This window comes from Equus asinus, chromosome 5, assembly GCF_041296235.1.
Source record: "Equus asinus isolate D_3611 breed Donkey chromosome 5, EquAss-T2T_v2, whole genome shotgun sequence".
In the NCBI taxonomy this organism is placed as follows: domain Eukaryota; kingdom Metazoa; phylum Chordata; class Mammalia; order Perissodactyla; family Equidae; genus Equus; species Equus asinus.
In genome coordinates this window covers 102,164,022-102,216,166 of record NC_091794.1, presented here as the reverse complement: position 1 = coordinate 102,216,166, position 52,145 = coordinate 102,164,022, and the positions used below count along the sequence as shown (strand labels likewise).

General features: G+C 59.0%; 4 protein-coding genes across 8 annotated transcripts in view; 2 read left to right on the top strand and 2 right to left on the bottom strand.

The window, feature by feature from the left end:
* The window catches only part of SRARP (steroid receptor associated and regulated protein), a 7,286-nt gene extending 1,561 nt beyond the window's left edge, over nt 1-5,725 (top strand). The window contains exons 1-2 of the mRNA XM_014836216.3: nt 1-2,425; nt 3,871-5,725. The exon at nt 1-2,425 is cut by the window's left edge and continues 1,561 nt beyond it. Of these exons, the coding sequence (XP_014691702.2) occupies nt 2,344-2,425; nt 3,871-4,298 (510 nt within the window). The 5' untranslated portion in view covers nt 1-2,343 and the 3' untranslated portion in view covers nt 4,299-5,725. The remainder of the gene's footprint in view (nt 2,426-3,870) is intronic.
* A 6,476-nt stretch (nt 5,726-12,201) lies between these two features.
* HSPB7 (heat shock protein family B (small) member 7) lies at nt 12,202-15,451 on the bottom strand. Its single transcript, XM_014836215.3, has 3 exons — nt 14,921-15,451; nt 14,271-14,404; nt 12,202-13,049 (listed from the first exon to the last, which is right to left on the bottom strand). The coding sequence occupies exons 1-3, from the start codon at nt 15,096-15,098 to the stop codon at nt 12,870-12,872; spliced, it is 492 nt and encodes a 163-aa protein (XP_014691701.1). The 5' UTR covers nt 15,099-15,451; the 3' UTR covers nt 12,202-12,869.
* Nucleotides 15,452-19,319: 3,868 nt separating this feature from the next.
* On the top strand, nt 19,320-30,918 carry CLCNKB (chloride voltage-gated channel Kb). 5 transcript variants are annotated; one of them, XM_014836211.3, is made up of 20 exons: nt 19,320-19,435; nt 20,059-20,165; nt 20,872-21,000; nt 21,751-21,879; nt 22,521-22,660; nt 22,988-23,065; nt 23,154-23,232; nt 23,747-23,872; nt 24,225-24,309; nt 24,419-24,520; nt 24,891-24,975; nt 25,268-25,441; nt 25,878-25,947; nt 26,114-26,224; nt 26,573-26,786; nt 27,157-27,290; nt 28,997-29,085; nt 29,197-29,280; nt 30,024-30,110; nt 30,465-30,918. In XM_014836211.3, the coding sequence occupies exons 2-20, from the start codon at nt 20,066-20,068 to the stop codon at nt 30,510-30,512; spliced, it is 2,064 nt and encodes a 687-aa protein (XP_014691697.3). In that variant the 5' UTR covers nt 19,320-19,435; nt 20,059-20,065; the 3' UTR covers nt 30,513-30,918. The 5 variants fall into 5 exon arrangements, with proteins under 5 accessions (XP_014691697.3, XP_014691699.3, XP_070367073.1 ...); XM_070510972.1 differs by having other exon boundaries at nt 19,393-19,435; nt 20,872-21,079; XM_014836213.3 differs by lacking the exon at nt 26,114-26,224 and having other exon boundaries at nt 19,345-19,435.
* Nucleotides 30,919-31,393: 475 nt separating this feature from the next.
* Nucleotides 31,394-49,685, bottom strand: FAM131C (family with sequence similarity 131 member C). The gene is made up of 7 exons (XM_044769327.2): nt 49,229-49,685; nt 37,069-37,184; nt 36,192-36,227; nt 35,821-35,914; nt 33,476-33,658; nt 33,103-33,213; nt 31,394-32,283 (listed from the first exon to the last, which is right to left on the bottom strand). Exons 1-7 carry the CDS (start codon nt 49,248-49,250, stop codon nt 32,000-32,002), a joined length of 846 nt encoding a protein of 281 aa, XP_044625262.2. The 5' UTR covers nt 49,251-49,685; the 3' UTR covers nt 31,394-31,999.
* Between the last annotated feature and the right edge of the window lie 2,460 nt (nt 49,686-52,145).

Here is a 52,145-nt window from a genome sequence, read left to right as displayed (position 1 = left end):
TCCACCACCGGACCGCCCCTAATGTCCTTTTTCTATTCCCGGATCAAATCCAGGATCCCACATTGCATGTAGTTGTCACATCTCCTTAGGCTCCTCTGCTCTGTGACAGTTTCTCAGACTTCCCTTGTTTTTCATGATCTTGACAGTTTGAGGAGCACTGGACAAATATTTTGCAGAATGTTTCTCAGTTTGGATTTTTCCCGTGACTAGATCAGGATTATGGGTTTGGGGAAGGACACCGCAGATGGGAAGTCCCCTTCACGCCACCTGACCTCAGGAGCACATGCTCTCCACACATGCCCCGTCAGTGAAAAAAAAATTGTGGTAAAACATACATCCCCAGCCACTTCTTAAGTCATCTAACACAAGCCACAGTATCCAGCTAGAATTTAATTTTGTTTTATTTTCTTTGATATTTGCATAGCATATCAGTTTTCTGTTGTTGCTGGAACAAGTTACCACAATCTAGTGGCTTAAAGAAACACAAATTTATTGTTAGTCGGTCAGAAATGCAACATGGGTCTTATTGGGCTAAAATCAAGATGTTGGCGGGAAGTTTCCTTTCTGGAGGTTCTAGGGAAAAATCCTTTCCTTGCCTTTTCCAATTTATAGAGGCCTTCTGAATTTCTTGGCTCTCGGCCCCCTTCCACCATCTTCAAAGCCAGCAATGGCAGGTTGAGGCCTTCTCACTTCATGCGTCTCTGGCCTTTTTCCATTGTCACATCTCTTCTAACTCAGCCAGGAAATGTTCTCCAATTTTAAGGACTAGTGTGATTAAATTGTGTTTCTTCAGATAATCCAGGATAATCTCCCCATCTCAAAGTCCATACCTGTGATATTGTGATTTATAATAAATATATATTTGGTCTTCGTTCTGGGTCCTGGCACAGAGCTCCTAACACCCTTGGAATTTCCCAAGTGATGAGAGAGATAAAGACTTCTTGTGTTATGTTAATAAAGCGATTTGAGAAATGCCCCTCCATCACCTAGGGATGGGGGCTGGTTGCCAGGGGAACCAACTGAGAGATTAGAGAGTTGGAACCTTCAGTCTCCCACCCACCAACCTCTGCGGAGAGGAAAGAGGCTGCAGCTGGAGATCAATCACCAGCAGCCAGTAATTTAATCAATCACGCCTAGGTGATGAAGCCTCCATAAACCCCCAAAAGAGCAGGGTTTAGAGAGCTTCGGGGCTGGTGACCATGTGGAGATTCGGAGAGACCGGTGTGCTCGGAGAGCCCGGAAGCTCTGCTCCCCTGCCCACGGACCTTCCCCTGTGCCTCTGGCTATTCCTAAATTGTATCCTCTTATAATCAACTGATAATCCAGTAAATCAAAGGTTTCTCTGAGTCCTGTGAGCCTCTCTAGCAAGGAGGGAGTGGTGGGAACATCTGATCCATATGTGACAGTCACAGGTGACAACCTGGACTTGTGATTGGTGATTGGCATCTGAGGGGAGGGGGGCAGGGCAGTCTTGTAGGACCGAGCCCTTAATGAACCTGTGGGACCTGATGCTGCCTCCAGGTAGATAGCGTCAGAATTGAGTTAATTGCTTGGTGGTGTGGGGAAAAAAATGCTCATCGGAATACCCTTAATCACACCACAAAATCTCTCTTGCTGTGTAGGTAACACTCACAAGCTGGGGATCAGGGCATGGACGTCTTTGGAGGACCATTATTCTGCAACCACACAGAGTTACTTCTTAGTTATAGAAGTGATACTGTTTCCATTTAATGTAGCATTATCAATTTTCCTTTTTAAGCATATTTCCTTTTCAGTAAAAACAGGTGGTTGACTTCAAGGATGCTCTAGACTGGATTGTCCCCCCAGAATTCGTATTTTGAAACCTAATCCCCATTGTGGTGGTCTGAGGAGGTGGGGCCTGTGGGAAGTGATTAGGTCCTGAGGGTGGAGGCCTCATGATGGGACTATTGCCCTTAAACAAGACACCCCACCGAGCTCCCTCGCCCCTTCCCCCACAGGTGACATAGCCAGATAATGACTGCGGTTAGGGACACTGAGGCCCGGAGGAGAGGTTTCCAAGGCCTGTCCCAAGTCAGGAAGCAGCTGGAGTTGGAAGAAAGAAGAAATAGTGTCTGTTTGTTAGAAGGCTTGCCTCCCAGCTACCCGACAACAATCTTGTTGACATAACTCTGTTGATCAAAGCAATCCCCTAACCGCCCCAAGCCAGTCCCCCAGCTCCCAGTGGAATTCACTCGGCGGATCCCACCCTAATCCGGATCCGGTAAATATAAAAGGTCTGTCTTTGGATGGGGAGCTACATCCTGGAAGAGCCTGCTGGGAACTGTTCTTGCCAGAGCTGGGACAGGCGCCGTGGCTGCAGCAATGGCCGCCTCAGAAGACCCCAAGGACCAGAGAACCAGCCCTAACGTCATGGGCCTTGAGACAGACCTGGAGACCAGCTCAGGTAAGAGCAGGTGGAGGGTGCCTCAGCCCTGAGAAAGACCAGTTGGGGCCAGGAGGGGTGGGGGACGGGGTGCTGGGGAGGCAAGGGTCGGAAGGCAGACACCCTCCCTTAGGGATGCCAGGATTCTCAAGTCGTAGATGGGCTTCATTTATTTCCTGTGTTAACGAACCTACCAGAACATAGGCTTCCTTCTGAGCCTGTGTTGTGGTGAAGAGCATGTAGTTAAGAGAGTGGATTGTTGATTACTTGGGTAACTGGAAAAGTTACTTTTTTAAGAGCACAGGCTTTGGGTTCAGAGCGACCTGCTCTGGCAGGTACTTCATTGACAAGTCAATTGATAGGTTCATGACGTCTCCCTGTTGCGGGGCCTTCAGCTGGGTTGGGAGGACAGAACAGGGATCCCCAAGGCAGATGGGACCGGGCACTGATGGCGTTCTCTGAGGCTGTGGACAAGACTCTGGGGAGGAAGAGCGCCTCATGGTGCTCCGTGAGGACCACCCTCCATCTGTCCAAGCTGGGCCTCAGTTTCCTCACCTGCAAAAGGTGGCCAGGCCTTCCTTGGTTCAAAGACCTCACTACTCACAGGGTGGCCCATGGACCAGCAGCACCGGCATCCCCAGGGAGCTTATTAGAAATGCAGAACCTCAGGACCCCCTCCAGACCCGCTGGACCAGAATCTGCATGTTCTCCAGATGCCCAGGAGGTCCATGCAAACAGCGAAGTCGAGAAGCTCTGAGGCAGTGGGCTCTGTGCTCCTGAAAGGCAGACGGCTGACACAGGGGGGAAAGAGGCTGGAGCTGGAGATCGATCACCAGCAGCCAGTAATTTAATCAATCACGCCTAGGTGATGAAGCCTCCATAAACCCCCAAAAGAACAGGGTTTAGAGAGCTTCGGGGCTGGCGACCATGTGGAGATTTGGGGAGACCGGTGTGCTCAGAGAGCCTGGAAGCTCTGCTCCCCTGCCCACGGACCTTGCCCTGTGCCTCTGGCTGTTCCTAAGTTGTATCCTCTTATAATCAACTGGTAATCCAGTAAGTCAAGTGTTTCTCTGAGTCCTGAGAGCCTCTCTAGCAAGGAGGGGGTGGTGGGAACCTCTGATCTAAGTGTGAGAATCACAGGTGACAACCTGGACTTGCGATTGGTGATTGGCATGGCGGGGGCGGGGGGGGGGGGGCAGTCTTGTAGGACCGAGCCCTTAAAGAACCTGTGGGATGTGATGCTGACTCCAGGTAGAACTGAGTTAATTGCTTGGTGGTGTGGGGAAAAAACACACATCGGAAGACCCTGATGCTGAAATCCATGCTCTTAGACCCCACTGTCTTCCCATCTTTGTGTGTCAACCAAGCCACAGTTAAAGCCTCGTTGAGCGAATGAACAAATGAATTAAAGAGACCATACCGCTCGCTGTGCTAACGCACACCTTTGGTCTTTTCCTTCTCTCTAGAGGGGAAGCCAGCCCGCCATCAGAAGGCCATCCCCACTGCTCACCTAACTTTCATCTTTGATTGTGCACGTGGGAAACAGCTCTGCCTGGCTGCACCCTCAGCACCACCCCGAGCCCCTAGGCCCAACCCAGGACCTGTCACCCCTCCAATGAAGACCTACATCTTGTTCTGCGGGGGAAACCAGCCCCAGCAAACTCATGAGGTCCCCCTGGGTGGGGGGTGCCTTGCCCAGGCCGAGGGTACCTTGCCACCCTCTGGAGGGACTGTGGCCCCAGCTTCCTCCCGGGGCAGCCCACTCGGGTGCCAGGAGGCTCCTGAAGCCAAGGGGAGCCCCTTGAAGACTGTGCCCTCGAGGTCTTCAGCTTGGGGAACAGTCATAGGCTCGCTCAAAGCCCTCTCCTCCTGCGTCTGTGGACAGGCGGATTAACTGGAAAGGCCTGGCCACGGGAGGAAGGGGCTGGCAAGCCAGGCTCGGTGCCCAGGGGCTGCAATTCCCAGAGCCCACTCCCTTTTCCCAGCCAAGCAGAAGCCTTTTGTGCCTGAGCCAAAGAAAGAGCAGTAAATCAACTAAAGGACATCTGAAACAGCCACCAAGTACACACTCAAGGGTATCCTTCCTCCTTCCTCCCTATCTTTGTCAGCCTTTCAGCAGAAGCAAGATAAGCCGCCTCCACATGGAAAGAGACTAATGCATTCATACAGCAAATCCTAACGGAGCATCTTCTACATACCAGGCCCTGCAAAGTGCTAAGGAAGATACCACAGCTTGCTTGGTGCTTATATTCTTGGGGCGGGGGCGGGGCAAGGAGAAAGGTTAACCTAATAAAGATAATTTTGAGCAGGGAAACGAGTGCTGTGTAGGAACTGGAACAGTGTGCTGTGATGGCCAGCGATGGGAGCAAAGAGCTTCTCTGATATGATGGGTGGGAAAGGCCTCTCTGCTTGGGTAACAAAGTGTGATCTAAAAGAGGAGAAAGCCAGCACTGAAGATCCACCTTCCCAGGGCCACCTGGCTGGCATCTTGTCCCGGTGCAGACCAGAGCAGGGGCAGGACGCCCCAGCAGGACAGGCAGGGGCAGTACATTGGCTGCTGTTGTCTTGGCTCAAATGCAAGTGTGTAGGTCACTGGGAGGGTGTGGACACCAGATGGGGAATTAAAGGGCCCGGGTGGGACCTGACAATCTGAGAAGAGAAAGAAGGGGACTGGCTTCTCAAGAGGGGGTGGGAGTGCTCAGGGAGGGAGGGAATATCACGTTTGAACAAGTGGAAATAGAGATATTATTTATTGAGCATCTACTGTATACCAGGCTCATGCTGCCCCTAGGGATATAGACAAAAGAGGGGGCCTGGTCTCTACCCCACGGGGCAGTCATGTTCCCCTGCAGGAACTGGGGTCACTGGTGTGTATGTAAGTCTAAGAGATGCACAGCACTCTGTGAAATCCTAAATCAACACACCTGAGGAAGTGTGTCTCAAGGCTCTTGGATTAAAATTGCTGAATATTCATTATTTATTCAATGACTATTTTCCTAGTTTCCGACAAACACTGGTGGCTAACACGTATTGGCCATTTGCCCTGTGCCAGGGAAAAGACATCCTCACAGTGACAGTACGAGGAAGCACTATTTTTGTACGCATTTCACAGATTAGGGAACTGAGGCACAGAGAGGTTGAGGAACGCACTCGAGTTCTGACAGACTGGAACAGTTGGGATTAGAACCCAGCCAAGGCTGGTGCTCCAGTTCTTGCTCCTAACCGTGGGGCAGATGGCCTCTCATCTTGGCAAGGTATCTTCTAGGCAGAGGGGATTGGAAGCCAGGTACCTGAGGGTTACTGTAAATATTCAATAAGAATATGATTAGGGGCTGGCCTGGTGGCACAGCGGTTAAGTGCACACGTTCCACTTCGGTGGCCTGGGGTTCACCGGTTCGGATCTTGGGTGTGGACATGGCACCACTTGGCAAGCCATGCTGTGGTAGGCATCCCACATATAAAGTAGAGGAAGATGGGTACAGATGTTAGCTCAGGGCCAGTCTTCCTCAGCAAAAAAAAAAAAAAAGAGGAGGCTTGGTGGCAGATGTTAGCTCAGGGATAATCTTCCTCAAAAAAAAAAAAAATGATTACCCTTCGACCTTGTTCCCAACAAAGACACAGATGAAAAGAAGTTGATCTTGTTTAATTTGCTGTTTTCTTGTTTAACCTGATGGGTGACTCAAGGGTCACAGGGTTTATGAGCTGGTCTTGGGGAAGAAAAAGAATGCCTTCAAGGAAGTTAGGACCACCAGATAAGCAGCCCCCAGCTGCCTGAGCCCAGAAGTCTGGTTGCCCAAGGGCGTATCTGGAGTGAAAGGAGCAGGAATTCCCCTTTGTTTCTCTGAAACCCCTCCCCCCAAGCCCCTTGGCTCTATAAAGACCCCCTGCTTTCTTCTCCTGTTAAGGTGGATTTGAGAGAACCCATCCTCCCTTCTCGTTTTGGACAATTCGAATGAATAAACCTGTCACCATCTCCAGGCACTGACGTCTCAGTGACTGGCTTATTGTGACTTGGGCACACGAATTTGAAATTAAGAGGTTTGGTATCAGATCCAGAGAGAACAGATATAATCCTGTCCTCAAGGAGCTCACAACCTGGTGGGGGAGGCAAGAAAGGAGGTGCTTATTGCCAGAGCATCTGATAAGTGCAACAGTAAAAGCACACAGAATGATGCTGGGGCTGGAGGAGAGGGCCCAGCCCACTCTGGGGAGAGGAGATCAGGGAGGGCTTCCTGCAGGAAGTGACGTCTAAACTAAGATCTGACCAGTGTGTGAGCCATACAAAGGCAAGGGGGCAGGGATGGCGAGGGTTCCAGGAAGAAGGACCAGAGTCGTTCAGTCTGACTGCAATAGTCATTCATTCATTTAACAATTATTTATTGGCACCTACTGTGTGCTGGGTTCTTGGCTAGACCCTGGGATGGAGCAGTGGTAAGACAGACGAGGCCCCACCACAAAGGAGCTCACCTTCCCGTGTGCACACACACAAAACAGAGAGGCCAGAGAAGTGGCAGGGACCACGTCTCGTGCGGCCTTGCAGGCCACGCGGAGGTCTTTAGATCTTATTCTAGGCTGGGGACTGTTGGGACTTGTAAGCAGAGAGTGACAAGACCAGACCTGCCTTAAAAAAAAATGCCTGGAGCCCTTGCTGGAATCAGAAGGCAGAGAGGAAGCTCAGGAGGCCACACTTGAAGCCAGGTGAGGGGGTTATGGTTTGGACTAGAGGGACGGTGACAGCATAATCCAGACCACGTGTGCCCGCTCCACTTTCCTCCCCGGTGGAGAGTCACTGGACTGGAAGAGCCCAAGGACATCATCCGGCAAAGGGAGTCTGAGACCCTCAGGGAAAAGCGTGAGGCCTGTGGCTGCACATCTAGCTTTGCACCAGCAGGTGTCGCCCTACCACCAGACTGGAGGCACCTGTTGTGGCCAGAGCGGGAGCGCTGGAGCCAGCCGGCCAGTGACCCAGCCAGGGCCCTGTTTTCAGAAACCAAACTTGCTTTTTTTCTTTATTTCCTTTTTTTTTTTTTTTTTGAGGAAGATTAGCCCTGAGCTAACTGCTGCCAATCCTCCTCTTTTTGCTGAGGGAGACTGGCCCTGAGCTAACATCCGTGCCCATCTTCCTCTACTTTATATGTGGGACGCCTACCACAGCATGGCGTGCTAAGCGGTGCCATGTCCGCACCCAGTATCCGAACTGGCGAACCCCAGGCCGCTGAAGCAGAACATGTGCACTTAACCGCTGCGCCACCGGGCCAGCCCCTACCCAACACCCTTTCATCTAGAATAATGACTATTGCTATTTTCATACGCATTCCATGCCACCTCTGTTCCTCTCACACCACACCCCACCCACATGAGAGGTGAGTATGGTTTTTATTGGCACTTTACAGATGAGGAAACTGAGGCACAGAGAGAGGAAATGATATGCCCAAGGTCACCAACTAGCAAGAGGCAGAGCCCACATCCAGAGCTGCCCAGGCAGAGTGACCACACACCTGTAGTCGCAGCATCGTGACCCGGTTCTCTGTCTGTTGAGGGAGGGAAGGGGGGAAGAAGGAACGTTTTCCAAGACCCAGCCTAGGGCCTGGCGGTGTGTAGGGAGAGCCTGGGGGCTGAAGAGGGAAGCGGGGCGCTCGCTGAGGCCGAGCACACAGGTGGAGGAGAATAGCTCAGTCAGTCTCGTCACCCCAGTCCTGGGAGGCGCGATCTCATTTTACAGATGAAGAAACTGAGGCTCGGGCAGGGTGAGCGACTGGCTCAAGGTCACACAGCTGGTAAGTTGCAGAGCCAGGGTCGAAATGGAGGTAGTCTGACCCCAGAGCTTTACCTACCAACCACACCGTAGGGACTTACCGAAAATCTGCTGAGGGCATGAATCGATAAATAATAGACTTTACTTATTCCATGGACGTTATTGAACCAGCGAGGGAAAGTGCAAATAAGCGAATGTGTATCCAGGTTGGCAGCCATGCTTGATCAGGACTGTGTCCCCAGTGCCCTAAAGGGCCTGGCACATAATAGGTGGTCGAGAATTGTGTGCGAAGGGAGGGAGGGAGGGGCAGGTTTTTGGTCCTGCTCTCTCCTCTCCGGCTCCCTGGGGCCCACAGCCCTGCTTTGTGCCCTTCAGGGAGGCACCCCAGAGGGCCCCCCCACCCTGTCTAGTAGCCCCCAGACTCCCACGAAAGGTTGTCCTGGTCCAGGCCGTGGAGGGCCTCAGAGCCCGGGCCTGGCCTGGCCGGCTGGCACACGAGCCACAGCCAGCTGTGGGTGGCCCAGCTGTGCTGACTGTAAACAGCTCCCTGCCCTGTCCACAGGCTCTGCCTCGGCCCCAGTCGGGCAGACTCAAGTCGCTGCTGCTTTTCCCCGAGACAGGCCTCCAGGCGCCAGGCAGCTCCTCTGCCCTCCAGTCTCAGGGGCTGAAGCTGGGGATGTCAAGATCCAAATCTAAATGAAATGACAGCAGCTGAGGCCCACGGGGCATCTTCAGTGCACGGCATCCGTGAGCTACGGTTAGCTACCATGTGCCATGCCCTTTCCGTGCATTACAAAACAACCCTAGCAGGGAGATCCTATTAGCACCATTTTACAGACAGGGCAACTGAGGCACAGAGATGTTCAGTTACTTACTCAAGATCACACAGCTCAGAAGCAGCGGACCCAGGATTTGAAACCAGGTGGTGGGGCTCCAGAGTCTACAACTGACCCTCCGCTCTTCACTGAGGCTTGCTAGCCTTTTTCAATGTCCTACAAATAAGTAAATATTAGCGCCTTTCCCAGGCCGGGCTTGGGAGCGAGAGGGCAGATGAGGCATCTTCTGCCATTGCAGAACTGGGATGAAGGGCAGGCTGGGGAGCGGATGAGGGGAGGGGGAGTTGGGGGGTACAATGTGGGAGGCAGGGATTCCTGGGCCAGAGAAGGGGGGCCATGGGGGTGGGGGCTTGGTCTGGTAGAGAAGCCCTGGCCTGAGGGTCCCCCTGGGTCTTCCTCTCATCTTCACCACTGACTTGCTGTGTGACGCTGGGCAAGGCCCTATCCCTCCCTGGGCCTAGCACTCCCAGTCATATCTTGAGGAGTTTGGAGTAACTCCCTGAGGGCACAGGACTGGCCAAACTGGCCAACCACATGGGGGGCAGTGGGGCTCAGGGCCTGCCCCCACCCTCGGGCATGTGTTCCTTTCATCTGAGTTTGAGTTTCGTTTGAAGACAAGTTTTGGGCTGAGGGTACTCTGTCTGCGTCTCCGAGCTGGTAGTTCTGGAGGGCTTTCTGGAGGAGGAGGCTTTGACCTGGGCTAGGCCTTTAAAAGTGAGGGAACCTGTGAGGTCCTCTGCACCCCTCACCATCTCTGGCACCACCTGACCTGGACCTTCCACAGGTCTCTAGTCCCAGAGGGCTGTGTCTTTTCAGCTTCCCCTGCCTCCCGCGCAGGCCCACCCCAAAAACTATCAGATGAAGGGATTCTCCTTCCTGGCACAGGACACCAGGGTCAGGGCAGGGGCGCTGCCTGGCCCCCTGGTGGTGGGGGCACTGATCTGGGCTGACCCAGCAGAGGGCTTTCTAGAGCCACAGTCAAGGATTCAAAGCCCAGCCATGGCACTTCTAAGCCGGGTGACCTTGGGCCACTTCCAAGCTGGGTGACCTTGGGCCAGTTGCTAGACCTCTCTGAACCTCCTTGTCCTCTTTGGTACCTACCTTGCAGGATTGTTGCGGGGATGAGCAGTGGCTTGGCACATACTAGGCCTTCAATGAACCAGGCCGCTATAATTATTCTTCAGTGGGTGGGGGCGGGGCGCGGGGCCCGCAGCCAGGCCTATATTTAGCTTGGAAAGGGTCGGGGGCGCAGGAGACAGCGCCACCGCCAGCCCAGGCGCCTCGGGGGCGGAGCCGATGAAAGACTGCCTGCCGTCCCCACCTCCCAGTCCTCCTCTTCCGCAGGGTCACCTTGGCGGGACTGCCTCAGACTGGACGTGCCCAGTGCCCAGCGGCCGCTCTAGCCCCTGCGCAGCCCTCATCCCCCCACCCCGCGATCTGGAGAGGGGGCTGCTGGGGCGTGGGGGGTGGGGAGTACTTGGCCCCTTCGGCCACTTGGGGAGCGGCCCCCTTTTCCAGGCTCGGCTCCCCGCGGCCTAGCCCTGCCCCCTCCCCCCCACCCCAAGGAGGGGCACCGCTGGGGTCGGGAAGCCAAGGTGAGCCTGACCAGGTGGGGGTCGAGGAAGTGGGGAAGCTGGTCTGGCTCCTCCGCCAACTCCCCGACGATGAGTGTCAGGGCTGCAAATAGCCCAGTGGAATCAATGAGTCACGGAAGCTGGAAATACCGCGCCCCCTCTCCCCTCCCCTCCTTCTGCCTGCAGCCGGAGCTGCACTGGGGAGCGCCCAGAAGGCACTCTGATTTCCTACTGCTTGGCGGTGTGGGGCGTCCAGCCAGAGAGCACCCAGACTCCCTGAACCAGCCAGCCCCCCAGCCAGGTTCCACCCCAACTCTGTCCCTGGGGCTGTGTGACCCTGGGCCAGTCACTCAGCCTCTCTGGTCCCCAGAGTCCATCTGGTACAAGATGGGCCTCAGGAGGGCAGGCTACCCAGTGCAGCAGGCCCACCTCTAGTGTCCCTGTGCCTGGGACAATGCCTGGCATGTGGTAGCAGGGGTGGCAGTTGGAAGAGAAGGTGCTGCAAGATTTTTTACAGAAGTAATTCCCGGATTCCTGCCCAGGTGGATATGAAAGTCAAGGGAGGAGGCCCAAGGACACCCACATTTCTGTGAGGCTTTGAGCTCTACTCGAGCTATCCAACCCCCCCCCCGGGCCCCCCCCCCGAACCCAGGCCCCAATCTCAAGGAAGGCCTCTGTTTATTCCCTACCCGGCCTCCAGCCCCACCCATTGTTTGAGAACTTGACGCAGGTGCTCTCCAGAAGTCTGTGATTCTGTTGTTTATTGTGTGTGCAGTGTACAATTCTAGGACCCTCCCATGCCCCCTCCCCTCCCATCCCCCAAGGGCCCCTGAACGGCGGGGCTAAGAGGTCACCCTAAGACCTCTGGCCGAAGAGGGGCAGAGGGCAGAGGCTGGCCCTTTGCCCTCACCCCTGCTTCTGTATATGGGAGACTGAGCCCCAGTCACTGGGGGCAGCTGGGGCTCCCCAGAGTGAAGGCGACAGGGGGTCCCCACCCTGGCCTAGGGACCAGGAGGGAACTGGGTTGGGGGCTCTTCCTATGATGCAGGCATTCTCCAGCAGAAAGATGTGGGGGCAGGGTGTACAGGCCACGAGGGGCAGAAGGGGGTCACCACTCCCCAGTGCACAGAGGGGTGGGGGGCGGCGCGAGAGCAGCTTCCGATGCCCTGGGTTCAAATTCGACCTTCAGTGAGTAAGCTGGGTGCTCAGAGACTCAGTTTCCCCATTGATAAAAATGGAGACTGTAGATCTGATTTTAGAATGTTCTGAATTCGGCCTCAACCAATGGTAATACTTAGTATCTGAAGGACAGTGATAGGTGTCGTGCGTGTGTGCGTGCATGCATGTGTGTAGGGGGGCTATGCACACATCAAGCCTATAGATTCATAAAGGGGAAAGGATGGGAAAGGCCACTGGCCACAGGGGAAGGTTGACAAGAAGCTGGGGTCCATGTTTGAAGTCCCAAAGCACCCCCCCCCCACGCTTTCTCCCACCTGTTGGGTGACCTGTCTGCCCGGGAGGCAGCCCCCTGGAGCCCAGGCCTCTGGGTGGGGTGAGAAGGACCAGCCCCCCACCCCAGTCAGCCTTGCCTGGGGGCACGAGCAGGTCGCAGACAGCAGGAGCGTCACACGGTTTATCACGAGCCAGCTGTATTGGAAAAACGCCATATATACAGACGCAAGGTGGCCCTGCCCTGGCACAGCTGGCTGGCTGGGGGCACCAGGTGGGCCGGCGGCCTGGCAGCTGGTCTGGGGGTTGGAGATGGCAGAGGGGAGACTTTCCATCCCAGCTGTCTCCTGGCCTCCCTGTGCCCCTGGGCAGTTCAGCTGAGACAGGCACCTCTGCTTGCGATTTCCCTCTGCCTTTCCCACGCCCCTCGCCAAGGAGCCCCAGGTCCCCGGTCCCCCTGGCCCTACCTTGCAGAGACTCCATAGATCAAAGGAATTGCCTGTCTGTCTGTTCTGCAGATTATTTGCCCAGAGATCCTGCTATCCCAATCTCCATTCCCCAAAGTGGCTTCTCTGGGATCGCCCTTTCCCCATCCCAATCCCTTTATTCTGGATTAAGTGAAAGAGGGCACATCTGGAATCTGGGGGCCACGGGTCAGGCAAGGGGGGTCCCTGGGCTGCCTTGGGCAAAGCAGAAGACCTTAACTGGGGGGGACGACCCACCTGGGGTCTGCAGGGTGTCAGAGCCTGGAGTCTGGGCTGAGATGTCCTGGAGGCTGTCATGAGGGGGTTAGGAAAACCTCTGGCAGGCCAGTGGGGACAAGGTGGGGAAAGGCAAGGGAAGGGAGGCCCTCAGATTTTTATCTCCGTCCGGAAGATCTGCTGGACGTGCTCTGTGTGTGGGTGGCGTCGCGCCCGGATGGTGAGGCTGCCGTCCTCCCTCAGAGCCGAGGTCACGGATGTGGGGTCCACGTCCTCTGGCAGCTGGCACTTGTGAGCGAAGGTGTTCATGACGGTGCCATCCGCTGCCAGCTGGGGAAGGGGTGATGGGTCAAGCCAGGCTGCCCCCAACCTCCATCCTACTTATGTCAGCCACAGCCCCTTCTCCCCAGTCTAAGCCCAGCTGGGCCCCCACATGCCAAGGGGTTCTGCTCTCGGGTGCAGAGGCCCGGGGGAGGGGCTGGCCAGGGCGGTGGTTGAGTGCAGGACAGGCACAGAGGGGCTGAGAGGAGCTGCGGCAGTTCTGAGGGGTAGGCAAGGGCTTGGTGGAGGGAGCTCAGAGAGGGAGGCAGAAGCTAGGCCTCCTGAGCAACAAAGAGAAGATGGCACAGAACAGAGCAGAGCCCTCCTGGACACCCAGACACATGGAGTGTCCACCACCAGGGCCGGGCCAGCTGCCCCTCCCTCATGACTCGGCCAGCACATAGTGTCCAGAAGAGGCCGGGGTGGCTGAGTCACTGGCAGGGCTGGCAGGGCTGGCACGTGCTGCCCACTGGTCCCAGTGCCCACAGTCCTTGGCTTCCCTGGCGGGGTGCCAGGGGAAGAAGCTGGGCTATGGGGTCTCCAGAGGAAGCCTTGGGCAGACCCTCTCCTAGGGCAGCTGTGGCTGTGGCCCGCTGGGGGCAGCATCCCCATTCAGGCCGGGCCACACCCTCCTCCTGAGTGCAGGCCTCCTGGGAGCTGGGACTCAGAGACCCTAGTGACACAGTGACCCCGAGACCTGTTGGTAAAGGAAGTGTGGGGTTCAGAGTGTGTGTGACCCTGAACTACAGGGCCTAACTCAGGGGCCTGAGGAGGGGGCGGGGCCTCTGGGTCCAGGAGGGAAGAGGGCTTGAGAGGTGTCATGTGAGGGAGCTCCCCCCGCAGCTGCCTAGGGGAGCCCCCCAACTGAGCGCATGCCCACCAGAAGAGATGTCCTCACTTAACCACTGTCTCCCTCCTCTCCTCTCCCGTCTCACCTCACTCCTCAGGTGCCCCCCGCCTGCGTCCTTCCACCCCTCGCCAGTCCCCCGTGGCTCCCTCAGCTGCCCTTGGCTCCTGAAGAAAGGATCTGAGAGCCTTGGGGCAGACAGAGGCAGGAACGGGGACCCACGACCCACAGGCTACAGGAACCAGGTCTGCCATTTGCCCTGGTGGAGTTGGGGAAGGCACTGGTCAGGGTCTGGGGTCCAAGGATGGGACACAGGCGTGGGGACACTGGGCCAAGGGTCCAGGGGTGGAGCCCGGGGTCCGGGTGGGGTGGGCAAGCCTCACCTTCTCAGCCCGCACCTCGATGTGGTTGTTGGAGGTGGTGACGATGATGTCTTCAGGTGAGAAGTCGCTCACGTCCACTGCAAACTCATAGGCGTCTCCGAGGGTCTTGATGTTGCCCGGTCCCCCGGAACGGGCTGTGGAGAGGGCTGCTGTGAGCTGAGCCAGCGCAGGCTTGCATCAGAACCCGGGTTTCTGGCTCCTGCTCCTGGGCAAAGGGTGCAGCACCCCCAGGCCTGACCTCCACCCAGCTGTTGCTCCTAACCCCTGCCCACCCCTCACCTCTTGCAGCCCACCTTTTCCATGGAGGGAGGGGGCCTCACCCAGCACAGATGGATGTGACACCCTCTGGAGCAACCCACTCCAGGCCTGGAGGCTGGGGGATGCATACCCCCCAACCCCATCCAGCCCTCCAGGGCTCCACCAAGGACCTGGCCACAGTCCCTCTGTGGCCATTGGCATCACAGCTGTCCCCTGGGCCACAGGTGTTCCTAGGAGGCCTGCTTGTTCTCATGGCCACATCTGTCCTGGTGGCCACACGTGGCTGCAGCTGTGCAGCACCTGCTCCCGGCAGCTCGGCACCACATCCACTTTCAGAGGTGCCCTCAGCAGGTGTCCCCTACCTGTGCATCTCCCCCTCCCAGAGCACTTGCCTGGGAAGGCCAGGGGCTCCGAGCGGGGCCGCATGAAGCTGCCGAAATCCTCGGAGAACATGCTCAGGGCCTTCTCCATCGGGGGGTCCTGGGCCGGGAGGGCGTGGGAGGCTGAGGAGGCCGAGGAGGAATGGAAGCTTCTCTCCGCTCTGAAGGTGGAGGAGGTCCTGTGGCTCATCCACGGGTGGGCGGCCGGGCCCTGGCCAGGCGGGCAGGGTGGACGGGAGAGGGTGCGGGCGGCAGGCTCCGGGGAGCGTGCCGGACCCCAACTGCCGGTGCTTTATAAGGCCTGACCATCCCTGGGCTCGGGGCCAGCCTCTTGTCTACCAGCTAAATTTAGGCCTCTCCGTGGCCCGGAGGGGGCTGGAAATCTTCTCCAGTGAGACGGCGCTGCTGACAGTCCAACACACGCGGGCCGAGCCCGAGTTCCCAGCCCAGCATTCCAGGCCGATAACTCCAGCCCAGGGCCTCCACACGCAGCGCGGCAGGGGCCAGTGCTGTCCCTTTGCCACTCAGACCCCCGTGCCCATCCTGGGACCTTGTGTGTGTGGTGTTTCTGTGTCTCTGTCTCTCGCATCAGCCTGGGGCTCCCTGCGGACTGTGCCTCCCCCATCAGATTGTAAGCTCTTTGAGGACAGGGCTGTCTCTAGTTCCTGTCCCCCTCCCCTGAAGTCCAGCCCTTGGTTAGAGGGGCTCTGGGTAGTGGGCAATCAGGGCAGAGGGGCCCAAGCCCCTGGCTCTGGGGAGGGCAGGCAATGCAAGGTCAGGAGGTCCCGGGTGGGTGGCAGACCCCCACCTGCTGGACCCCTATGCGAGGTGAGGGCTCCCTCCTGCAGATGATGCTCACAGCCATCTCTTAGGAGGGACTGAGACAGCCCTGGTGGTGTGTGTGTGGGGTATAGAATGTGCAGCTGTCCCCCTGCCAGCTCCCACGGGGACCCAGATTCTGTGCTTGCCCTCCCCCAACTCTGGGAACTTACTGGGGCCCCAGAGGAGAAAGCTGGCAGCCTGAGGCAGGGCTGGAGGTCGGGGCCAGACTCAGAGGAGGAGGGCAGATAATGTGGTAATTGTCCTTAAAGATCCAGAAGGTTGTGCTCCTGGGAACTCGGCTTGACCTCCAGCTCAGAGGAGATGCCTGAGACTGCAGTGGGCCAGAACTCAGCTAGAGATGAAGGAGAATTCCAGAAGAAACTGCTCCACCTCTGACTATTGGAGGGCCTGCTGGGCCCAGGCCCCTGGCTCTGAGCTTTTCAGCTCGGCCGTTTGACCCCACATGGCTCAGGACTGAAGCATTATTCCCATTTCTTGCAGAGGGGGCCGGCTTGCCTGTGGGTAAGGGGCAGAGCTGGGATTTGAACCCAGACGCGTCTGAGCCTCGGTCCTCCAGGAGGCCAGAGTGACCAAATGTATGTGTATGGAGACAGGCTGCCCTGAAGACGCTGAGAAGCCCCTCTCTGTCCACCTGTGGCTCAGCAAAACCAGGACTGGCCTGGGGGCCAGGTTGGGGGAAGGCCACTTGGGGAGGTGGGCAGGCCCTCTGCTGCTGCCCAGGTTGCAGTGTGGGGCCTCTGCTCTCCTCTCCAAATCTTGCCCTCCTCCTCCAGGGAGGCCTCTCTGATTGCTGCAGTGTCACAGGGAGCCCTGCCCAGCTGCCCACCCCAGCACCAGGCAGGGTGATGTGGTCTTCCTGTGTCTGTGGTTTCTCTGCCATCCTCTCTCCCATATCAGGCTGGCAGTTCCTCCAAGGCAGGGGTTCACCTGTGGCCCCATTAGTTTGGGGGCTCCTGAAGGTGGGGACTGTTTCTTCTTTCTTGGGCTCCCACAGAACTTCATCCTTGGGGGCTCCATCCACAGGGTAATTACTGGTGCTGCTGGTCCAGGGAGTGGGGGCAGGGTAGGGCACAGGGAGCAGCTGGGGGCCAGGGAGGGGGCTAGAACAAGAGGGATCTGCAACTCCAGTGGAGATTCCTGTCTGGCCCGTGTCTGTCACCCCTCATGGCTGAGGGGGTTCTAGTAGGGCTGCCAGGAAGTTACCAGCACTGAGGCGAGACGGAAAGAGGGTGGGGGTGGGGGTGGGGGGCCCAGAAGCCTGCCGCCCGCCCGCCAGGGAAACAGGAGCCAGTGGCTAAATGCAGACACACTGTCATGGTGCTGAGGGCCTGAGTCACCGCTCCTGGACGTCAGATCTCGTTACCCACCCCCGCCCACCGTCCCTCCACCCCTTTCCCCGGTCCCAGAGGCGTCACCCACACGAATACTGGATCCACTGGCTTCAGTGGCCAGGAGGGACCCTGAAAGGTCATCAAGGCCATTCCCCTGTCTCCGAGCCTACCTCTCCCTCCAGATCACAGGGACAGAAGGGGCTTCAGAGATGATCCAGTGTCTTGGATCCCAAACCTGCTGGAGCATCCCAGTCACCTGGAGGAACTTTTAACAAACACAGACTCTTGCCCCTGCACCCCAAGATTCTGATTTGGGGTCTTGGGAAGGGACTAGGAATCTGTTCCCATCACTTCCCCACACGGCCAGCCTGGAGGCCGGTGTTCAGAAGCCACATGTTGCTCAGTAGATACTTACTGAACACCTACTCTGTGCCAGACACTGTCCTGGTCTCTGGGGGACCGGTGATGAATGAGGCAGAGATGAGCCCCTGCCCCATGGCTCCCAGGCTCTCCTCGTTGGACAGAAGAGGAAACCGAGGCTCTGAGTGGTGAAGGACCAGTGGGGCTGGCAGGGCTGTTCTGGCTTCAGGCTCTCACTCTCCACTGCTGCCGGCGCTCGATGCAGAAGAGGGGGAAGCTGGGGGCTGGCATGGGGGGGAAACGGCTTTTGGAGGGACTTGCCACAGGCACTGCATCCCCGTGCCGCCTTCTTCCCAGTTTCCTGGTGTTCCCGGGGCCGGGGGTGGAGGGGGTGGGCGCGTGGACGTGCAGTGCTGGCTGGCCGGTGCCGGCTGAGAGGTTGTAGCCGGCAGCTGCTTGAGGCCAGAGAGTCGGGTTTGGGATGTCAACAGGGCGGCCGGTTATCCTGTGTACACAGTGGACAGGTTGGGGTGGCCAAGGCGATGGTGGGCCAGGGTCCATGCAGAGCAGCAAACCCCCACCACACTTCCCACAACAAACATACATGTTCCTATGTTGAACGACTGGGCCTGGCGTCCAGGGGCAGAGAGTGGCTCAGGATCCCAGGATTTTAACAAGTCATTGAAGGGCCATTGTGATTTTCAGAGGGGAGCTTTGTCTGGGGGAGTGGGGGAGGGCAGTTGTCCCAGTTCCCTTACCCAAATCTTCCAAAAGTGTCATCAGACACAAATCCTCTGCTTTATGCCCAAACCCTTGCCCTGATTGTTTAAGCCACAGGAACTGGAGGAGCTCAGGGCAGGGGAAAATCCAGACAGTCTGGGTCTGGGTTCAGCCTCTGCTGTGTGACTTTAGATGAGTGACTGCACCTCTCTGATCCTCCATTTGTCATCTGCAAATGGTGATGCTGCCCCTGACTCGCAGGGTGCTGGGAGGATGAACTGAGTTGCAGTTGTAATGGGCCTGACATGCAGCTGCCACATAACGTGTGCTTCTTCCCTCACCATGCCCCTCGATGCCCTCACTCCTTCCCTCTGTTAGGGTGGGACAAAGTCTGTGGCATTTACCCAGAAGCGCTGGGGTTTGAGAGGCAGTTTTCTGAAACTGCAGGCACTGGACATGAGGATCAAGTTCAAGTTCTTTGCCAGGCCTCGGAGGCCCCCAGCCACCCCAATTCGCTGCCCTCGCTCCAGCTTTCCGGCCACCTCCCCACCTCTGAGCAAGGTGGGCTCTCAAGACAGGACCATGGAGCCACAGTTTGCAGGTTTTGGAGTCGGGCAAACCTGGGTGGGAATCCTGGCTCTGCCCCTTGGCCTCTGTGACCTTGGACAAGCAGCCTCGCCTCTCCAAGGCTCTCCAAAGTGACATAACACCCCCCTCGCTGGTCCTCCCTGCACACTCATCAATTTGGGGGAGGGGTGAGCACGGCAAGGATGCAGTAAGGACAGCCGGGTCCTTCCGCCTGCTCCGCCAGCTCCCTTCCCTCGCCCTTCTCTGCTTTTTCAAGCTCCTTCCATGCCCAGCTCTGAGAATCCAGGGCCCTGACCCTCAGCCCCGACAGATGACCCCTCACTGTCCTGCTGTGTGCATGAATTTCCCCCTCCCGGGCCCCTCGTGCCCCGGTCTGCAGCCTGGAGCTGCAGCCTCTGCGTGGCTCTGGCAGGTTGGGGGAGCCCCTGCTCCTGGTCCCTCTTGGCTTCTCTGGCCTGTAGAGCTCAGCTGGCCCGGGCAGTTCTGGTTGGTTTGTCAAGGACATTCTTAATGGCCACTGTACACCCCAGCGTCGGGGGGTGGGGTGAGGGTGGGAGGGGGAGAAGAGGGAGCCAGGATGTTGATTGGTGGAATGCACACCTGTCCAGGTGCACCTGCGCTGCAGGCAAAGGAGTCTCTGTTAGAGGAGGGCCAGCTGGGGCCACAGCGGGACGGACGCACAGAGGTGAGGGGCCGCCGGGTGCGGGGCTGGGCACAGACTTGATGGAACCTGCCAGGGCCAGGGCGGGCAGCACGGGAAGCTGGAGGGCCGGGAGCCAGCACCTCGCCGGGACTCTCACGGGCTCTCCTTCTGGGCCTGGGCTTTTCTTGCCTCTGTGGCCTGAGCTGAGGGAGAAGGCTCCGAGATGGACATGGGGGGCGGGGGGAGGTCAGAGCGGTCCCTGGGGACCCCGAGCGAGAGAGCGACTCTGCTGGGCAAGGAGACTGCTCTGAGTAGTGGAAGCAGCCACACATCCAGGGAGGGTAGGAGCGGTGGTCACCGGAAAAGGGGGCTCTGAGGCTTGGGGTCCTGTCTTGACCAATCTCCTGGTGGACCCAGAGGGCCCAGCCAGGAGCCTCCAGCTCCACGCTGCACGTTAACACACACGCGTGTGCCCTTGGTGACACCCACCCAGTGATAAGGGCACACCAGACCGATGCGCCCTCCTGATAACTTCACACACACACACAGAGGAAAACATCACCTTTCCTTTTTATCTGAGATGTAGCATTTTGGAAGGGCCAAGTGGCAGGGTGAGGGTGGTGGAGCAGCTCATCAAGGGTCTGTCCGTCTGTCTGTTCCATCAGGGACCCGATGGAGGAGCTGGTAGGGCTGCGCGAGGGCTCCTCGGGGAACCCTGTGACTCTTCGGGAGCTATGGGGCCCGTGTCCCCAAATCCGCCGAGGCATCCGAGGTGAGAGCTAGGTCCCCTTCCCCTCTCCGCGGAAGACCCCTCAGGACGTCCCCCCTCCCCAGGCCCCACCTCCCCCACCCACCTTGAAGCCAAGAGCTGCTCTCCTCCTTTCATTTACCCCTGGACGTCGCTGCCCAGAGTCTCTGGGTGGCAGGGAGGGAAGGGATCTGTCTGCCTGTCCATCTGCCTTTTGGGAATGCAGCCCGAGGCCTTGTCACTGGGCCTGGGGCCTTGCTAGGGTCGGGTGGTCCCCTTTGGCCTCACACCAGGGGGCCATGTAGGGCAGGGACACAGGTCCTGGGACAACACAGCAGCCTTGCAAGGCCCTCGCGTTCTCTAAGCAGTGGACCCTGTGGAGATACTAGAGAAAGCCGTGGCTCCCAGCACCCCTCCACACCGCTGCCACCTTGACCGTTCTTCCATAAGTTCCCCAGCATGGGGCGGGGTGGGGAGGGCCAAGGGTCCAGGGCCCCCTGGCGGGGCCAATAGGCCTGGCACACACTGCGCTGCCACCTTCACTTGCCACCACTCCTGCTCTGCCCCTCAGTGAGGCAGAGTGCCCTCCGGGCTACCCTGGAGGGGGCCACCTGGTCCTAGCCCCCCACCACCCCTGCCCTCCCTGCCCTGAGCCTGAGCAGGCCTCCAGCGAAGGGGCTGTCCATGCCCCCGCCTGGCCCCGGGCTATGACCCCCTGCCCCTGCCCCAGGTGGCCTGGAGTGGCTGAAGCAGAAGCTGTTCCGGGTGGGTGAGGACTGGTACTTCCTCATGATCCTCGGGGTGCTCATGGCCCTGATCAGCTACACCATGAACTTTGCCGTGGACCGTGTGATCGGAGGTAGCCCTGCCCTGCACGCACGTCTGCTCTGGACCTAGGGCTTCCGAGCATGCTCTCAGGATGCCAGACGGGCTGCCAGGTGCAGCAGAGGTGGGGGAGGGCCCTGAGTGGGGAAGAGGCCTGGTTGTGGTGCTGGCTTTGCTCTTGACTTGCTGTGTGACCCTGGGCAGGCTCCTGTGTCTCGGATCCTTAGTCTCCTCATCTGCACAATGAATGAGAGAGACCTGAATATTCCCAAAAGCCCTTCTTCATCTCAGCTCAGTGCTCACCTCTTTTTACCGGCCCTGCTCCCTCTCGTGCCTCCCTTCCCTCTGCTTCAGCAGGCTCTCCACCCTGAGGTCTCCCTGGAAGAGGGGGCATGGGGCAGGAAGAGTCTAACAGACCTTCTCTGGGAGACGTGCTCAGGTGCCATCATGAGGACCTGTGATGCACCAGACTTCGTTTGAGGCGCTTCACACTCTGTCTCGTTTCTCGCAATGACCCTGGGAGGGAGGTACCACCACGAGTCCATTTGACAGACAGGGAAACAGAGGCTCAGAGAGGTTGAGTCACTCGTTCAAGGTCACTCAGCTAGGGGAGTGGCAAAACTGGGATCTGGATCCAGGGCCCTACTTCTGCCTCCTCCTGGGGATCTGCCACTCGCTGCGCGCCCTGGGCTTCCCCTCTCCGAGCCTCCACTTCCTGGTCAGTGAGTGGGCACCTGGGGCTGCAGAGCCTGCAGGTGGCTCCCTGACCCTGGGCTGTCCCCAGCACACAATTGGCTGTACCGGGAGATTGGGGACAACCACCTGCTCCGGTATCTCTCCTGGACCGTGTACCCCATGGCCCTGGTCTCCTTCTCCTCCGGCTTCTCCCAGAGTATCACACCCTTCTCCGGAGGTGAGCCTGGTCACTGTGCCATTTGCCTGTGTGCCTTGCACTGAATTCCCCTGACCAAAGCCTTTTCATACCCCTGGGGCTTCTGATAGGGGGAGGCAGGGAGCAGTAACCCCATTTCACAGCCAGAGAAGCCAGGCTCAGAGAAATCGTGTTGCTTGCCAAAAGTCACACAGCGAGAAGGCCAGATCTTGACTCCTGGGTCGCTGCTGGCTCTGCTCCCTTTCTGAGGGCCCCTCGGGCGGTGACAGGGAGCACTGGGGGCAGGTTGCTTTGGGGGGTTGGTGCCATGGTATCCCCAGGGAGGGGCTAATGGAAAGGCACAGCTCCCCCAGGCATCTCAGCTCTGCCTCCAGCTCCAGGCCAGCAGAGGAGAGTTCTGGGGGCACATCCGGGGTGCCTGAGATGCTATCTTGGGTTCCTCTCATCCTGCCTTAGCTGTCTGCCAGGCCCAACTGGAAGAACATGGACAGCTCATGGCCCCTCTCTGACCCTCAGCTTCCTCCTCTGCAAGATGAGTTTAAGAATCCTAACTCCAGGGTTTAGGAGGACCTGACAAGATCGTCTTGATGTGAAACATTTGTGCAGGGCGAGGTGTTAAGAGTTTAATCTAGAGATTGTCCCTCCTCTTGCGCCCCCGCAAGGTTCTGGAGTCCCGGAGCTGAAGACCATCTTGTCGGGGGTGGTCTTGGAGGACTACCTGGATATCAGGAACTTCGGGGCCAAGGTGGTGGGCCTCACCTGCACCCTGGCCGCCAGCAGCACCATCTTCCTGGGCAAAGTGGTATGGGCAGGCGAGAGCCCCCCACCAGCCCCTGCCCTGCCCTCCTGGCCCTCTTCTTTTTCCCCATCGCCCCACTGAAGCTGGGTCAGCGGGACTCAGGCCAACGCCTGCATTCAGGGGTCCAGTCTGGGGAGGAGGCAGCTGGGGTGAGAGGTGACAAAGGTGGGGGGAAGGTGGGGGATGGAGGAGGAGGGTGTGGGTGGGACAGCCAATGTGTCTCTGCATGAGGTCCCTCTACCCCCCACCCCTGGGCCCCGAGGGGAAGGAGCATGGCCGTCTCCCCTCAGAGGACAAGTCCTGCCCCTGTGCCCACACTGCCCCCCGCAGGGCCCCTTCGTGCACCTGTCTGCCATGATGGCTGCCTACCTGGGCCGCGTGCGCGTCCAGGCCACCGGGGAGTCTGAGGTGAGGGGCTTAAGGAGGGCCCCCGCGGAAGAATGAGAGGGAGGGGAGGGCGTGGCTGGCTCTGAGCCCCGACTCTGCATCCCCCCAGAACAAGAGCAAGCGAAATGAAATGCTGGTGGCGGGGGCTGCGGTGGGCGTGGCCACAGTGTTCTCGGCCCCCTTCAGTGGTGAGACCCTCCCTCACGCCCCGCCTCTGCACCCTGGGGCCCCCACTCACCTCTCCTGTCCCCTGGCACGGTCAGACTGCCCCCCTCGCTCCTCTGCCCTGCTGAAGGGCCTGGAGGAGGGATGGGGCGAATCCTGGTCTTGGTGTTTACTGCAGTTTTGGCGCGGGCACAGCCACCCCAGGCTGGGGGTGGGGGTGGGTTACATTAGACAGACTTGGGTGTGAAATCCAGGTCTGCTGTGTGACCCTAGCCTGTGAGTTCCCCTCTCGGAGCCTCATTTCCTCCTGTGTAAATGGGGATCACAACAGTCCCCGCCCCACAGGGCTGCTGTAAGGATTGAGATGGCTGTGCCATGCTCACTGGGCGGCGGAGCCGGTCCTGCCCTCCCCTCACCTCAGCTGGGGACCAAAGGGAAGGGGCGGCCCTGTCTGCGGGCTGTGGAACAGGACGGGAGGGCTCCAGGCGCTGGGGTGGGTGGAGGTAGAGGTCCATCTAAGCTCAGTGTCGCCCCCAGGCGTCCTGTTCAGCATTGAGGTCATGTCTTCCCACTTCTCGGTCTGGGATTACTGGAGGGGCTTCTTTGCTGCCACCTGCGGGGCCTTCATGTTCCGCCTCTTGGCGGTCTTCAGCAGCCAGGAGGGTGAGCCCCACTGGACCACCGACACGGCCCTGCCTCCCCTGCCTCTTCCCTCCTCCCTACTTTTCTCCCCTTCTTCTCCCCTCTTCCTCCTCTTCCTTTCCCTACCACTGTCTTGGAGGATGGAAGGGAGCTGACCTGCGTTAGCCTGTGTTGGGCATAATGGATGGGGGGGCCTGAAGGTCGAGGGGGGCAAAGCTGGGCAGGATGGCAGGGGCCAGGTTGTAGGGGCCTTGAATGCCAGGAAAGGGGTATTCAAGGGCAGGACCTGGCACCACCCCCACCCCCACTGGTTAATTCTGGGTTTGGCTGGGGTGGGAATGTGGTCCCTCCTCCCCACCCCCTCCCTCCGCAGAGACCATCACCTCCATCTTCAAGACCAGCTTCCGGGTGGATGTCCCCTTCGACCTGCCAGAGATCTTCTTTTTTGTGGCGCTGGGGTGAGTGGGTGCCTCGGGCCCCTCAAGAGCCCAACAGGGGGCCTCCCCAAGGCCTGAACTGCTGCCCTCGGTACTGGGGAGGGCCCTGCACTCACCTCCCTTCCCTCAGGGCCATCTGTGGCATCGTGAGCTGTGCTTACCTCCTTTGTCAGCGCGTGTTCCTCGGCTTTGTCAGGACCAATCGGGTCATCTCCAAACTCATGGCCACCAGGTCGGCTCTGGGTGGGGCCTGGGGAGCCCCTCACTGGGACTCTCAGCTTCCTGAGCCCACAATTCCTTCATATAGAAAGCCCCACTCCCTGACTGAACCCCCATCCTCCTACTGAGCCTCCTAAACCCCCTAGCCCACACCCCACTTATGGAGCCCCCGTCCCCTCACTAAGCCCTTTTCCAGGTCCCCACAGCCACTGCTCCCCCTTTACCGGGCTACCACCCCCTCCATTTAACCCTCCCCTCCTGAGGCCTCACCCCCTCACTAGCTCCCTCCCCCTCACTGAACCCCTGCTCCCCACGAGCCACAAGCCCCTTACAGAGCCCCCTTTCCTCCCCAAACCTTTCTCTCTGCCCCCTCCTCCCCACAGCAAGCCTCTGTGTTCCGCCCTGGCCGCCTTGGTTCTCGCCTCCATCACCTACCCCCCTGGCTCGGGCCGCTTCATGGCTTCTCGGGTAAGGGGTGCTGAGCTGGGGCCGTGGGAGTGAGGGACCGCATTCCCCCATTCGTGGCCCTCTCTGAGCCCATCATCTCTCTTAGTCCCCACGGCACCTGCAAGGGGGATGCCTGGGCATCATTTTATGGTTGAGGACGCTGTAGCTCCCAGAGGTTCAGAGCCCTTCCCAAGGTCCCCCCACCCTGATGGGAGGTGGCAGAGGAGGATTTGAAGCTGGGTCAGGGGGTGAGGGGGTGGCGAGGCTGCTGCCCGCCCCCTCATGCAGAGTTCCGGCCTCCTCCCCGCTCCAGCTGTCCATGAGTGAGCTTCTGAACTCACTGTTAGACAACAACTCGTGGGCACTGATGACCCAGAACTCATCCCCACCCTGGCCTGTGGAGCCCGACCCCCAGAACCTGTGGTTCGAATGGTACCACCCTCGGTTCACCGTCTTTGGGACACTTGCCTTCTTCCTGATTATGAAGGTGGGTGCCCCGGGCCCCCCAGGGGTGTGCACAGAGCCGAGACCAGCCTTGAGTGGGATGGGGTGCCTCCCCACGGCACATAGCACAGGGCCAGGGCCTTCACCCAGACTCCCTGATCTGACCCCTGCCTGCTGTGTGGTCCTGGGCAAGTCAGCTCTCTGAGCCTCAGTTTTCTCATCTTTAAAATGGGGTAGTTATTGTTCCTACCTCAAAGGGAAGGTCGAGAGGGAAGAAAGGAAAGCCCCTGGCATGGTGCCAGCACACAGTAGACACTTTGTCAGGTTCCTTCCCTGACACGAGACACTGGCCATGGGCATGTGCCTGGGCATCCTCCTTCTCCCTGGGGAACTCCCCTGTTCCCTGTCCAGTCCCTCCCTTGCCCACTCTTGTCCGGTTGCCTCTGACCTCTGCCCCTCTGGCTTCCCATTGCCCACAGTTCTGGATGCTGATTCTGGCCACCACGATCCCCATCCCTGCTGGGTACTTCCTGCCCATATTCATCTACGGTGAGTCTGATCCTGGGGGTCTCAGAGGCTCTGGGTTATTGGGGGAGGACCATGGCTGCTGGTCCGCCCCCTCCCTCCCCGGGATGGTACTGAGGTTGGTCCCCAGGAATGGAGGGCTCTGGGGGTTCAGCCTGGCTCCCCCTCCTGCTACTATGTCTGTGGCTAGGAGCTGCCATCGGGCGCCTCATAGGGGAGGCCCTCTCTGTTGCTTTCCCTGAGGGTATTGTGGCCGGAGGGGACACCAACCCCATTGTGCCTGGGGCGTATGCCCTGGCAGGTGAGTAGACCGGGTCCCCATTGGGTGGGCAGATACTACGGGGCTGGGCTGGACCTGGAGAATCAGCCAGTGGTTCTTCAGGGCTTGGAGTGCTCACTGAGCCCCCCACGAGCCCTCCTCCCTGAGCCCCCATTACTCTCTCCAGCTCCTGTCCTGTCTCTGCAACCCCATCCCCTCCCCACTGCTTCCCCCTCACCAAGCCCAGGCCCTGGGGCACTTCCAACAGTGGCCAGCATGTGGCCTCTGGACAATTCCTGTCCTAGCCTCTGGCCATGGCCACACCAGCCTTGCCCTCTGCGGGGGCTAGCCTCTGGCCTGAGTCACCCCATCCCGGCTCTGCCTCTGCAGGGGCCGCGGCCTTCTCAGGAGCTGTGACCTACAGCATCTCCACGGCGCTGCTGGCCTTTGAGATGACTGGCCAGATCGTGCATGCACTGCCCGTGCTGATGGCGGTGCTGGCGGCCAACGCCATTGCCCAGAGCTGCCAGCCGTCCTTCTACGACGGAACCATCATTGTCAAGAAGCTGCCGTACCTTCCATGGATCCGGAGCCGAAACATCAAGTGAGCAGCACCCGCCTCAGGCTGGCTGAGGGGGGTGATGGTGTCTGAGTGGGCTGGGCGGGGAGGCCTCCCCCCAGAAACCCCACTGTGCTGACTTTGGACGTGAGTGGTTGGGAGGGGACACAGTTGCCCTCTTGTCTTCACTCTCCCTATTTTCCTGCATGACCTTGGGCGAGTCCTTGGCCTCCTGGGCCTCAGTGTCATCCCATCCGGGATCCAAACCGTCTTGGGGGGTCTAGGAGTTGCTTGTTCCAGGAGTCTCTGGCCACACTGGAGAGCCAGCAGAGCTCCCCCACACGCCCCCGCCTCGTCCTGGGGTCTGGCTGTCCCCCTCGTCCAGGACCTGACGGGGGCGTCTGTCTGCCTCCAGCTCTCACGGTGTGACTGTGGAGCACTTCATGAACTGCACCATCACCACGCTGGCCAAGGACACACCACTGGAGGAGGTGGTCAAGGTCGTGACCTCCACAGACACGGCCGAGTACCCCCTGGTGGAGAGCACAGGTGCCCGGTGGGAAGTGGGGGCATGAATGGGGGGCCATTCCTTCTGCCTTCCCCTTGGACCCTGGAGGGTCAGGCCAGGAAAGGGTAAGCAGGACATTGGACCTGTCAGGTAACTGAATCTGAGTCCAGACTCTGCAACTGTGTGACCTTGGGCAAGTCGCTTCGCCTCTCTGAGCCCCAGTTTCCTCATTGGTAGAATGGAGATAATAGCCAGCCTGCCTTGGGGTGGCTGACATGTTCAGGTGAGACATGAGAGGATGCTTGTAAGGCTCTCTGTGAACAGCTCTTGGAATTCTAGAAACCAGGCCTGTGTGCTTGGGCAGTGGGGGTAGGATGGTGGGAATACTCCTGGAGTCTCCCACCAGGCTCCTTCCCTCAGCCTCCCCTTCAGGAGTTCCCCCGCTGAGTTCCCTGTCCTAGTCCCCGTTGCCATAAGAAAAACATGTGTTTAAAGAAAAACGAATGGGCGCCCTTATTAAAAGACACATAAGCTTGGGGGAAGATTTAGTTAAGCACCTTTCCCACTGGGACAAATACAGTATGAGTGGGAAAGATAAGTTGAGGGGGGGACAGCCATGTCCACTCACGGCCACTGTCAGCCATATGTCCCCTTTGTGCAAATGAGACAAGGTGCACACTTGGTAAGCATAGCACAGCTGGATTTTGGTCCTCACTTGTCCTTTGGGCAGGTACCTTGTGCAGTGAGCAACCTGCACAACTGTATGGGTTACTCCCATACCCACTCCAAGAGGCATAAAGCCACTGATGAGCAGCAGAGACATGGGTAAACCCCTTAAGCTCTACGAACTGCAGTTTCCTCATCTGGAAAATAGGGATTAATACAGTGTGGAGTTGTCAGAGGTTCTTATCCCAAACGCCAGGCACTTCTCCCCACCCAAATTGGGACACCTTTAACTTTATCCCACAGAACATGCCACATATCCCATTTGAAAATATTTGCATATGGAGGACCCCTCTGAGAGGCTCCACCTCCTGGAACAAAGACAGAATTGGCCTCAGGGACAAAGGCCGCTTTTACCCCTTCTGCCACAGGAAGGAAAGAGCGCCCGGCTGCACGACACTGTTTCTTCCCCAAGAAATAGCTTTAATTTTTTTAAAGGGGAGCATTTATAGGTCTAGTTGTAAAGTTTTAATTTTACTGAATGAGAAGTAGAAATCCTAGGCTTTCCCCTCAAAACCAAACGCCTGTAAACTCCAGTGACACCCTGGAGCGAGGCTTGCCAAGCCCCCAGCTCACAGTAGGACCCCAGAACATGGTGCCTCCCAGGTTCACGCCTCCACTGGGCTGAAACTTCCTGTGGGAAATGAGGACAAGCCCAGTTCTGACACACAGATGTCTTCATACAGGTGTCACACACCTGCTCCTGCCTTGAGGCCCTGCCACCTGGGGAACCTCAGGCTGGGCAGCTTCTCTCCCGGCCCCCTGGCAGCCTTACCCAGCTACCCTCAGCTACCACACCTCCATGTCAGAAGCTGAGTGACACTGGGCAAGACAATCAACCTCTCTGTGTCTCTGAGCCTCAGTTTCCTCTTCTGTAATATGAGTGATAATAGTTCCTGACCCATAGGCTGCTCTAGGTTCCTGAGAGATGTAAGGACACCTAGCATAGTTCTTGGCACATAGTCGGTGCCCAGAAATGCCATTTCTTTCTTCATAATGAGCCTCTCCCTCTCCACTTGCCCAGAGTCTCAGATCCTGGTGGGCATCGTGCAAAAGGCCCACCTGGTGCAGGCCCTCCAGGCTGAGCCACCTTCCTGGGCTCCAGGACAACAGGTGCGTCCTCGTGGCAGAAGGAGGTCGGGAGTCAGCAGGGTTGTGAGGGGAGGGGTGGCCTGGGGAAGGGGGAGGCTGGACCAGGCCCCATAACCCTTCCCCCATCCCCAGCCGTGTCTCCAGAGCATCTTAGCTGCGGGCTGCCCCGTAGAGCCAGTGACCCTGAAGCTGTCCCCGGAGACGTCCCTGCACCAGGTAATGGGGAGAACTTGGGCATGCGGGCAGACAAGGACGCTGGGACGCGGGGCAGGAGCGCGAGAGGAAACTTAGGCTCCATCTTCCCGACACGCTGTGCGGTCCTTCCTCCTGGGCCTGCTTCCTCTGTGCAGAATGGGCATAGCCATTCCTGCCCTCTCCGAACCTCACTCCCAGGGTTTTTGGGATGATGCCGGGACTACGGAAGTGGGAGGGAGACAGGAGCCTCTGGGTGGAGAGAGACAATGGTTCAAGTATGTCTTTGCTTCAAGGCATGCGTGGGTTTCAATTTTAGGTCCACCACATTCTCCCCATGGGATCTTGGCAAATTATTTAATCACTCTGCGTGCTGATACCTCCCCCACCCCTGCAAGCACAGAGCTGGAGCATGGGGTCGGAGAGGGGCAGAAGCAGGCTGGGGACCCGGGGGTGGTCCCAACCTCCTGTACCACCGGACGATGCTGGATGAACCTTTCGCGGTTCCAAAAGAACCAGCCCCTTGCATGGACTCTGAGGACCCCTAGTGGTCACATTTGACATTGCAGGCCCAGGTCCCGGTCTTGGACGCACCATCGGGTCCCGCCCCACCTTCCCCGTTTCCAGACGTGGGGGCACTGGCTCCCCTGGGACAGAGCCCTGGCCAGGACCTCCACCTCTGTTCAAAGCCCCCAGGGTAGGGAGAAATCGAAGCGATGGGCGGGTGGGCACCACCTGTCCTCCAGCTTTTGCTAACAACCCTCCAGGCACACCACCTCTTCGAGCTGCTGGACCTTCATTCCCTCTTTGTGACGTCGCAGGGCAGAGCTGTGGGCTCCGTGTCTTGGGTCGAGGTACCAGGGTCCCCAGGGTGGAGCACAGTAGAGGAGCCACGCTCCAGTAGAGGGGGGAGGAGGCACCCATATCCTCCCACCCAAATTTGGAGGGGCCTCATGGGGTTCTGACGAGCCCCGCTTCCTGGCCCAGAGTGGCCACCGGGCCTGGCTACCCCTACCTTCTTCTGTGGCGAGCGGCCAGCCCTGCCCCTCTCTGGGCCTCAAGGGCCCCAGCTGTGCAAGGGGGAGGCACCAGCCCTAACATTCACCTCCGAGTTTACCCTGGGGGAATCCGACAAGATTGGAGCCCCCCCCCCCACGGCAACCTCCTCCACAGCCTCCCTCCAAAAAAACCCTCTTTCTCTGTTCTAGTTGGAGAAAGTGATTTCCAGTCTGACAAACCCGCCGGCCCCAAAGTGAGCCAGCCTGGCGAGATGCAGCAGGGCACCTCGGCTGTCCTGGGGAAGGAGGCTGGGCAGAGACCTCCCTCGCTTCCCCCATCACAACACACTGCTCCCCTCCAGCCCAGCTCAACCCCTCGGCGGCAGGCAGCTCGAACCCAGCAATGAAGAGGAGCCCATATCCCCATGTCCCATCTGGGGTGGGACAAGTGCCACATGCCTTGAAGGACAGATCCCGCCCTGGACAGAGCTCCGAATGCGAGACAGCAGATAAACTCAATGAAAGTTTGTCACATTCACCAGTGAAGAGATTGGTGTATGCTGTCACCAAGGGCAGGCACAGATGCCCTCTGGGGTTGTCTGACTCCCAACCAGAGGGAGGAAATTTTTCCTGAGATAAATAAAGCCGATCCCCAGAGCCGCAGTTCATGCCTCATCTCTCCTTCAAGGGCGTTGACTTGGCACCTCAGCTCCTGGCCTGCACTGGCCCTGAGTGAGCTCTCGGGGCCCCTGCTGGTCACGTGGGCACTGCAGGCCTAGGTCCCTGGTCTCCCACTCCTCCTCATGGCCCCTTCCTGGCGGGGAGACACGAGGAGAGCCGGGTCCCCACCGGGGCTTGTGATATTTGCCCTCCTGTGTAAGCAGGACCCGTTATTTCTGCCCCAGCTGCAGCCTCCTCCTTGGCTGCTCCAGGACTGACAAAGCAGGGTCTCCAGGTGTGGCTCTTGGGGAGTCCAGAGAGCCTTGGGCATCCTCCCTGGGGACTCCCCTGCTGGGTGGCAGCAGGTTTACCAGCTGTATGTGTGTTGGGGGGTAGGAGCCCTCCCCTAGGTCCCTCTAGACCCTGCCCCCCAGGGGCCCTGAGGATATGCCTTCCCCAGCAGAGACCAGGCCAAGTTCATCCAGGGTGAATCCACCACTTTAATGTCTTCAGAGAACCTTGAAGGAGGTGGGAGGAGGGTGCAAGGAGGCAGGGGCGCCAGGGTGCAGTGAGGGACGGACAGACACGCCAAGGAGACAGGTGTCCTCGTGACGACAGCTGAGGAGGCTACCCCACTGCTGATGGGGGCAGAAGCACAGACGGAGAGGAGGAGGGACTGAGCCCCGGGTCAAGGCTGGGTCCCCAGGCCCCGCTCCAAGTGGGTCTCCCCAGTCCTCCCGTGGTTGTCTGTCCGGGGCCTGGCTGTCAGCTCCCCTGGGCAGCTTGCCCCGGCGTCTGCTGAGAGTCCTTGCACTCCCTGATGGCAGAAACCCCGCAGGGAAGGTGCCCCCTGAGCCACGTAAAGAAGGGAGGAGGGGGGTTATGGCTCCCACGGCTGGGGGCCGGTCCATGGAGGCACAGAGTGGTCCACAGGGAGTGCTGGCCCCCAACCCCTGCTGCACCCGCCCCGTGCCTGCCCTGAGGGGTCGAGCTGCCCTGCCCAGACCCTGGCGTCCTGATAGGCCTGGGCCGCCCACCAGGCAGGGTCACGGTGGGAGCGGGCTCCAGGCAGCATGGCCCCCAGCTCAGTTATAGAACACTTCATCCTCCTCCTCCGAGAGCGAGCCGCTGTCCACCGAGGGGAGGGAGCCCTGCAGGTGGGCGCTGCCCTCAGGCCCTGGACCCCCCGGCAGCCGCCGTCGATGCTGCTGTTCCGGGCTGGGGGGCTGGGGGGCAGCAGCGGTGATGGGGGGCTCCTCGGGTGAGGGCCCGTCGTCGGGGGAGAGGCCAGGGGAGGAGAAGGCCAGAAGACTGTCATCCTGCGAGGCGCCACTCAAAAGACTGTCCTGAAGATAGATGCTCTCCAGGTCTGGAAAACCAACGTGGGGTGGGGTGAGGAATGCAGTCCCAGAGCCCACTCCCGCCCTGTCCTGCTGTGCGAGGGAGGGCAAGGGGCAGACCGGCCTCCAAACCCTGCTCTGTCACTGCCGAGCCCTGTGACCTTGGGCAAGTCACTGAACCTCTCTGAGCCCCAGTTTCTCCTTGGGGGTTACAGGAGTGGTGGCAGCAATGAGTGGAGCAGTTGCAAGCAGGCTCTGTGTGGAATCCTTCTGCTCTCTCAGACACGGACAGCCAGCGCTCTCCGGGGCCTTGTTCCCTTCCTTCCGCTCAGGTCAGAAGGACGATTACCTGAGATAACGGGTGTGCAGGTTGCACCCAGGACCCAGGCTCACTGAGGCCCTCAGCAGTACCCCGGGGTTCTAGAAAGGTGGTTGGTTGTGTTTGGTGTTGAGGTTCAGATCCTGGGTCTGATGCCTCTAGCTGCATAATCTGGGGCAAGTTTCTTGGTGCCTCAGTTTCCTTTATTTGTAAAATAGAAGATAATGACAGGGCCTGCCTCCTGGAGCTGTCATGAGGATTAAGTGAGCTAACACACGTAAAGCACTTTGCAGAGGAAGCACTTAATTCATGATGTCGTTATTACTATTATTATTATTCTCTCCTTTATGCTCATGGCACTCCATGGGTGATGGGCAACCAAGGACCAGCCGCTCCATTTCACAGATGAGAGAACTAAGGCTGAGGGATGGAGGGGCTTGTCTGAGGTCACAGAGCTTTTGGTGGCAGGGCTGGTGTCCAGCCCAGCTCTGCTCCACCCACCCCATCCTGGCACCCCCCCAGGCTGTACCCTGTAGCTGGATGACGTCCTGGGGGCTGTTCTCAGGGTGCAGCTCCTCGTCATCCAGCGAGGACCAGGCGCTCAGTGTGGCCTCCGTGATGGCAAACTGCTCTGCGACCCCTGTGGGGACAGTGGGACCCGGCTCGGTGGGGGCACAGCAGAGGGTGGGGGCGGACTCAGTGCCAGGACAGGCTGGTACCGGGACACCTGAGGGTTAGCTGCCCCTTGGAGCTGTTCCTCCAGCCCCAGTGATCAGAGCACCCCCGAATGCCCACATGCCATGTTTCTCCCTGCCCAGACACTGCCCATGTGGGGACCCTTGGTCCCCTAGGACCAGAGCCCCAGCCGGTCCCCAGCCCTGAGCTCCCCGTCTCCCGCTGACCTGCAGCAAAGCGGGCCTCGCGCAGCTCGTCCGGGAGGCAGCAGTACTGCTCGTCCTCGGCTGGGGACAGCTCCCAGCCGGACCGCTGGGCACTCCAGCCCTTCCACTCGATGAGGTGGGCCACGCGGCCACGCGCCATGGCCGTGGGCTTTGTGATGTGGTCCTTGATGCTCTGCACCACCCCTGGGGGCATTGAGGGCAGTTGGGTGACTGCCCTGACACAAAGCCCAGCTCAGGGCTCACCCCCAATACCGCAGGCACCCCAGTACCTCAGGCCCATCCAGCGGCCTGTACCCCACATCCATTCAACAGTCTGTACACAGCCCAGTGCCCAGTGTCCTCAACCCCATACCCACAATGCCCTGTACCTACCCACTTCCTCGTGCCCAGTCAATGCCTTGTGCCCACCCCCGCCCCATGCCCTCCTCAAGCCCTAGGATCCCACCTCGCTTAGAAGCTCCCCACTCACTTGCAGGCCCACCTCCCAGTGTTCTGCTCCCAGTCAATGTTCCAAAGCGCCCACTTGGCGCTTCTTCCCCAGACCTGCCACACCCCTCATTCCCTTTCTGACCAAGTTTAGACTGTTCTGCTCAAGGAGACCTGCTCAAGGATCTACTCCAAACATGCCCAATCTCTCCTTTTATGCATTAATTAACAACCTGTGAGAGAGCACTCCCTGTGCCTCAGCCAGTGCCAGCTCTGCTGAGTCTGAGACCTGAGTGCAGTGCCACAGGCAGGGAAGGCTTCCTGGAAGAGGTGGCCTGGAGTTGGGCTTTGAAGACAGGTTGGGCTGAACAGTTGGAGGCAAGACTGGAGGCTATTTCAGAGATGAGAAGAGGATGAGCGCATGGAAGGGTCTGGCACGATTCCAGGACTACTGAGGGTGAGACATGGGGCAAGACGAGGACTGGAGTGGCAGAAGAGGCTGGGGGGCCATCAGGGGCCAGACTGGGGGCTGAGAGCCAGGCTGAGGGCTCCGATGTCCTCTTTATAGCAACGGGGAGCCACAGCAGGGTAATGAGCAGAGGAGTGATGGGTTAGATCTGTTGTCTAGGAAGAGCATCCTAATTAGGGGATTAGGGGCCAAGGGTGGAGACAGGGTGGCATTAGGAGCCACTGAAGGGACCCAGCAAGAGACAGGACAAGGGCTGGGCAGGTGGGGGGAGGGCCTGGAGGGACTCTTAGGAGTAGACCCACTGGATATGGAAGTTGACAAAGAGAAGGTGTCAAGAATGGTTCAGCACCTCCTTTAACCAAGGCTGAGAACACAGATCTGGGAGTCACTGGCGTCCCCGAAGCCGTGATGTGAGATACAGCAATACTTAAGAAAGACGGGGCATCCACAAAAGAAACCAGAGACGTAACGCTCTAGGAAAATGAGGAAGGTGGAGGGGGGGGAGAAGCGCCCCCCAGGGTGGGGAGTGTTGGCAGAGGTTTTTCGAGGAGGAGGTCAAGTGGCTCGTGGAGGGATGGGGTTTGGGGTGGAAGAAACAGCACGGGTGGATGTGGGGAAGCCAGCAAGGGCCCTCTGGGGGAGTTGGGAGGGACTTAACGAAATTCCAGCCCGAGGGGCTGGACAAAGCTGGAGCAGAGGCTGGTGGTCGGCACCTGGGGCAGATGCTATGGTGGCCTGCCGAGACCCCTTTATTGGCCTGTGTGCCCCCCCCCGCCCCCACCATGCTCCCTCTCCAGAGACCTGTCCTTAGCTGATGGGAGCCGCTTCACCTAGCGATGAGGCAGCTAGCCCGGGAGGTGGGAGGGACCTCCCCAGGGACAGCCAACAACTGACCATGGGGGAATAATATAAAGTCGGCCACCTGTCCTCAAAGGGCCATAAATTCTGTGGTGTGTTCATGCTGCAGAGCTCCCCGTGGGATGAGGCTGAGAAAGACGAGGCTTCTCCTGCAGCCCTGTCTTCGCTGAGCTCCTTCCTGCTCTGGCCTGCTGCCCTCACTCCGACAGGTTGCCCTTGAGAATAATCTCTCAATAAATCACTCGCACAATTCCCATCTCGGGGGCTCTGCTTTAGGGAACCCGAGCCAAGGGGTGTGCCCAGCAGATTTTATCTGCTGCAGAGAGGCGGGAGACCCCACGAGGCAGACTTCTGAACAATCGGGGCCATCCCCTCCAAGCTTCTGGAGAACCCAACAGTTTAACCCACGGGGGCAGGAACCCTAAGTCGCTGCTCCCTGGAGAATCCAGCACAGAGCATGGCATTCAGGAAATGCTGAATCCGAACAGGGCTGCAATCCTTCTAGAAGCAATTCAGTTTAGCCCTTCCCACAGCCAGTGTCTGGGGTGGACTGTGCACACTCCAGGGGCAGGAGAGGGCAGCGGGAGCCTACCCACAAGGGACGAGGTGGCCAGGGCTGCCACGTTGTAATTGCTGGAGCAAGATCTGGAGTCGGACAGGTAGCCGTTGGTGGTCTGGAAGCACCTCTGCAGGAAGGAGAGGAGGGGTGAGCAGGGCGGGGCAGACCTGTCGGGTGACATCCCCCCCCTCGCCATTCTCCACCCTCCCCAGGTCCTCTGGGCAGTGGGGAGGGCCAGGGCGATCCTGCCAGCCTCCCACAGGATCATCCCCACTCCACAGTTTTTATCAGGCCCCCCTTCTCCAGGGCTGGCAGGACTGCATGCCCAGGCTGGGCTCAGCAGAGGGAGGGGCAGTAGTGTCAGCCGTGGCTGGCTAGAGTGGGGGATGGGCAACTGCACTGACCTGCCAAGGATCCCAACAGAAATCCATCTGTTTGTCCTAAAACAAGAGGAGAAAGAGGATCAGGCAGGGCCTGGCACACTGTCCTAGCAGATGGCACCAGTCCTGGAGCCCTGGGTGGTGGTGTGGGTCAGCTCTGATGCTCCCTGAGGTTGGGGTCTGCCTGCTTGGGTGGTGCCCTGGTGCCCCCTGGCACGTAGAGAAAGAAGTGGGGCAGGGGGGCAAAGGTGGCTCTGCCAGGAGAGGCAGTAGGTGCAGGAGACACATCAGACCTGGGTTCAACTTTTGACTTTACCATTTTTTCCTGGGTACCCTTAGAATAATGACAACATCTCAGAACATCAGTTTCTCCCTCTGTAAAATGGTGACAATGCCATTTACCTCATAGGTTGTGCTGAAGCATAAATGACATAACGTAGGTAAAGTGCCCAGCACAAGGCTTAGTGTGTGGGTATGCTCAGAAAATAAAAAGATAATTCTGTTAACTGGTAGGTTCAAGCCACAACCCCTGGGGCAAGGGTGGAAATTATGCACCAGGATTTGAGGCCCCTAGCAAGATCTTCCTAATCTATCTGGACCGAGAATTCCATTCCTTTTACCCTCCAGCAGGATGCAGGCTGCTAAGAAGTCCTGGGCTGATAAGATAACTTATTATCTACAAGGCTGAGTTAATTTGGGCAGGAAGATCTTTAGGGTGGGACTCTTTTCTAAACAAGTCTGGTCCACTCCCTGGATGCCCAGCCCAATTCAGACCTTCATCCAGGTGAATACCAAACCTTAAAGGCCCTGATCCCGCAGGAAGCAGCCAAGGGCTGCAGGACCAGCCCAGGAAGCAGGGCACAGTTGGGGCCAAAGGTGGGGGTGAGGCGTGACCAGCTACCTTGCCAGTGACGTGGTCTGGAGCAGTGGTGGGTGGGTGGCTGGAAGGCAAGTCTGGGTTCAGGGCGTCCGTGCCCTGGGGCATGGGGCAGTCCTTGTGGGCACTTGTGAACAGATCTGCAAGTGAGAAAGATAGGAGGGACTCAGAAAAGCCCAGCTCTCCTGCTTATGAAGCTTGATCAAGCCAGCCCTCTGAGGCAGGCATTGCCTTATCGTCACCCATTGTCAACCTGTAGGAAACAGACTCAAGCCCACAGCAGGTGAGAAGTCCGGCCAGACCTCCTCTTGCCTGGTGCCCTCGGTGGGACTTCCCTGCGCATCTACTTGTACTCCATTTTCGCTCATTCTAGGACCCACACTCCAGCATTCTTTTGACCTCATGGCATGGAGACCTCCAATCCATTTATCCTGCTACTTCCTACTAGCTCCTCTTGTCCTCACTTCCCTCCTGGCCCAGCTAAGACTGCCTGGCATGTCCAAGGAGCTCTCCTTTGCAGAGGTCCTTAACCCTCTTAGCCCTCTGTCTGCTCTGTGCCTGGACCCCAGGAGCTGCATGTTGCTGGAGAGCCTCATGTTCAATCCTGCCCGCCAGCCTCACAGCCTCACACTGCCCAGGGACCCTTTTGTTCCTCCAATTCCTGCTAAGTTTTCTTCCCGCTAGGTTGACGACCTCACCTGTCTTTCCTTCCCAGACCTGCGGCACTGGCACCCTGCCTCCCCGGGCCCTGCTGCTGGCTTCTCCTCACCCCTCACTGAGATCCAGAAGCCTTCGGAAGGCATCGTCCCATTCTTTCCACCTCGGATCATCGCCCTGTCTGCATTTTTGTCCACTTCATCTGCTTTCCCTCCTGTGACAAGGGAAGAACCATTCCTGCTCCGTCCAGGACCAGCCCCTCCTCCCAGGGCTCTGAGCTCTCCGGTGTCGTCCCTGTTTCCCTTCCCACCCAGTGGTCCCATCAGTGTGGCCGGCTGCCACGCCTCGTCCACTCAGGGCCTCTTGCCAGCATTCCCTCTCTCTCCTGCCTCACTGAGTGCCCTCTCCACTAGGTCAGCGCCTAGCCTCCAAGAAGCCCAAGAACCTGCCATCCTTCTCCCTGCTTCCCTCCAGCTCCTTCCCCATTCCTCTGCCCCCTTCATGGCCAGACTTAGAGTTGGGTCAACCTCTGCTTCCTCGTCTCCCCTTTCCTCCAGGCAGCCTTTCACGAGACAGCCCTGGCAAGAGGCTAGAAACCTCTGTGAGCCCAGCTGTGACTTCCCTAGCCTCACCTTCACTGGCCTCTCAGTGGTGCAGGGACTTCATCCCCCATCCCCCCAACATCCTCCTGGCTCCCCTCCCTCCTCACCGGCTGCTCTTCTCTGTCCTCCTTCCCTGCCCAAGCCCTAAGTGTGGCCCCCCCCCCCCCTCCATCCTGGGCCCCTTCTCACCTCCCTTCTCTCTCTCCTGGGAGATCTCATCCTTACGGTATGCATATGCGGCTGACACCCACATTTACACCTCCGGCCCTGCCTCTGCTGGAGCTCTGACTGCATTTCCAGCTCCCTGTGTGGATGCCCAACAGGCAGCTCAAGCAAACCTGGGGAACATGGAACTCGCAAACCCGGGTCCGTCTTCCTCCATTTCCTCAATTTTAGAAAATGATGCAGCTGTTCGCCCAGCTGTACCAACTTAAAAATCCAGGAGTTGCCTTGGAGTCCTGCCTTCCCCCCAGTGTCCCCCAAACCCATCTAGTCAACCAATAAGTCCTATTGGCCCTCTCTCCAACCTCCATTCCAGATTTATCCCTTTCTATCCCCACTGCTGGGCCCCTGATGGGAGCCACCACCCTCTGTCACTAGGATGGCAGGAGCCTCCCGCTTCCCTCCTGGCCCTGTGGTCACTCCCGGCCCCGCGGCACAGGGACATTACATTCCAGGTCACGCTGCATCTTTGCTTAAAACCTGCCGCTGGCTTCCTTCCATCGCACTTCAGGAGAGGAGCCAGCCCCTCGCCACAGCCTTCAGGGCCCTACACGCCAGCTGGCCCACCCCGCCTGAGTCCTCCACCCCCAGACCCCCCTCGCTGTCGCCCCCACTCTGGCATCCTTGCTGCTCCTCAAATGGCCAAGCTCGCTCTTTGTCCTTGCTGTCCCCTCTGCCTGGAATACTCTTTCCCCGGACCTTCCTGAACCTCATCATTCAGTTCTCAGCTCAAGGTCACGTCTTCAGAAAGGCCTTCCCTGGCCACCTGGTTCAATATGGCCTTTCCTGTCCCCATGCCGGCCACCAGTCACTCCCCATCACAGTCATGACTCTGATATGTTTGTTTATTTAAATGTCCATTCCTCCTCCCCACGATCCACGGAAGCACTGTGAGAACAGAGACACGGCAGCCCTGCTCGGTGCTCTGTCTCCAGAGTCTAGAACACTGCCTGGCACTTAGTAGGTGCTCTGTGGACACTCGTGGAAGGATATACCTTTATCACAGCATTTAACACAGCATGTCTCTCTGGTAAAACTATTTATGTGCGGGGGGCAGGGATCGGCTGTCCCTGACGCACCCTCAGTGCCCCACACACAGTGGGTTCGCAGGAGCTGCTGAGGGAACGGATGAATTGAACTGAGCAACTGGCACCACTGGCCTGAAGTCCTGGGCTGAACTGAAGAGGACTCCTCCATCCCCACGGATAACTGGGGACGCCCTTCTCATTCATTTGATTAATGCATTTATTTCCTCGTTAATGCATTCAAAAGTCTGAGCTGAGCACCTGCTGTGAGTCAGGCACGGCTCTGGGGACACAGCGGCGAACAAGACACGATGGTCTCTCCCTCATGGAGCTGACATTCTAGTGGGGGAGACACTCTGAACCAGAGACTCGCAAACGCGTAAGATCCGTTCGATGACCATAACAGCTACAAGGAAAAAAGGGCGAGAGCGGGCTTGCGGGGGACTGGAGAGGGCTTCTCAGAGCTGAGGCCCGAGTATCACGAAAAGCCCAGTTGTGTGGAGATCTAGGGATGATCATTCATTCATTCATTCATTCTTTCCTCCCCCCACACAGCAGCGCCGACGAGCAAGGAGCGCTCTTCTTTCGACACCCCCTTTCCTGGTGTGATGGCCCCAACTCCTCACAGTGACCTAGAGAGGAAGGGATCTCTGGCTCAGCTTTATAGATGAGGAAACTGAGGCACAGACGGGGAAGTCACCAGCCCAAGGCACACAGCCAGGAACCGGCAGTCAGGATCTGAGCCCTGTGGGTGTGAGACTTTTCCAAAGCGCAAAAGGAATCTGCGATGAGGTCTGGCGGGAGTCGGGGGCTGCACAGGAGAGCTGAGCGGGGAGCTAGCCCGGAGCGGGGCCGGGAGGAAGGCATTCGAGGTAGGGGCACAGCTTGCCCAAAGCTGTGGAGTCTGGAAGGGAGCCACGAGGAGCAGGGGTGTCTGGGCAGTGGCAGGGAGGGGGGCCCTCTGCAGGACACGGTCCCAGCCTGAGCTTGTCCTGCCCTGGGTGCTGGCTTCCACCCCCTTTCTGGCTTGGGCCAACTCGGGTGGAGCAGGATGAGCTGATGGCTTGGAAGCAGGAGGGGCTTCCTGGAGGAAGCTGAAGCCAAGGGGGTCTGAGGGCTGGAGGTGGGAGGCGGCAGGCAAGCCCAGAGGCTGGGCTGGGTGCTCATGGGCCATGGAGAATAGGCTGAGTGGAGGCCAGGAGACTTGCGGGGGTGTTCACAGGGAGGCGAAGGGCTGGGCACTGGCGCATAGTGTGGGTGCTCCACCCAGCCCCCCGACCCCTTGTGCTCCCTTTCTGTGGGGTTTGTGCACCCACAGCCCTCCCGCTGTGCTGGCATCCCAAGGCAGCACCTGTGGCTCTTTCTAGGCAGGCAGCCGTGGGGCAACGGGAACTGAAAGTGAGAATTGACGCCGGCCCCACCCAAGTGGCCCTTAGCCAATGACTAGCAGGTGCAGGACCCCAGCTCCTTGTTCGGCATCCGAAAACTGAGCTTAACTTTCATTCCAGAGTCCACTGTGGGATCAGGCTGAGGCCACCCCCTGTAGGACGACACCTTTCCTGGGCTCCGGCCCTCTGTCCTCCTCTCCCTATTCCTTCTCTGCTTTCCTCTGGAAGATTTCACTCACATCCCAGCTGTACCCAACTCCTCCCTTCAGCGTTTGCTCCTGAGGAGCTGCTCCAAAGACAACTGGGTGAGGCTCCGGGGCCAGATGGCCCGGTTCGAACCCCAGCTCTGCCCCTTACTGCCCGTGGACCTCAGCCTCTCCGAGCCTCCACTGTCCTCATCCATGGAATGGGCATTTGAGGGAGGCTGTTCTTCCTCAGGAAGTGACTGCTCGGATCCAGAACTGAGAACACAGAGGCACTGAGGCCCCATGTTTTGAAGAAAGCCACTGTCGGTGGGGGGAGCAGATGCTCTCCTCAAGGCGCTGAAGCAGCCTCTGCTGGCCCACCAGCAGCCACCCTTCTGACTCTGACTACTTATTTCTTCCCACAAGCGAAATGCGGGGCCTCCCAGCCCCAAGAGGCTGGAGGGTGGACCACATCTTGGGGAAAGGGAGATGGGCAGGGAATGGCAGAGGTCAAATCATATCAGATTTCACTCCAGCCACACTGATCACTCTCCCGGCCATTCCTCAGATAAGCCCAGGACACTCCTGCCTCAGGGCCTTTGCACTGGCCGTTCCTTTCCTCCATCTGGAACTCTCTCCTCCCACATGGCCACAGGTTCACTCCCTCACTCCATCAGGGTTCTGCTCAAATGCTATCACCTCAGCAAGGCCTCCCCCGACCATCTTATCTAATCTGACACTGACCCTTTCTAACCTCTTAGGCTGTTCTACTCTTCTTCATGGCACCCATCCCTCCCCAGCAGGTGTGTCCGTTTCCTTGTTCATTGTTTCTCAGGAGAACAGGAGCTCTGGGAGGGCGGAGGCCTCGTCTGTTTTAGCCCCAACACCTGCCCCAGAGCCTGGCCCACAGAAGGTGCTGGTCAAATGTTTCCTGTAAGAATGAAGGAATGAATTGGACGCCTGCCACGCAGCAGCCTCGACAGTGAGCCAGTGTTAGCCAGCTGGGCTCCAGATAAATACAAATGGCTTGGCCACTTTTTCTCAAGTTCCTCATGCCAGATGCCAGCAAGTCAGAGGAGAAAGGGACCCAGAGAGGGGAGGGAGGCCAGCAGAGTAAGGAGCAGTCTGCGGCCCTGGGGTGCAGCCCGTCGCAGCTGGAGGAGAGAGGGGAGTGTTGGACAGAATGCGAGATGAAAGTTTTCATCCAAACTGGGCTGGACTTAGTATCTGGAAGAGACTAGAGAGTTCTGGGATCTGCCCAAAGGCCGTTAGGGGTGAGCAGGTCAGGGAGGTTTGAGGGGGACGGTCTGAAGCAGGGATGGGAGAAAAGGAAGGCAGAGCCAGGACTGATGCCCCGACACCCTGAATTCAGAGCTCAGTGACCCAGGAGCTGAGAGCAGTGAGGGCAGCATGGGATGGTGTGGGCTGAGCCGTGTGCTCGCACACCGTGTGCTCAACTCATCCTGCTCTTTTCCTGAGTCCTGGCTCTGTGACCCTGAGCTAGTCCTGTCCCTCTCTGGGCTTCAGAGTCTCCATGTGTACAAAGGCCATGTTCCAGGCCCCTCAAAAGCGGCGTTCAAACTGGGAGTGCCTCCTTTAGTGGGTCATGCAAGCAACTTACTAGACCATATTTTTTAAAAATGAAATAGAATTGAATAGAAGAGAAAATATCAGAACCCAGTGCAGAGTCAGGTTAAGTATCATTTCCTGAGGCTTCTGTTTAAATTGCATAGACGCACACGTGTGCACACGGAAGAATTTTCTGTGTGTGTATACTGGGTCATGATGGCAAATATATTTATTCTTATGGTCAAAAAAGTTTGAAAGTCACCACTCTTAAGGTCCCAGCCTGAACCAGCCAGGGCCCACCAAGGTGCAGACAGGTGGCACTGGCTACAGGCTGCCCCTGCGGACTCTAAGGGCTGCTGGGATATTCCTAGGGCCCCTGGCCATCACCTGGGGCTGTTTCAAAACTTCCGCCGCAGACCAGGGAGTAGGGAGAATGGAGCACAGAGGGGGCCGGCAGGTGAGGTCAAGGCCCAGAGGAGACAGGACTTGAACAAGGTCACTCGTCGAGGCGGAGGTGGACCCGGGGGACTCCTGGCTCCCAGCCCCTCCCCAGCCTTCTCGCCCCCGACCTCAGCTGGGGTGCAGGCGCCTCTGCCAACGCGGCCTTCTCCCCCTGAGGACACTGGCCCCGTGATGTCACAGGCCGGTTGCCATGGAGACGTCAGGTAATGAACCAGCCCAGGGTGAAAATCACAGGCTGCTCTTCGCCCAGCTGGGACTGGAGGCCACGTCACCACTGGCAACTGGAAAAACACAGCGTTCGTGTCAGGTGGGGGCTGGGGGACAGCCTGAGGGGACCCCAAGCCGCTGCTCCTGTGGGCGCCTCCCTCTCCCAAGGGAGTTGGGGCGGGGAATGGTGGGGGGGGGGCGCCTCCTGCCTTTCTCAGTCCACACCCTACTCCCTTGACCTCAAGGTCTGAGGCCCCTCTCAGACCTGCTCCCTCCCCCACCTCCCCTGGCCACAGAAGTTACAGGCCTCTGGTTGCCATGGCAACCTGGAAGGGCCATCTTGATCCTTCCAGGAGAGGGGTCTCATCCAGATGTTTCCTCCATCCCTCTGCCTTCAACTGGAGCTTCTCCTCTGTTCACCAAGGACGCTTCCTGCCTTCCCATGCCAGCTCCTCATGCTGCTCTAGCGTCCAACCACACAGACAGTTCCTTCTGACGTCTAACCTAAACCCCTCTTGATGCAAAGCTCCCACACTGGTTTTCTCTGTTCCTTGGTGAGTCTGCAGCATAACCCCTCAGGCTCCTAGCCCCTTTAGCTGTTCTTTGGTGCTCCATGTCCCAGCACGTTAGTCATCATGGTTGCCATCTCCCCGAGTATCTCCCAGGGCTCCAGCCCCCAGGAGGGCAGGGTGGGGCCATGGTTAATCCTGCTCTTTCCAGCAGCCCAGAGAGGGTAAGCCTCCTCTGGAAACCACACAGTAACCGAGGAGCAGCCTGGGCTCAAAGCCCCTCGTGATGCCCCTCCCTGGACAGCCGCGTGCTTGCCATCTGAACCTCTCAGGACCCTGCAGCTGAGCGCATGAGGCGGTCCTCCAGCCAGCCACTCCCCAGGCGTGCACTGCCCAGCCTGATGCGCCAGCCTCTGGCCTCGGCTCTGAGGAGGACACAGTGGACAAGGCGTTCTTTCGCAGTCCCCGCCCTGGGTTTAAATCCTGGCTTCTTGCTGCCGGCTCCAGGGCTGTGGGCACGGCCCCGTGAGCCTCAGGGTGTGCTCCTCTGGAGAGGGGTGCCGTGAGGTCGGAGCACCTGGTGCAGCCATTCCTCCACGGACAACAGCGGCTCCCTTCCTCGCCCCTCCCGACCTCACACCCTCCCTCTGGACCATGGGCCAGATCTCAGTCAGCCCCTCGTCTGGTCCCGTCCCCAGGGCTGGAGCTTGCCCTGGGGGCTCTGCACAAGGAGGCCATCGAGGGTGAGTCCTCGTGAGTCCCTGCCACGGCAGCAGGCCGTCCCTCTGAGCTTGGCAGAAGCCTGGCCTCAAGGGAACACAGTGCCCTGCGCTCGCCAGGACATTTCTTTACAGGGCACCATCACCAGGGTCATGGTGGTGGCTTCATCAGCGAGTTGGTGCAGCTTAGAGCTGCCCCAGGGGATCCCTTTCCACCCAATCAAGGATGGAGGGGCAAAGCGGGCTCCTCTCCAGGACATTCCACATAGTGCAGTTTCTTTCCACTTCCTCTGCCATCTGGTGCCCAACCTCTTTGAACACACTGCTCTAGCCTCACCTCCTCCAGGCAGCCTGCCCAGATTGGCCTGGGCTGTATTAAGCTACTGCCTTATGAGCAGGCCTAACGGGCAAAGTCTACGCTGCAGTGACTTGCTGTTTATTGAGTGCCTACTATGTGTCAGAGACTATCCTAGGCCTCTTCATCCATTATCTCTCGCTTAACCTTCACAACAGCCCAACAATCCTGCAAAGTGGATACTATGATGCCCATTTTACAGATGGGGAAACTGAGGCTCAGAGAGGTGAAATGACTTCTGCAAGGTCACCAGCTAGCAAGTGGCAGAGATGGGGTTCAAACCTAGGCCAGTCTGGAACTCCAACGCTTATGCTCCAACTACTAACCAGTGCTGATCTCCAGAGAGAGTCCTCAGGCCATTTTTCCAGGGGTGTGTGTGTGTGTGTGTGTGTGTCCTGCCTCCCCCATTAGACTACTCCGAGGGCAAGCTATGTTCCCTCCTCCGACTATGAGCTCCGAACGGGCAAAGCCCCATTGACTCCTTCTTCGTCTCCCCACACTGCCTGGGAGGGACTCTGCTCTCCGGCTCTGCTGAGGTCAAGGGGATACAGCACTGGGGGGCAGTGGACAGGGGCTCATGGTTGATGGGCCCTGGGTACTGTGGTGACCATCAGCCCCCTTAGCGCTTGTACCTCCTCCCAGACATAATCAGATGTCTGACCTGTCCAGAGAGGGTCTCCAATTTCTGCTCTCACAATCGCCCAGTGCCCAGTGCCCCGAGAGCCCCGGGGTGGGGGTGGGGCAGGAGGCAGAGTGATTGGTCTGGAGGAGAGGGTGGGGGCAGGAGGGGCAGGCAGAGAGGGGCCAGGGCCAGGGGCACGGGGTGGGCACTCAGAGACCTTGGAGCTAGAGAGAAGGGAGGGCAGATAGGAACTCCCCCTTGCTCCATACAGATTGTCACCCACAGTGGCAGCAAAACCCAAACCATATACCAACCACCTGAGTTAGTACAGAGGTCGCTGGTTTTAAGCTTTGGCCACATGCTCAGTACGTGTGGAGGACACGAGACAGCAGAGGGCTCTGGGGTCACACAGATCTGGACCCAAAACCTGCCTCTCCATGTCCTCGCTGTGTGACCCCAGGGCAGCCTCTTCCTGTCTCTGAGCTCCCAGGGTTGACTGAAGACTAACTAGGTCAGGAGAGTAAATGGTCAGGCTGACTCAGGAGAAGCGTTGAATGAACGGTCACTTAAAAATAGATAATGAACACAAAACAGCTCCTGGAAACAGCGCTTGTTGCCTTAATCTGGCCCCCACCCCCTTCCCCATGTCCTCAGCACCTCAAGCGCCTGCTGCCCCTGCCGCCCGTCCTTTTCCGACGAAGCAGGCTGGCACCCAAACCTCTGTAGCTTCCCCTTTCCCAGCCGAGAGGGTCCCCATTAGCTGTCTGCACAGAAGGGTAAAGATAACAATTGAAAACGAAAGTCACGGCTGACACTTATGAGTGCTTACCACGTGCTAGGTACCGGTGTGAGGGCTTTACCCGGGGTAGGTCATCTAAGCCCCTCCCAGTAACCCCGGGACATGAATCCTGGGACGACTCCCACTTTAGAGACGAGGACACTGATACACGTACAAGGTCAAGTTACTTGCTGAGGTCACAGAGGCAGCGAATGGTGGACACAGGATGTGAACCGGGCTGGCCGGCTCCAGTCTGCACTCTTGACCTCTCCGGCCTGGCACAGAGAAGCCAAGTGCTGCCCGATGCCGGGGTGAGGTGGCCCTCCCAGGTGTGGCCTGCACCTGGGGTTTGGGGTTTGGCTGGGGGTGGCCCAGCTGTGTGCAGGCTCCAGGCTCGGCGTGGGCAGCAGCCTGAGGCTCCAATCGCCCAGTGCCCAGTGGCTGCAGGCTGCGTACCTGGCACAGGGCGCTGTGTGGACCAAGGGGGCTGTTATTAGCAGCTGGTGCAGGTGTGGAGGCCGGTGTGGGGCTCAGAAGCTCATGGAAGCCTGCAGCTGGAGAAGAGCAGCCCAGGAACTGGCGCCCGGGTTGAGGGCGGGCCATGCGGGGCAGAGGCCAAGGGCCTGGGCTCTGGAGTCCACGTGACTGACTTCCAGTCCTGTCTCTGCTATTTCTTAGCCATGTGGGCCTGGGCAAGTCACTCAACTCCCCTCTGCTCAGTTTCCCCATCTGTAAAATGGGGACTGTGACAGAATATACCCCAGATTAGCTAGTTGTGCCCAAAAGGTTCCAACCAGCACCTGGTGAGCCATAAGTACTCTGAGATGATTAGTGACAGTTAGAGGGGTGGATGGCCTCCACTCAGTGGTTCATGGGACGACGGTGTCCTCTGCTCATGCGGCCCTGTACCTTCACCTTTATCCCACCCGCCTGCATGCACATTGAGCTGCAGGTGACCCTACCACTCAGCAGGGGGACAAGGTTAGAACACACAACTAGATCTGCAGGTGACACTTGGGAGCCCAAGCCACAGAAGGAAGGGTGGAGAACTCCCGTCTCGGGCGGTGTGACCTCAGACAGGCATGGCAGAGGGTGCCAGCATGGGGGAGTGGGGGTCAGAGGACCCAGGCCCCAGCCCCAGTCCTGACGCCACCTCGCAGTGTGACCTTGGTGGGCGTCTCTTCCTCCCCGGCCTCTGTACTGTGCTCGGCAGGTCTGCGGCTCACAGGCAAGTTCACGTGGGGCTGGGACCCCAGTGCCTGGCACGGGATGACTAAGTGATGGGGAAGGGACACAGGCACCAAGGAAACACCAGCTCCCAGCTCCGCAACACCTGGAGCCTGCCTGGAGCCTTCGGGGTTTCTAGAGACACTGAGAGCCTGCCAGTCCTAAAGAAGCTGAAACGCTCTTCACTCGAGATTCCCTCCCCTCTGCCCAGGCTGTAGGTCTCCCGAGAGTGGGCACTGTGCTGGGCTCCTTGCCCCCGGATGCCCAGCGTGTACATGGTGCCTGCCACACAGTAGATGCCATGCTAATATCAGCTTATGAATAAGTGAAGCTCACACAGCCTAACCCACCCTGATCCCAGCCCTGACACTCTCCTGAGACACGGTGAGCCAGGTACCTGAATGTCCCACACGGACTGGTGAGCAGAGCCCCCTAGAGGCCAGGGGATGGGCGGAGGTGGGTGTGGGGTGGATGTGGGGTGTGTGTGGGGGGTATTGTGTTCCTTCCTCAACATCCCCCAGGACGAGGCCCCCTCCAGGGCCTGCCCAGCCCCTCCCCAAGGCCTGTGCATCCCTCTATACCTGAATAAGCTGTTGGGGGTGATAGGCGGGTTAGCAGCCCCCGGGGCCCTGTGGTTGGGTCAGTGGGTTTGGCATCAGCCACATGTCCCAGTCACCACCACGCCCCCAGCCCTGTCCCCCAGACCACTGTGGGGGAAGAGACCGGTGGGAGAATGGCCCAGCCAACCTCTTCTAAAATGCTGCTCAGCAGCCTGTTGGAAAGCTCGTGGTGAGGAGGATTCCAAAGACCGACCTGCCCATCCCCGAGGCTCTGTGTAAGACCCCCCTGCCACCCCCCAGGGCAGCTCACTCCAGCTCCCTGGGTACCACCCTGGGGACACTGGTGGGGCTTGGGCACAGGAGAAGAGCAGAGGGTGGCCAGGTCAAGGCAGCCTTTAAAGCTCAGAGACAGAGAGAAAGGCCCAGGGGTTACTGGGAACATCAGCTGTCTCTGTCCCTTCCTGTCCCCTGACCAAGGATGGGGATGGGGACGAGGATGAGGAGTTAGGGACAAGCATGGGGAAGGGGAACCTTCTCTATAACCTGTTCACCTCCGCTACCCCCTTCCTGCCAATGGGGTTCAGAGACTCTGAAGGCAGAGGCATGGGGTAAGGGGAGGGAATGAGCGGGGGGGAGAGGGGGACGGGGGGGGGGGGGCGGGCGCGATGTCTTGGGTGGGGTGTGTGAGAGGCAGAATCTGCTTCTCCTGATGCCCCGAAGTCCCTCCAGAGATGCCAAGGGCAACCAGAAACCTCCCTCCCTCCCAAGGCGCACGGCAGGGGGTGTGTGGCTGTTGAGAAGGAAGCGACCCTGCTTCATGCCACCAGCTGGGGTGTGGTTCCAAGCGGGGCTGGGGATGCAGTGACCTCCGCGCGCGCTCTCTCCGAGCTGCCCCCTTACCCTCCCGGCGCCCTGTCCCCTCGGGGCACCGTGTCCCCTGGGGCTCGGCGGGGGTGGGGTGGGGTGCGGCTTGGTCCTGGCAGGGCGGGTCGTTCCCCAACCCCCCTCGTTTCCTTGGAGCGGTCGAGGCGACGCGCGCGCGTCCTGGGCGCGGGGACCTGGGCCCCCGCCCCCCACATGGCCCGCGGCCCCCTCACCTCGCGACACGCAGGAGCCCATCACGGGGCCGCGGGGCCGGGCCGCTGCGCCTCGGGTGCGTCGAGCCGCCGGGCGCTCATGTCTCCGCGGGTCGGGGGCTCCGCGCGCTCGGGCGCAGCGGGCGGGCGATGGGCGAGCCGAGGGGCGGGCAAGGGGCTGCGGTTCCGCGCGCTCAGCCGCCGCCGCCGCCGCCGCCCGGTCGTCCCCGCCGCCGCCGCCGCCTCCCGCGCCGCGCCCGCTCCTGCTCCTGCTCCTGCCAGCCGCGGGCAGCTCGGCGGGCGGGCGGGCCGGCGGGCGGGGGGGCCCCGGGGACAGCGCGCCCCGGGGACAGCGCGCCCCGAGCCCCGAGCGCAGCGCGCAGAGGGCCTCCCCCCACCCCCCCGCCCCTGCGCGGCCGCCAGCCCCGCGCACCTGTTGCGCCAGCCCCGGCGGGGGGCTGGGGTGAGAGGGACTGGGGGCGACAGGGAAGGGCAGGGGCATGGGGAGGGCAATTTCTGGCCCTCAGGCCTCCCGCGCCACCTGGTGACAGAGGCTGAAGGTCAGGGAAGGGGGCGGTGGGGACAGGGAGATTCCGGCGTCTAGGCACAAAGTACACAGCATTAATTTAACCACCGCGACCGGACCCCTGGCTGAGCGCAGCAACAACAGCTCCATACGCCCATTTCGCAGAGGAAGAAACTGAAGCTCACAGAAGTCAGGTGCTTTGCCTGAGGTCCCTTAGCTGTGAGGTCCCTTAGCGACTTTGGACCATCAGCTCCTTATTTGGGGGACGCTGGCCCAGGGTGGAGGGACAGAGAGTGGGGACAGGGTATTAGTGGCCTCGCTGCTGGACGAGAGTCAAGCATCGCTCCACTGGGTCTCCGGCGGCACCTGCAGGAGGGGCGACGCCCTCTCTGCGTGTATCCAGGACAAAGTAAACTGAGGCCTCTCATCCCGGGTCTCCATCGCCTCTAATCACTCACCCTCAGGCACACACGCACCCCCTCACTCACACACCTGCAAACACTCTCACATGTGCACACACTCAGACATGCCAACTCTGCACACCCACACACTTGTACACACATACACTAGCAGACACCCACACACTAACAGCCATACATGCTCACATTTATGCACCCTCCCCCCTCCCAGCTCCTTAGCTCGTCAGTGTCTGAAGCCGTCACCTTCACATGCTTCGTGTCACTCCGTCCTTACACCCACCTGTGCACCAGGCAGGCCAGGTGTCATCGTGTCCCTTTTACAGGTGAAGAAGCCGGGTTCACTGGTCCCTTCAGAAACCTGGTGACGGCCGGCTGGGATTTGAAGGCTCAACAAGGTTTGAACCAAGGGCGTGGGATGGAGCTGGACGTTTCTAGCAGGGCAGGATTCGGGCCTGGTGGGACTGCCCCGGGGCGGGGGGTAAGGGCTGGGTGGTGGGTGCTGACCTTTTTCTCTTTCTCCACTCCTGGTGCCCTCTCTGGAGTAAAGTCTGGGTGGAGAGTGGCCCTGGCCACTGGTGTCAGCAGATCTGGTGTGAATGTGGGCTCAGCTCACATAAACTATGTGACCTTGGACAAGTTGATTTATCTCTCTGAGCTTTCGTTTTTTCGTCTGTTCACTGGAGGTAAAAATCTCACCTCATGGGATTGCTATAAGTGTTAATGAGATATATTCAAAATGACTGGCACATAGTAGGTACTTAACTTATGGTTAAAAAGGAATAATAGTGACAGTGAACACAGGTACGAATCATTCTTACCTCCCCACAGCTTCCCTATACCCACAGGAAGCTTAAAGAACCCCCGTTCAGTGGATGTGTATGAAGCACCTACTATGTGCCAGTGTGAACAAGACAGACGTGCCAGTCCTGGAGTCAGTGCTGTGTTTGGTCAGCGTGCTCAGACACCCCCATGCCCCGCCCCCATAGGACCTGGCCCCCTGCCCTCCCCACCCCCCCCCATCAGGCCTGGGGGAAGATAGCTCTGAAGGGACAGCCTGTGGTCACCATGGATGTCCTGGTGCCTTGCACAGTGCCAGCTGTGTGTGTGCCCTGTGGGCTGGCTCTGGGGCCCTGTCCTGTGTGGCCCGGGGTTGAGGAGGCAGAAGTGTCCTTTCTGTTTCTGTGGTGGAGTGACTGGATCTGGCTTGGAGGGAGGGCTCTGACTCACCGTGACACAGGAAGCTTGGTCACAGCTGCTGATGCTCCCAGCTTGCAGCCCGGCAGCTCTGGGGGCAGAGGGGACGGGGAGGGGGACCCCTGCAGAGAGGATGGGGCAGCTCACAGGGCAAAGGAGGCCTGAGGTGTCTACTATGTCCCCTTCAGCTTAAGACAGGGACAGGTGGGTGAGGCTGGACAGTGGCCCGACCCAAGACCCTTGCTCACCAACTCAGAGATATGGCCGGGGGAGGTGGGGTGGTTCCGGCTGTCCCAGCCTCCAGCATTCATGCTGGTCAGTTCCACCCTGACTCAATCCTCTTGTTGTACAGATTGGCGCTCAGAGAGGGGCAGGGGTTTGCCCAAGGTCACACAGCAAACTGATGGCAGAGTGGGCACGAGAACCCATGTCTCCTGCCTGTCATCCCAGCCCTGGCACTAACCTGAGACTGGACCATGCGAGGGTGGGCAGCTCCCCATTGCACGCCCACATTCACCTTCCCAGTCCTTGGAATTCTGCTGAAGCTGATGGTCCCCAGATTCCCAGACAGCTCCAAGATGTATGGCTGTCCTTCCCCAGGGGCAGGCTGTCCTTGCCCAGCTCAGCCCACAGCCCATCTGCCCTGTGACCCTCCATTCCCCTCCCCCCGGCACCCTCCTCCTCATCCATCCAGTGGGGAGAGGACAGAGGGGGTCCCCGCTGGGTGAGGGGACCAGGGGAGAGAGTGCCCAGGCTGTGCCCTTCACACCCCAAATCCCGTGCTCCTCTCCTGATTTTG

Coding starts and splice junctions, on each gene's coding strand:
- CLCNKB (XM_014836211.3), top strand. CDS start 20,066: ATGGAGGAGCTGGTAGGGCTGCGCGAGGGCTCCTCGGGGAACCCTGTG. Junction 21,001..21,750: donor CGTGGACCGTGTGATCGGAG/GTAGCCCTGCCC, acceptor GGCTGTCCCCAG/CACACAATTGGCTGTACCGG. Junction 23,233..23,746: donor GTTCTCGGCCCCCTTCAGTG/GTGAGACCCTCC, acceptor TGTCGCCCCCAG/GCGTCCTGTTCAGCATTGAG.
- HSPB7 (XM_014836215.3), bottom strand. CDS start 15,098: ATGAGCCACAGGACCTCCTCCACCTTCAGAGCGGAGAGAAGCTTCCAT. Junction 14,405..14,920: donor GGAGCCCCTGGCCTTCCCAG/GCAAGTGCTCTG, acceptor CCCTCTCCACAG/CCCGTTCCGGGGGACCGGGC. Junction 13,050..14,270: donor TCGAGGTGCGGGCTGAGAAG/GTGAGGCTTGCC, acceptor CCCCTTCCCCAG/CTGGCAGCGGATGGCACCGT.
- FAM131C (XM_044769327.2), bottom strand. CDS start 49,250: ATGGGCTCCTGCGTGTCGCGAG. Junction 35,915..36,191: donor TCTGTTGGGATCCTTGGCAG/GTCAGTGCAGTT, acceptor TCCTTCCTGCAG/AGGTGCTTCCAGACCACCAA. Junction 32,284..33,102: donor GGACGTCATCCAGCTACAGG/GTACAGCCTGGG, acceptor TTGGTTTTCCAG/ACCTGGAGAGCATCTATCTT.